The 71,685-nt window shown below is 34.0% G+C and overlaps 4 protein-coding genes across 4 annotated transcripts; 3 read left to right on the plus strand and 1 right to left on the minus strand.

The window, feature by feature from the left end:
- The first annotated feature begins 21,698 nt into the window (after positions 1 to 21,698).
- Positions 21,699 to 36,110, plus strand: LOC110095209 (GDSL esterase/lipase CPRD49). The gene is made up of 6 exons (XM_020820651.2): positions 21,699 to 22,077; positions 22,168 to 22,245; positions 34,302 to 34,442; positions 34,524 to 34,600; positions 34,678 to 34,827; positions 35,665 to 36,110. Exons 1-6 carry the CDS (start codon positions 21,967 to 21,969, stop codon positions 35,876 to 35,878), a joined length of 771 nt encoding a protein of 256 aa, XP_020676310.1. The 5' UTR covers positions 21,699 to 21,966; the 3' UTR covers positions 35,879 to 36,110.
- A 1,815-nt stretch (positions 36,111 to 37,925) lies between these two features.
- LOC110095226 (probable pyridoxal 5'-phosphate synthase subunit PDX1.1) lies at positions 37,926 to 39,425 on the plus strand. The gene has a single exon (XM_020820671.2). The coding sequence runs from the start codon at positions 38,171 to 38,173 to the stop codon at positions 39,107 to 39,109; it is 939 nt and encodes a 312-aa protein (XP_020676330.1). The 5' UTR covers positions 37,926 to 38,170; the 3' UTR covers positions 39,110 to 39,425.
- Positions 39,426 to 49,514: 10,089 nt separating this feature from the next.
- LOC110095223 (chlorophyll a-b binding protein CP29.1, chloroplastic) lies at positions 49,515 to 51,444 on the plus strand. The gene is made up of 2 exons (XM_020820668.2): positions 49,515 to 50,075; positions 50,871 to 51,444. Exons 1-2 carry the CDS (start codon positions 49,587 to 49,589, stop codon positions 51,231 to 51,233), a joined length of 852 nt encoding a protein of 283 aa, XP_020676327.1. The 5' UTR covers positions 49,515 to 49,586; the 3' UTR covers positions 51,234 to 51,444.
- A 781-nt stretch (positions 51,445 to 52,225) lies between these two features.
- Positions 52,226 to 55,859, minus strand: LOC110095213 (protein trichome birefringence-like 19). The gene is made up of 2 exons (XM_020820656.2): positions 54,849 to 55,859; positions 52,226 to 53,106 (listed from the first exon to the last, which is right to left on the minus strand). Exons 1-2 carry the CDS (start codon positions 55,722 to 55,724, stop codon positions 52,339 to 52,341), a joined length of 1,644 nt encoding a protein of 547 aa, XP_020676315.1. The 5' UTR covers positions 55,725 to 55,859; the 3' UTR covers positions 52,226 to 52,338.
- Positions 55,860 to 71,685: the final 15,826 nt, after the last annotated feature.

A 71,685-nucleotide genomic window follows, 5' to 3' on the forward strand; every position in this document is an offset into this window, starting at 1 on the left:
GAGCTGGTAGAGTTTCAGCCAAGGTTTTCTTAGATTTCGTTTGGGACGGCTTTCTCAATGCTTCTTAAAACGACTTTTTAGTACAAAAAAAAGTACTAGAAAGACACTTTAAGAAGCAGTAAGAAAGCCGTCCCAAACAAAATCTTAGTCATTGAGTTTTACATCATATATTTACTTTTGGTGCGTTCTGATTCGCCTCCGAACGACGTCCTTATCCGCACAGAATAACTTTACCTCAAATAGACCTTTACACTCAAGTTTTTGAGAGTATGGTCAACTAAAAGTCTTTTAAGGTGGTTGAGCCCAATCAAGTGGGTGTGATAGATCTGGGCTTGTGATTGTGAGGTCTCTCTAAAATTTAATTATGACTTTGTTTTCATTTTTAATTGTTATCCTCAAATCTATTCAGATAATTCAAATCAATGACCTTAAAACTTATTAAGGATTTGTTTCGGATAATTTTCTAACTGCTTTGATTTTCATACCGTAATTATATTTTTGTTTAATTATTATTATTGTTTGCTGCTTTCTCATTGCTTTTTTGAGTTGTTATCATTAAAATTCAAAAAAGTATAATAACAAGGCAAATAAATAGAATGTTTTAAAATTTAGATTTTGACTTCATTTGAGACGACTTTTCATTTTTATACTAAAAAAGTGCTTTGAGAAGCAGTTAAAAAATTATCTAAAACAAAACCTATATTTATTTTGGTTAGTTTCAGGTTTGAAAATTTTGACCCAATTATTAAATTTTGGGTATGGTGCGTGTTAACCCGAAATTGAATTGACTACTATTCATGCTCGGATTAAATAGGTCATATCAGGTTAAATATAAAGTGCCTTGGTCTTCTCGATCCAAATACTTGCAAGATCCATATGACGAGTAGGTTAAATGGGTTGGGTTCATGTTAGATGAGTATTAGTCAAGTAGGATTCATGTCTAATATTTTGACTTGTATAAAAAACATATTCGGTTCAGATAATGCAGATTCGAGCCGGGTCAACTTCAGCTCTAATTTGAACCTAATATATCAATTCGAATTGACCCTCCTATTGACTATCATCTATTCAAGAGTGAAATGAATTAGACCCTTGATGAAAATATGATAGCGAATGATAGGGGTGTCAATTCGGGTCAGCGGGTCGGGTTCGGGTCGAACTCGGAATTGATCCGGCACTGTTCGGGTCAACCCGAACCGACCCGTTTTTAAAAACGGGTCAGATTTTCGGACCCGACCCGACCCGATTCGGGTCTGGGTCAACCCGACCGGACACGAATGACCCAAAGTTGATCTAAAATTGCTAATTTTCGGGTCAAAATCGAGTCAATATTCAATTTTCGGGTCAATCTCGGTTTTTCGGGTCAAATATGATTTTTCGTGTCACTTTCAGGTCAATTTCGGATCAATTTCGGGTTGCTGGGTCTTCCCTAACCCGACTCGATTTTTAAAATGTGTTGATTTGTTCAACCCGAACCCGACCCGTTTCGGGTTTGGGTTGACCCGAACCCGGATTTTTCCAGGTCGGGTTTCGGGTCGTGGCAAATATTGACACCCCTAGCGAATGAATTAGGCATTTGATGGAAATATGATAGCGAACGAGATTTTTGTCGTGTACAAAATGTAATTAATGAAAAACCGAACTATATTGCAAAGATTTTTTATTAATTATCATTTGTGATTAGAAATTAAATAAATTCTCCACTTGTTAGACAATAAAATATTCATATTTATTAATAATTATAAAACTTTTAACATCTTTGTCTCCTAAGATAGAAATGGCAGAACAGTAAATAAGAGCATATGTGAAGGATATTGAGACTAAACGAAGCATTAACTGCAGACAATTAATTTTAGCATATTTGAGTAGTTTTTATTTTTATTTTTGTATATTTTATGTGGATTCTATAAATTTACCATTTAGATTCTGGTCGCATTTAATGCAAAATCCAAATCAATCACAATCAATTAAATTTATTTTTAATACTTACATATATAACATTCAAATTTTAATTATTTACAATTGACCAGCCTTCTATCTACTATTATTATTTTTTAATGAAATTATAAATAAAATGTTAAATTTTATAATAAAAATTAAATTTATATTGTTGTTTTTATTAAATTCGTAATGATTTAATTATGGCTCGCATAAATGTGCATTCGATAGTTAAAAATTTAATATTGATAGAATTGTAAATAATTAAAATTTAAATGTTGTTATGTAATATTTTTTATTTTAGATTTCCGTAATATAAAGATTAATTAATTATTATAAATTTATTTATTCTTTTGTTTTTTTTTTCTTTTTAAACTAATAATAATAAACTAATATAGGATTATTTACGTAAAAAATAATAGTAGGATACTCTGATCATAATATTTTTTAAAATTATAATAGAAAATCTGAACTTTCTAAAATTTTATTTTCAAGTTGATCATAAATTTAACATACCATAATTGTTCGACAAATTTTATACTTATTGTCAACTATCTAATGCAACGACGGTGTTAAAATTAAGAAAAAAATAAAATTAAAAATTAAAAAATTTAATTATTTTTCTCTAAAAAAAATGAAAAAAGGTCGTGATAATCATAAAAAAATATTAAATGTATATATTAAATACGAAGTAGAATTTTTTTTTTTGGGTTCAATCACTGTCAACGTGGAAGATTAGAAACCCCCAATCTTATTTAGTTGCCTATGTGGCTGTTTAAGGGACACACACAGTAATGTTTCTCACTTCAAAGGATTTCATTCATGATAGGGTTAGTAAAATTAGTAGAGAAACTCAAAACTTTCTAAGAAATCCACTAAATTGTTGCTATAATTGTTAATATCCAAATTATCATTCAATCAATTGTCAATATGTATAATAAAAACATTTGGATTCAAACTCTTAGGCTACTCAATGGTTGATGACTAGTAGTTAATAACAAAAGATATATCATTAGAAGATTTATATGAACAAATATGAATTCCTTTGCAAATTTTTAGATCTTAAAGCAGTAAAATATTTCAAAAAATGATTTCTATAATAATTAAGTTTGAGATAGTTCAATTTTCTGCTAAATAAATGTAGTTGTGATAGAGAGATGAAGAGTTTAATGTCTTGACTTTATATGAATATCCAACACACACAGATAAAAAGGAATACAAGAATCATAAGAGGCACCATATTTTTAACATAAAAATTTTAGGAAAGAGAAAAAATATGAGGTCAGGCCTAGTTAAAATGTTTATTCTATAATTTGTCATTAATTACAAATGATGCCTTTCATTGAGGGGAGACATTGATATAGTGCAAATAACATATTATGTGGTTGAAGTTGGAAGTCCTTTGGCAAATTCTAGCATAAATGAAGATGGGAGTCACAATTGATGTCATGACATGCATCAATGCTGTAAGTGATAGTGTGTGTTGGCAGTATTAGCGATGGTAGGTGATGAAGTTAGTAAACATTGGAGTACCCATGTCATAATAAAAAAAGATTATAGATTGGAGGTATGTGGTCAAGCGATTATAATCAAAATGATCATGGTCGGCATGTGACAGAGGTTGGAAGGATCATAGGCAGCAGGTAAAGGTGGCCGAAGGAGGTCAGAAGGATCGTAATTGGTAGGCAAAGAGTCGTACGAGGACTATAGTAAGGCATAATAGTTTGAGGATTCTAGTCGACAAGGGTCGAAAGGACTATAACTGAGTAACAATGGTCCAAGATCGTAGTTAATTGGGTGTGGTGGTCAAAGGAGTATTCTACTGACAATGGTTCGAGGACTATAGTCGGGCATTAGTGATCTAAGGACCACAACTGATGGGGGTTAGAAGTATAATAGTTGGGTGATGGTAGTCTAAGGATTGAAATTGGTGGGCTATGGAGGTATATATGAGGTCCATAGTTAATGAGTCGTATTGGTCAAAGGACTATATTTTGGCGATGGTAGTCCGAAGATAGTAGTCATCAGGCAATAGAGGTTTGAAGGGCCCTAAATAGGGTGATAGTAGTAGGCCAATGTTTATCCAAGGATTATATTTTGCAGCACTAGTCAGAGGATCGTAGTTGGGCAATGGTGGTTAGAGGATTGTAATCGATGAGCTATGGAGGTTGGAAGAACTATACTCAAGCGAAGGTGATTGGAAGACCATAATGAGGAGAAGATGGTTAGAGGACCTTAATGGGAAGATAATAGTCAAAGGATCGTAGTTGAGCAATAATGATCAGAGGATTATGGTAGAGCGATAGTGGTTCGAGGAACATAGTCAATAGGCGATGAAGGCTGGAAAGATTGTTGGGTAGTGTTCTGATAGTGGTGGTATGAGTTCCTTAAAGTCTCAAATCTCCTTTGAATCTAAAGCCCCAAGTATATGCTCTAAGTCCTTGCTCCTCCTCCCCTTATAAAGAGCGGGGGTCTATTTATAAACTTTTTAGAGTATGATGCCCATAAATATATAAAAACCAACATGCTCATTGAATTTGTCTCATCGATTTGCTTGATTTGACTATAAGTATGTCAAATTCAGAGATCATCAATCATCCAATTAATGTCTAGAATTTTTCAATTATGTTTCAAGCCCTTTATTTAGGATCGAATTGGTCTATTTTTTATGTCATTGGGTAGGTTTGTCTGGCCAACATGTGTAATTCATCTATAAGTTTGTTGAGATCAAAGTTCAAATGGCCATGAATTTAATTTTATAAAATTTAGATTCAAATATGCCACGAGATTCATGCTCCATCAAGACAAATTTTGGTGGCATATCAAGAGTCGAAATGAGTGTTTCAATATTGTAATCATAGTGATATCAAGAGTACAATGATATGAAAATTTCTTGGGAATATTTTAAGGCTAAGCTTTCTTTGTTTGGTGAACAAATATTAAGTTCTTAGAAGCACTATAGAACTGAAGGATCGACGTTGCTTTCCCTATATGTTGGGAGAATTGTGATGTTGAGATCTTTGATTATATGGAATTTTCCATAAAAAAAAAAAACTCTTGGAAGCGCAGTGATGTTGCGGAGGTCATCGTCGTAATGCTAGGCCAATTTTAAGAATTTTATATAAATATCTAAAAGCATTAGTCTATTCACCATTCCCATTTTTCTTTTGCTAGAAACATTGGGAGAGGGGCCAAATAGGAGAAAATGAGAGAGATAAAAAAAGAAGTCTTTGGAGGCTACGAGGCCAACGTCTCAAGGCAGAATTTCATTACCTTACTTTAGTTTTCAATTTGGGTAAATTGGGTGGAAGTTATGAGATTTTATTTGATTTAATTAAATTGCAATCAAATTGTGTATTTTATCGTAAATTAAGTTCAAGTTTAAATGAAGTCTATGTTATTTCCATGTGCAAGTTGAAAGACTGATCATGCTATTATCATTTACAAGTTCATGTTATTATTGTGTATAAATTCAAGAGCAAATTATGTTATTGCTTCTGATGAGTGCTTACTATTGACTTACAACCACTGTAAATAATTAAGTGTATTATTAAGATCATATTATAAGTAGAACATTGCATAGCTATCACATTACATTAACTAGATTGTAAAATTTTATGTTCATTTGCTATGCAATTTATTTTAATTATGAACATTAAAATCTACAGTCGATTATAAACAGCTTATTGAGCAAGGGGTTTGCTCACCCCATGTATGTTTTATGTTATTACGAGAAAGTGAAAAACCTTAGCTCAGTAGAGAAAGTTAATAAGGTTCAAGGTTCATGCAATAGATATGCTTTTATTTTAAGGGCTGTTTGGTTGGCTAAAAAGGGAATGTAGTGTAATATGAATATAGTGTAAAAGGAATACAATATATAAGTAATACTTTAGAGTTGTTTGGATTAGTGTAAAGTAAATCAGTGGTGGCCGATGGCAGCAACTGGGGTGGGTGGCTGGCAGTGGTGGCCGGTGACTAGTGGCAGCAGTCAAGGGAGATTGCTTGCGGTATAAATTATTCTAGTTCAAAGCTAGACGAATTTTATTTACCTTAAAAATGAACTAAAATGATTCTCACTTACTTTACTTTGCCTTCCTTTTTCATTAAACTAAATATTAATATTTTTAAAACCCCTGAATTTGGAATACTTTATACCCATTTTACTTCCAACCAAACCGCCCCTTAGTGTTTTTCTTTTGTAATCTAGTGATTTATATATATGAGTTGAGATATAAAGAAAATTTCATACTAGATTGGTGTGTATGACTTTTGATAAAATATAAATTGTTTATATTTTGCAATTGGATGTTTAGTTGGCACTGGATTATTTATTTATAATGAATCTAATTAGGAATAAGAAGAATTTTTTCTTTAGATCTTGAAGCATGACTGTAAAAGTTCGTTAGGGTTGTTAAGACCTTAATTATGAACTAACACGAGACTAACTAAGAGGGAGGGGGTGAAACAATATTTTAATTAAAAAAATTAACTTAAACAACAAGGAAAATCTTTTTGAAGTTTTTGTAAGATGGGAGAAGAACAATTTCACAGAAACAGAATTATGATATTGCAACCACATAAATAATCAATAGTAAATTATGCGAAAATTAAGTGCAGAAATAAAAATAGAAAGAACACATCAAATTTTTATAGTGATTCGTTCAACCTGACCTACATCCACTCCCCAAAGCCTCCCCCCAGGTATTGCACTAAAACTATAGCATCTCTTCTTTTGCTCCCACAACAATGTAGAGAAGCCCTTGTAAAATTTTTTCATCGATCCCGATGAGGCAGAGAACCTAGACTCATTTTGCTTCCTCCCGAAGTAGGCAGAGAACCCCAACTCCTTTTGCTTCCTCCTGAAATAAGTAGAGAACCTTGATCTAGTGCTGATTGAAGACCTCCCTAGAGCCACCAAGGAGCCAAGGACAATGATTGGAGAAGACGACTTGAATCCTTGCTTGATGTAACCTTTGTGAACAACTCACAAACTCCTGCTCATAAGATTCTCTCTCTCTCCCAAGTTCTTCTTCTCCTTCTTTAAGCTCTCTCAAGTTAGGACAATATCAAAAGATTATATCATTAACAATTGAGAGAGCTTAAATAGAAGGCCTTAAAAAATGCCATAATTTTCAACTTTCTATTAAATATCATCATGTATGATTAGTTTAAATCAGCCCTTCCAGCTAGGACAATTTAGGTTTCCTAGATTATAGAACATAAAATTTGTTATGATCATCCAGGATGATATGAACATCATCTTATATGATTAGTTTAAAATTAGACTTTATTGTCCAACAGATAGTTCGGGACGTCCAGGAGATAAATCAAGACGATGCAGAAATATAAAGGATTGGTCAGGATAATGTTGAGATCATCATGTACTATTAGTTCAAATTTAGACTCTATCGTCCAACAGATAGTTCAAGATGTCTAGGAGATTTAAGAGAAAACTAAGGTTTTTCTTTCAAATTGTCTAGTATGATTCTTCGATCGTCCTGGATGATATGATAGATTAATCTAATCTTAATTACTCTCCTAATCACCTGATCAATTTAGGTATGAATGGTACAAATTGTCCATTACGATCAAGATTGCCCTCTACAATTAGTGCAAATTTAAGGGTTTTAAAATCTTGCCTAAATGAGTTTGGTGGCTAATTTTGTGATTTAAGCATATCATCTAGGTTGATGGAATTATCACCTAGGATGATTTGCTTAATCAGGTTTACATGACCTAGATGCCCTAATAAGGATTTCTATTTTTAATTGATTGTTCAAGACGATTTGAAATCGTCATGTATGATATGATCAAAAACAAAAAAAAAATTAACTCACCAAATTTCTCCCCCTAAGTGTGTCTATGTAAGGTTACTTAGCTTCAGGATTCATCATAGTATATTTGACTCAAGAAAAAGGTAAAAGATGCATTCAAATAGAAGTACAAATTGACTCAATCCTAGTCTAATTGATCTTAAGTTGATTGAAATTCCAAGTGAACTTGTGGACCTAAAAGGTTAGTGAGCTGGATAAATAAAATATATATACAAGAATAGAAGTAGTCAAGAAACAATGATATTTGTTATCATCTAAATCACACTACTTGGGTCCGGATTTGCAACAAATAGTAGGTGGAATCAAAGAAATAGTTTGGAAGAATTGAATTATAACCTGAGTCATAGGAAATGATATGTAGGTAATTGAGGGAAAGTTGGAGTAGTTTAAAGTTATTCTTTATATGCCCATATTTTATGTGTGATAAGTCAAACCCTATATATTTGTGATAGGTAGAAGTGTTGAAAATATATGTACCTCAAAGAGTAAAAAGTAATTGATGGATAGAGTTCCAGTCGAGCTATAGTAGTATGAAGTACTATAAGAGTTATGACATCTGACGTAATGATACAAATTGCTGGGTTGGTAGCCCAATTGATGGGTGTGAAGCACATAGTAGGATGTCTATGTTGAGAGGAGATGAAGTAAATAGGCATCAGTAGTTATTCTTGAGGCTGAAGCCTGCTCATTTTCAGGATGGGGTGGATCCTAAAGCATTTGATGATTGTTTAATGAGGTTAGAGAAGTGACATGCAATGTCCGAATAATCATAAGGTGTCGTTGGTGGTGTTTTTTGTTTGATGGTGAAGTAGAATGCTAGTAGTTGGAAGCTAGTGAGAAACATTACAAAGTAGAACAAATGCTAAAATTTTTTGGGAGTTCTTAAAGACGTTTAAAGATTTGTTTATGCTACCGTCTGCTAGACAGAAGATGCAGGAGTCTTTATTGTAGTTGATGCAAGGGAGTAAGATAGTGATGCAGTATAAGGAAGAGTTCATTGCTCTTGTTAGGTTTGCTTCTCAGTTGGTTAGTAGATATGCGAAAAGTTTTATCATTTATTGAGGGGTTTGAGGGATAGCTTGAGACATCCTTTGGTTTCTTTTTCTATCATGTATTATGTTTAGCTCATTGAGAGAGAAATATTAATAGAGAACATTTTGATATCGACTCAGTAGTGGTGAGATGCAAATAGGAAGAGATTTGAAGAAGAGTAAATTAAAAGTACTTTTAGTGGACAGAAGATCAGGTTTGGAGCATGTGATTATAAGAAAAGGGTTATGTAGTTAGTGGGGGAAGCCCGTCTGTATCTATGAGTAGTGCTCTTGTATGTTGCTCGTGTGGTAGAAGGCAATATGGTCATTATTATCTTTATATAAGGTAGTACGTGTTTCATGTGAGGCTAGTTGGGTCACAAGATAACTCAGTGTTCTTAAAAAATATTAGAGGCCAAGTGTTAACCTTCGTATATATTTCACGACCAATCAAGAGCGTCAAAGAAGGCACATAATAGATATGTCACTTAATTATCACGAGTATCAAGACAACTCGATTCGTATCAAAACAATTCAAAACATTTATTCGATCATGAAATTGATCTCAATGATAAGCTCAAGATACTCAATTTGCCAAGAAAGTGTAATCGATGCACAACTTAATCGAGAATGATGATGAGTATGATTTTTGAAAAGCGTGATGCTTCACTAAAACTATCCAAACAACCTTCAATCGTCAAACAGACTATGCTGGTACGATCAGAGCATCAGATTTATCTAAGGGGAGACCTCTCGTAATTGGATCAAATGAAACTGATCGAAATCAACAGACTATAAACGGAATGTTGGCCGACGTTACCACCCAAATATCATCCGTTTGCAAAATGGACTTTTCCATTACATTCTAAACATAAAAATACCCAAAATTGATTGTACAATTGTTTAGATATTTGCATGAGCAAAAATGTAAAATTAATTGACATGAGTTATTAAATGACGACACGTGAATTGGAACACATGATAAAAAATGATGAATGACAAATATGCATTAAAAGAGTCTATATCTTATTTTATAAACATATATAATCATATATTAAATAAATTGTATAAATTATAATTACTATATTTAACTAATTAGCTTTTATTTTATTAAAAAAAAAATCCATTATATTTATCTGATTATAATATCCATCCAAATCCTCTTTTATGCATGGCAAGATCCTCCACCTGTACGTTGGCAAAGCCCACTTGTCTCCCACTAAGCCTTCATACTTTCACACATATTGAAGAACGCAATGAATTCTTTTCTATTTTCGTACGAAATAACTCTTCCCACCTCCAAACTGACTCCTACTTGCTACAGGCATACTACTCTCGCTCGCTCTCTCTCTCTCTCTCCCTTTCGGCAAATTATTAGGTGGACCTTAAAAATAAGTTCGGACATCTAATTCAAACTTGTCACCTCACTTACGCTTTGACTGTACTTTTTGATTGCGCTTTTACTGAGATTTATATGCGCATTGATTACCTGTTCTTTTGATGTACTTAGTTTAAAATAATATTTTATTAATATTCGGACCTATCTCCGCATCCGATGACCGGATGTAATAATTTGCCCCCTCTCTCTCTCGTTCACGCCCCAGCTCCAAACTTCTGCATCTCTCGAAGCTCCTGTTCGATCTCCACTTCCACTCTCCAACCTTTGCATTCCCTTTCCTACAATGTAGGCTGTAGCAGCCGGCAACCCCTACACACCTCTTTCCCATTTCCTGTAAACAGATAATCCAACTCTCCACTTTCCTCTCACAAATCGCTCTCAAAACGTATTACAGAAACTCTCACTTCTTCCTCTATATACAGCTTTAAAAAAATATATATTTAAAAAAATCAGAAAAAACAATAAAAAAGCGATGAGTGATATGAAAGTGATTTTGAATTGTGTTTCAACCCTTTTTGATCTCCTTGTCACATCACCTCGTTGCTATAATGCTCGCTAAACTTAGAACTTTAAAATCTCGTTGTTTGCGGCGCAAAGAATGAATCACATATGCATTCTTTTCCTAGCGTGGTGGGAGGGAGCTCTGTGCGACGCGTACAACAAATCGGATAAGCCTTGTGCGCGCGTACTTTTCTTAGCTCGGCGGGGTAAAATTAAGTACTTGTGTGTGCTTTCATACTTGCGGGGAAATTAATTTGCAAGAATGTGAGTACCCTAAAGATCCATGCACGTCTTTCTTGACGTGGCACGATTGAAGACCACGGCCGCGGTGTCACCCGACATAAATCATGGAGACGTCAGGATGCTGCCATTTTTTTTTTACTGAACATGCTTGAACAAAGCAACTCTAGAGAAATGTGAAATATAAATTTTAAGAAATTAAAAATATATATATACATTAATTAATTTGTACAACAAAAAAAAATGGTGAGGCATTACGATTATATATGTGAAAATAAAAATAAAGGATATATTATTTGAGTATATTGTTGAAAATTCACAAAAAGTTGAAGTTCTAATAATTTTGGTGAGAATCGAGAAGTATTGTAGTGTTCTTCACTAATAATAATCGATGCAAGAGCTCAGCATATCAGGAAGATCCATAGGTAAATGCATAAATGAGTTCTATAGAAGGTATCATTAATTCATTATTAGACATTAACAGGCAAATACATAGAGAAATATATCAAGTCAGATCTTATGTAGTACAAATTTGATCTAGAACTGAAGTTGAATCACCTTGCAGTAAAAGAATCAGTCTTGTTGGGATTTCTTACACAGATTTGCAAGTTTGAATTAGATGTTGATCACTAATTTTCTTGCAACTGATCTTAAGAAAAAAAAAAGGGAAGAAGGCTTTCTAAACAATTTGAATATAGCAACAAGATCTTAAAAATCAACATTTTTGCAAATTTTTTTTTTTTTTTGAGTTTGAAATGATCAAAGGTTGTATGAGTATTATGGGAATAACTTTGTGCCTGAGTGAGAGAGTTGATGGAACAGCTCCAAATCAATAGAAGGACAAGGAAAGAATATAATTTGATATATAGTCGAATCTAAAAAAAGTAAAAAACACTATTTCCTCAATTAATAATTCGACAAATGCATAATTATTTCAATAAATATGATTCGACTTTGAAAATTTTATTAACATTTTGAAAGCACACTATTATTTTTTAGGAGAAGCATATTGTCGCCAATGCTCTAAAAAAAGAATATACTGATCTTGAGACATGTATTATCATTTATAAATGTCTGTCATGATTTCAATAACTATATTACTTCAAGCTGCACGCCTTCACATCGATAAGTGTGCAATCATATTAAGTTTGATAAATTCAAACGTCATCGAATCCACAATATTTATACAAGCGGACAAAAGGCATTTCTTGAATGTCAAATCAGATATTGTGCCATTTTCTAACGACAATCACCTGTACAAAAGAATATTTTAAAATATTGCCCCCTCATGCATTAAAATAAAAAATTATAAATTTAATTATGAAGCATCCAGTAGGGTGCCGACACCTCTAACATGCATGCAACAGCCTTGGGAAGCAAGCGACTATCCTGAGAAGAGTCTATCACCTTGAGATGGGAGTCACTATTGAGAATGAGGTGCGGGGTACGATAAAAAAATAAATAAATAAATTCCAATTTGACTGCATAAAACCCCGCATGTGCTCCAACAAATTAATATATTAAATAGATGAATATATATTCTAAGAATGCTGCACTGTGAGCTTCTTTTCTAAAAAAATGCCCATAAATTTTAAAAGTAAATTATTTTTGTAATCAAATCTAAAAAAAATGTGAAAACTCAAATTTTACAAAATTCAAATATTCAAGTGAAATTTATTATTTAAAACTTAAAGTAAAAAATCCTTCCGTCATCTGCAAACATTTGTCAAGGATAATAAATTTAAAAATAACTTCAGCTCACACAGAGTAAAATGTATAATTAAATATATCAATACGATTCATTCTCAAATGATTTCTCGCCAGCAGGGATGAGGCACATGCCCTCTGAACGGATGGTTTTGTTACGAAATAGAATCACTATATCAAGGTTACGATCAAATCTCGTATGTTCCCCAATGGTAAATAACCCATTGAGTAATTAATAAATTATAGGGTGCACTCAATAAGGTATAAAGCTTTCTGTTAGCTAAGGTTTACTAAAATTGATCTATTTAAATAAGCATCCACCCCAAGTCTATAAGGTACCTTTGGACAAAGCAACTCATGACTGCTGACAAGAATCCTTGGAACAAGTTAAGTCCACTACCTCCTCTAACTAAGTAGACTAAGGACCATGATGGATTGGTATTGACAGATCATGGGATCTTGATCAGGCTCATCATCATTCCCCCACTCTCAGCTTTAAGTATAAAAATAATAAATTTTATAATTCCAAAAATTCACATGTCACTACTATATGCTAGGTACTTCATGCTTATTTTATGATTAACCTTAATCAAAAGTTCTATCTTATTATTGGGAGGGGTAATTAACTATATCTTCCTTCATCTATGGGAAACATATAACCATATTATAAAGTCGCTAAAGCAAAACCGGCTGTTACTGGCGAACAAAATCCGCCAGTAAACATCAAATTCTATTGGTAAAATGCATTTTTTGACAAAATTCTAATGAATTTTTGATGAATTTTTGGTAGACTTACAGGCAGAATGCCAACGAAAAAATCGTTACCAAAATGTCATTTTCTTGGAAAGAATTCTGACATTTTATTCGTCAGAATTATCGAAAAAAAAAATTCTACCGTAAACACGATAGATAATCCACCTGGTCATTTCGCTGGACAGTTACCAACGAAAGCATCCGACAGATTATCTGCTGGAAATATTGGCAGATAATATTTGATGGAAATACGATACAATTTCTTCATGTTCATGTTTCTGACGGGTTATCCGCTGGAAACCATAATCCATCAGAAACCTGCAACAAAATTAAAAAAAAAAAAAGCATTTTATATTAGAAAAAATGATTTCTGCAACACAACATGCATAAAAACATTCCAAAACTATATTCATTCATACTCAAACATACATAAACGACATAACATCATAATCATCACCAAACAACATTGAACATAAACATACACCAGAATAAACTATTGATCTTATAAATAATGACGAATAGGCCAGCGGATTATCCTCCCGTAAATTACCAACGGCTCTTCCATCGGAAAGGCCATCATTACAGTTCGACAAAAAAATAAGCCGGTTGGTTTGCCGCTTTTACCAGCGTATGTATTTTCGCTGGAAAATCTGAATGTAATAAGGTTTTCATGTAGTGAGTCCTCACAAAATGAGGGAGAAATCTCTAGGTAGTGCTTTATCCCAAAGTCAATTTGACTTCTAAAAATTTGACCTAAAACATCATTAAAACTCTCATGCAAGAGGGAGGTCAGGGTGCAAATTTTTGGAGCCCACAATAAGTTTCATATTAGGGGAGATTAGAGCCAATAAGGGTCAATATCCACACTTGACTATTATTGACACACATTGTTAACCACTATCAATGCTCTTCTTTGATCAACAAAATTGTTTATCATTGACCAATGCTAGCGCCCATCATTGCCTAATACAAATGCTTGTTTTCTTGATCATAGATCTATAATCACATAATGATCAGAATAATAAAGTAGACCAGTACCAATCATCATCTGGCATTTCCAATCGATTATCATCCAATATTTGTAATTGATTGTTATCCAAGGCTTAGAAGTCTGGCATCTTTTCACCACGGATGTTCAACATTAGCCAACATGGTCATGAATCTCCCATTATATAATGAGAACAACTAAGCAGGCCATCAACTATTAACCAACATCTAACATTTTAATTGACAATCTTCCAATGCCTTCGTATAACAGACACTTATTTTTTTATCAACTATTAACTACTAACACTTGCTTTATAATCACAATGTCTTCCCTCAAATGAAGAGAGTTATTGAGAGAATTGGTCACCATCTCCACATGATAACTCATGCCTCTCAATAAATCTATTTGCATTAGGAAAGATATACTTCATAATTCTTGTCTTTTTTGTCTAAATGTCTTCTCTAGTTATGCTAGAGGGCACTATTTGAAATATATGACTCACACTAGATGAATCATTTTATTTAAACACCAATATTTTTTTCTTGCACAGATTTTTCAGGTGAAAATTATCAAGAAGCCATGTTCCTCTTTTTAAAAATTAGTAGCTTATTGGTTGATTTAGTTATAATCAAAGTTATAAAATAAAAATAATTTTCAATCTATGAAGGAAAGAGTGTAGGATGTTTCTAGCATCTATTTGGGACAAGAAAAGAGATTATGGATCCTTGGAGAGCGTTCTAGTGCTACTAGAATTTTCTAATATTTTTTTCTAAGGAGTTAGTGAGTTTGTCACTTGATAGGGAGATCAAGTTTTATATTGATATATTTTATGGTACTACTCTAATATCTAAAGCTCTATATAAAATGACACTTAAGGAAGTTCAAGAATTAAAGTGCAGCTTCAGGAGTTGGTTGACAGATATTTTCCTGTCCTATTGTATCTTCATAGGGATCACCTATTTTTTTGTAATGAAGAAGGATAGTACCACGCATATGTGCATTGACTACAAATAACTGAATAAAGTAATAATTAAGAATAAATATCCTTTGCCATGGATCGATAACTTGTTTGATGAACTTGTGGGAGCTTCTATCTTTTCTAAGAATTATCTAAGATATGGGTATAATCAAGTGAAGGTGAGAGAAGAATATGTTGAAAAGACTAAATTTAGTATTTGACACATACATTATGAGTTTTTAGTCACACCTTTTGGGGGTGACTAATGCACCTGTAATCTTTATAGATTTGATGAACATGATATTTAGGAGATATGTGGTTTTGTTTGTTATTATATTTATAGATGATGTTATAGTTTATTTAGCCTATAAAGAGGCTCATGCGACAAATCTGAAGATTATTTTGGAGACATTTAGGAAATAACAGATGCATGGTAAAATCTCCAAGTATATATTTTGGTTGAAGAGAATCTCATTTCTAAGGCACGTGGTTAGCAGTGCATGTATTTCTATAGGCCCCTAAAAAGTTCAGGTTGTTAGTGATTGGCCGATGCCTACTATAGTATATGAGGTACACAACTTTTTAGATATGATTGATTATTATATGAAGTTTGTGAATATATTTTCTCATATATTTATACTTTGACGAAATTAACTCAAAAGTTAATAGCTTTTATCTTGACATTTGATTGTGAGATGAGCTTCTAAAAGTTGAAAGATTGCTTGACATTTGCTCTAGTTCTAACTATCCCATCAGATATAGAGGAATTTCAGGTGTTTATTATTGCTTCACTAAAGGGATTATGATATATTCTGATGGAGCATATAAATGATATAGCATATGCTTTTAATTAGTTGAAGCCACACAAGAAGAATTATCGAACACATAATTTTAAACTTATTACCTATAATGTTTGTTCTAAAGATCTATAGGTATTATTTGTACGGAGTCAGATGTGAGATTTTTAGTGATCACCAGAGTCAAAATTTTATATTTATACATAAAGACTTGAATTTGAGGGAAAGGAGGTAGCTTGATTATGCCTTAACTATTTAGTGTTAACCTGATAAGGTGAATGTGGTAGCATATATTCTGAGTAGGAATTCTTCTGCTTACTTTTGATGATTAACTAATTGAGGATATGAAAGAATAGAGTTAGAGGTGATTGCTTATATTAATCAAGATTTAAGGTATTTTGTCTTAGATGATTGTTCAACCAACTCTGCAAGAAAAGATTTAGGAAACCTAGAGGTCATATATAGAATATATGAAGTTGATTGATCAAATCAAATCTGGTAAGAAACTTGAACTATGATTATCTGATTATGGGGTCATATTCTATAAGGATAGGTTGTGATTACCTAGTTCTAGAGATTTGAAATGAGATATTATATATTAAGTGCATTATTTAGGTTATACGATAGATTTGGGGAGTACAAAAATATATAGTTATGGGAAAATAAATGCCACACAGATTCAATTTGGGAGCTTCATTTTGATATTGAATACTATGTTGAGAATAACATACTATCTTGGGTGATAAACATGATGTTCTATAATGAATTTAATAATAGAATAAAATTTTAGAAAATATCATTTCTATAATTAAACACAATTTAAAAAAATAATATGTCATCTCGAAAGATGAATGTAAAATTCTATAGAGAGTGTTTGAAATGAGAAATAGGTTTTAAAAATTTAATAATCCTTACAATCAAATGTAGGAAAGGGAATCATATATCATTTAAAGAAATTTTATAATGAAAAAATGTCCTAAATAGAATGGAGAAAAGAAGACATTATTATCTTTGGGAAAATAAAAAAATATGGACAAATATTATCGTCATATTCAAGCCATGGATAATTAGTGATATTTTCTTTTCTCAGAGAGATATATCATTTATCAATATATCTTTGAATATGAAATTAATAATAATACATCTAGATACTCAATTGAACATCATTTTGACCATTCAGGGTCATATATAGTTCCTTCTCGAATTTGACTGCGATAATGAGGATGAAGCTTATAGTTTTGTAATTTGAATCCATTAGACAACGATATTTTCACATTCCGATGTGATATATTGTTTCTATTGTCGTGTCAGACTTTAAAACTAAAATTCTAAAAATTAATTTTTCACAAATAAAATATAATCACAAATTGCTTTGCACTTTTCAAACAAAAGTTTGTAAACATACTATAATTTGCCTATGAATGATAACACCTGAAATGTAATATTTACATCAGTCATACAAGCAAATACAGTAGTCCCTCGTAAGCAAACATCAACAAGCAACATAAGAAAATATACACAATGCAACATATAATAAAGATAAACATCCACTGATGGTTCACCTATGGGCAAAATCAAGAACCTATCATGTACATAATACATCACCTACATGTAGAGGAAGGCGATTTATAGTGCAAGCATTTTAGCTCATCAGAGGGCAAGGGTAATAAACTTCAATGAAAGTATCAATGTTACCATATAATAATAAATAATAATCACCTAGTGGGCCACAAGGGACCCTTGAACATATGTTTGATAGTTTCCTATGAACACAAATTAAAGCCAATGTGTAATGAGCATAACAACTCGATAACCAACATGCATGAAGAACTCAACAATGAATGCAACTCATCTGGTAGTCAACATCAACTTACAAATGAACACATTGATTTGCATGCAAGCAATGATAGGAGATATGTTTAGGGCTGCAAACGAACCGAGCCGAGCCGAGTATGTGAGTGTTCATGTTTGTGTTTGTTTAACATTAGCTTGTTCATGTTTGGTTCGTGTTTGATTCGAGCTTTATTATTTGTGTTCATGTTTGGTTCATTTAATTTAAGGGTGTTCATGTTTGGTTTATGTTCGTTTGTTTAGTGCTTATCGAGCTTTAAACGAGCTATGTTAGTGAACATATCTTGCAAACAATCTATTGAACAAGCAAATATTAAATTTGTTCATGAACATTCTAAACAAACAATCTAACAAACATGGACAAATATGCAATATTTCTTGTTCATGAAATGAAATTTCTAAAATAAAAGCAGTTGTATATTTAAAATGAAAATATGATTAATTTATATGAACATATGTTATAATATTTTATTACTTTAAAATTTATTAATAAAAAATAATTATATTATATTATGGTATAAGTAAAGTTTTTAATTTTTTATATTTAATCGAACTCGAATCGAGCTTTTTATCGAGCTTGTTCATGAACATCAACTGATGTTGTTCGCGAACATAAATGAGCTGAACGCATTAGTGTTCAAGCTTGTTTATTTAAGAATCGAGTATTTAAAATATTGTTCAAGTTTGTTTGTTAGTTAATTAAACGATCACGAACGTGCTTTAATCGAACCGAACAACGAGTAGTTCGTCGAACGTTTGGTTCGCTTGCAGCCCTAGTTCATATGTTGCAAGCATGATGGATCCTCTATGAACATAAACAAGCAACATGCTATCTATAAGCAAATACATAAGAGTTATAGTAAATGTAAACACTTATTGAGCGACACTAGAAGATTTGCATTCAATGCAGCTTGCCTGCAGGCAACAACAGATGCCCCATAATGTATACAACGATCCTACCTATAAGCAATAATAGTGGATGTATTGCAAGTATGATGGATCCTATACAAGCATAAGTGAGGAGATCACAACGAGCACGACACACTGCTTGCATGAAAAAGCAATGAGCCTATGACAAATACAAATGTTTACAAGCCACTGTAAGAGATTCATTATGCACACAACAATCTGCCAATGAGCTAGACTAGTGATTTTTGAATGTCCACTAATGACTTACAAGCAAATTCAATAAAGCTTGGATGACACAACAACTTACCTTCAAGAAGCAATGAACAACTCAGTTAGAAGATCAATGCTGAACACAGTTCACCTACATACAATAAATGGTGACTCCCAAGTACATAGTGCTAGACTACAGACAATGTTAAATGAAACTTGCATTACGCGATGGCGTACCTACTTGAAGTAGGAAAAGACTCATAACACAACGCTATGAATCACCTACAAGTAAAAGTAAGAAATTTGTAGTGAAAATTGCATATCAACGGTAGAGGGCTCTTGATGGATCACACATCATACTTATAGGCAAAAGTACACTTCTACGGGTTGAACATTTAAAAGAATAATAGTTCGCAGAAGATGAAATGGGCTGAACTACACCACCGAATATGCAACATCCATAAAAGAGGGCAGAAGGTGTTTACAAGCGCTTAAGTGAAAAATTGTGCATTTTTTAAATGATCATCATATGCACAATTGAACATATTTAAATATTATAAAAATACTCCCTCATGCATTGAAATGTGCATTGATGCATTCATAATATGCATAAGCATTTTGCAAATATTTTGAATATATGTAAAACATACACAGATTGTAGTATGCAGTGTATACTATGCAAGTATATCATTCAATATACAAAATATGTCACGTTGTGGTAGCACGTTATATTGAACAAGATCATTTTGTGCATATACATGTCACAACATGCAAAGCTTTTTGCATAAACAAGCCGTTTAATATGTAAAAGTGCATAATACACTGCTTTAGTGCCCTAAGCCACCACACAAATGCATTATGCAAATGCATGAGTAACATATGAATATATTATACAAGCCTGACTAACTTGCAAATATATATGTAAATCTACAAATATGCATACAAGTGTGAAAGTACATTATAAAAATATAAACATATACGTACTCATGAAAATGTGTATATACGCATGCATATATATCATACATACCCATTGCATATGTATGATTATCATATAAATACATCAAATAAAAATATATTCAAAGGAATACACATACATGGGCTATGACAAGCGTGACATATAAACACATGTGACGTCTGAGAATATTGTGTGAGTCAAGAAATAAACTTAGATTCAAGCATGTTCCTCTATTGGTAAATAGGCAGAGTTGACACGTCCTAAATCATCAAACAGATACACGATCGTAGCACTCGAGATGACAGAACCATGAGATCTTGATCGGGTCTATCATCATTCAACCCCCTACGTATATGTTTATATTTTTATAATGATTATCATATAAATACATCACATAAAAATGTATTCAAAAGAATACACCTACATGGGCTATGACAAGCATGACATATAAGCACATGTGACGTCTGAGGATATTGTATGGGTCAAGAAATAAACTTAGATTCAAGCATGTTCCTTTGTCGGTAAATAGGCAGAGTTGACACGTCCTGAATCATCAAACAAATACACGATCGTAGCACTCGAGATGATAGAACCATGTGATCTTAATCGGGTCTATCATCATTCACCCCCTCCCCCCAAACACCATCCACTTTATGTGCAAGGTGGTGAATTTTTAATTTTAAATGTTAAATTTTAAGTACTTAAAAACATAATTACTATACATTGGATACAATGTATCTGTTTGATGACTAGCCTTAATCGAAAGTTACTCTTGCTATTGGGAGAGGTAATTAACTATAAGGGCTTGCGCCTATAGGAAACCCGAACTCAGATCATAAAGTCCTCCCAAAATGAGGGCAAAATATCCGGGTAATGTCTTATTCAAAACTCAATCCCGCCTTCCAAAAATTTGCCTCATAATTTAAATGTTAAAACTCTCCTTGATGAACCGAAAAAAGAAAAGGGTTGCGGAGAGGCCTTGGCGTGAATTTTTGGAGCCCACAATCGATTTGTTTGTCTTGCATATATGCTAATTTTGACATTGTTTACTAAAATTGAAATTTAAATATCCCGAGTTTAATTCTAAAAATTTATATTTAATTATTATTTTAAAATTTATGTCAAACATGTGAATATTTTGGTTAGAATAAAAAACATTATATTATATCGTTCATATTGACCTCCTTGATCATAGATCAATTATCACTTGGGCTCATTAGATTCCTCTCATCGAACCATTTGATTTTACTATAAGCACGGTAGAATCAAAGATCATTAGATTCTTCAATTAATATTCTTAAGTTTTTAAGTATACTTCAAGTATTTGATTTGAGCTCATTTAAAGTTGGATCAAATCACTTGAATTGTCCATGTGTTTGTCTTGTATATATATTCTTATTATGACTATAAGTTTATTAAAATTTGAATTTAAAAAGTCCCAATTTTAATTCTAAAAATTTATAATTTAATTATTATTTTAAAATTTATGTCAAGCATTTGAATATTTTAGAGATACATCAATCCCAAAATCACATTTAGGTATTTTAATCTATCAAATATTATCTAAAACAAAGAAGGGGTACTATTTTGGGATTTAAAAAATATATCATTGTAACTTGAAAGTATAATTAGTCTCCTCTACAATGGCCGTCCGTCGCGGACCAGTAGCTTGTACAGTAGTTGGAAGGAGAGGCAAATGAGCTGGTAAGGTTGTTGGCCATCAATGTCCACAATATGCCATAAAAGCCAAGCCAAACGGTAGCTCAGCGCGCGCCCTTGAGCACTCGGGGCTTCTCCTTGGCCTAGAGGGTCTCCTAATTCGTCGACAACATTCCGGAAATCGGGTCGCTCCGGCGAAAACGTGGAGGAGTGCTGACAGAGGAAGAGTAGAAGTCATGGTAGGACCAAGCCGGCCACTATTCGTTCTCTTCGGCTCTTCGATCGTTCAGTACAGCTTCAGCAATGGTGGATGGGGCGCCATCCTCACTGATATCTATGCGCGCAAGGTTTCGCGTCCATATTTCCTCGAATCAGTCCTCTCTTACTTGCTTCTATTCTGATTTTTTATTTTTTGCATTGATTGATCCGGGCCTTAGGCTGATATTATTATGCGTGGATATATCGGTTGGAACACGAGGCGTGCCATTCAGGTTCTTGATAAAATCTTTCCCAAGGTATGTTGCGTTGGTTCTTTTTTTTTTTTTTTTGAGGAATCGCGAGTTCTATTTCGGAATTGGAATATGATTGCTCATTCTGAAGGTTTTCGGAAAAAAAATCTTGGTGTGGGGTCATCAGATTTTATTCTAATACATGGAATAAGATTGAAATGCATTTTATGGTTGAAATTGCTTGACTGGTGACCCAAAGGTAATTCAGTTGGAAAGCTTGGTCAACTGGAGGTTTGATCTTTGTCATGATTAAAAAAAAACGGTTAAAAAGTAGACTTTAACATGAAACTTCATTGAATAAATCTACATACATTACAGAGCCCTTAATGGTGTAGGGTTTGAAATGAGAGTCTTATGTTTGCGTCAACCGAATTGGTTGGACACAGCAGTTTTCTGTTATAAGTGTCTGATTTTTCGCTTATCTGGAGTTCTGTTTTGAAAGGTTGCTGAGCGAAAACAAAAGGAAAACAGTCGGGGGAAAAAGTGGAACTTGCGGTTTATTTTCACGATCAGTTTAAATCCCTTCTATTATAGATTTTTTCTGTTTCGTTAGACTTCTACTGAGAATGGTAAATTTTCGGTAGAATATAAGGGATGGCGTGGAAGGTGTTTTCTCTTATGGGCTGGTTAATAAAATTAAATTCCTACGATGAGATTAGATTCTATTGGTTCTTATAGGGCCAATTTCAATCTAATATCCGATAAGTGCAAATGGTAATATTGGAGGAAAACATTCTAAAGAGTGAATAGGAATGCCTTAGTGTGTGCATGGATTGTGACAAAAGAGTAACAACAACACCAACATCATCAAGCCTTTATCCCACAACGTGGGTTTGGCAACATGAATCTTTTTTCTCCATCGTGGTCCTATTAAAAGTCGAATTATCATTTAAATCTAATTAAAAATGTCATTTCTAATACTTTCTAAGTATTTTTAGGTTTACCTCTACCTTTCTAAACATAGTTTAAATCTAATGCATCTACTCTCCTAACTGGGTCATCAGAAGGCTGATGTTTTATGCGATCAAATCATCTAAGGCCTCAAAAATAATTTCAAAACCAATGAAGATGAATAGTCATCTTTTAAGGCCAGTTTGTTTTTGGCATAAGTATGAGAAACCGGTTAGAATTTTGCTCCAAAATTAAATTCAAGATCTTGCTTGATGGAAAGTGGATAAATTTAGGTTTGTTTTGGGACTAACATTCATAAAGGTGAGAAGTTTCAATTATGAGGGATTGGAAGAGTGATTGAATGTCACTTTGTGGTTTGCTATTTACATATAAAAAGAAGAAAATTGCATGCAGTTTGTGGAAAAATATGTTGAGTTTGCAATACGTGAATTGATGCAAAACAAACAAAGATCATAGAAACTCGCTTCAATAAAACTTATTTCCCTAAACTTTGAGCTTCAATTATTTCCAAACACTTAATGTTGAAACAAAGTGGCTCTTAGTTAACAAACAAGCATCATAAGCACATTATAAGTTATAGAAATGTCTGAAGCATCATAAGCATATTATAAATTATGGAAATGTCTTATGCTATTGGAATCCATATAAGGGAAATAATTTTCCAGCATTTGAAAACCACACTACGGGATAAAAACGGCTCTAGTTTCTTATCCTTTTCACCATTTAGAAAATGAACTGGCCATCTTGACAATAAATATGACAAATCTTGGTAGGATACATCAGAAGTTTGGTTATGAATATATTGAATAATGTCAATTTATGGAAGACTTTTTGGGATTTCTTGGGTACTAGGAAAGGTTACAGATTAAAACCTTCATGAGACATGTCAAACTATGGACTACACGGTTTTATTGGTAATGACTCAACTATTGATAGATGCTTCCACTCAGTTAAAAGAACCTGAACTTCCCTGACAAATTTCTTATGCGCATACATTGATCATGAGGAAACTTTCAAATGCATGCTTTTGATTGTGAACTAGGCATTCTGGTAAGACATAATGTTCCCTCTACCAGAGAACAAAATGTAGAGCCCGCTGCAGATCTTTTAAGTTACACCTCAGAATCGATAGGAGCTGTCTCAATCACTGTCTCTTGTGGCGAAGCAGTAAATTATGAAGTATCAGATGAAACCATTATTTAGAAAGTCATTCTGACTAATGTCCTTTACATGACTGGAGCAAATGTTTTCTTTTTCTGGACACAAAACCTTATTTAGTACCTATGGAACTAATCGGGAGATACATGATTTGGTGCTAACCTCTTGAACGGATGAACAAAGTTGCCAATTAAGAGTTTAGGAGAGAAAAAGAGGGTTTAGTACTTTTTTTTGCATTCCCTGATGATCTAGGATTAACTTAGGATATCTCAAGATTGAGTATGCCCCACTGTAAAGGACTTCCCTTTGCTGTTTTCCCTTCTACTTGCTGTAGACAGCAAATTTGCTTCTTTCTACTTTGCTGGACTACAACTAGTTTTCTGATCTCCCTCTTTAAGTTGAAATCAACATCTCGAAACTACTTTTTTTCTGCTGGAAGGCAACAGCCTGCCAAACTTCCTCTGGAATGCTATACTAGCAACCGGTATTCTGACTGAAAAGCAAAACTGGATGCCATTTGGATTATGGATTACAGCAAAAAGGACAATAAACTGTTGATTCCTCTTCTGCTGGACTCAACCAACGATTGTAAAGAAGCGCCAGCAATTAAAGTAGGCTATAGAGCAAGCAGCACCAGCAAAAAACAGAGGGAAGCAGCAGCAAACAGCGTGCAGCAGTGGAAACAGTAGAGTCTTGTGATTTATGTTGCTGGCGGGAGGAAAAAATAGGAACGAGAGGAAGAATCTGTTAGTATTTTCAGATTGAATTTAATGTTAAATTCAGGTCTTTATGTAAGCAATTACAACAAGGATAAGATACAATCTGCTCCTGTACAAACTTTACAAAAAGAAGGAACCCTATCTACAAATAAAAATTTAGATAACTTCAAACCATAAGAAAATTCCAACAATATTTATCCTATGTTCCTAACCTTGAATTAAAAAAAAAAAGCTTATTAAAATAAGTTTAAGAATGCGACTTATCTTTATCCTATTGTAATTTGAATTTTAATTGAACGGTTCAAATTATGAGACCTTGATCTCTTATGTATGGCTCCCATTGATGATTCAATTGCACCTATGGACTCATGGAAACTTTTTTGATCCCAGTGCAAATGTCTAAATTTATACTTTCGATTTACTATTTGGTTTGATTTTTTTCATGGTAATGCCTACTCTTTCAAGTTTGCCAAAATTGATTAGACATTGATTTCTTTTTATCATTTTAAATTCGTTATTTGGTACTTTAGTCTTCTCTGTTTATTATAGCTCTTGCCCCATTACTCTTTTAGAAGGCATGCTTTTGTTCATTTTCTATGTCTTGGGCTATTGTATATACACTTTGTGTAACTTTAATTAGCCTTAAATACTCATTGATCACCTCAACTTTGCTGGTATCAATCTTGATGACTAAGCTTTAGTATATCAACAGATTTGCATTGGTCTGTTGGATATGAGTTGAATTTTTTTCCGCTTTAGTTAGCTCATGCATCTATATGTCATCTTGGTCTAAGGTAAAGAGATGACTTCCCGTTTCTTTTTCAACAGGCTGGACTGGTATCAATAGGAATTCTTTGCTTGCATTGATAAGCCTACCTACTTGCGCTAATGTTACTATATCTGCCATAAACATGCCATAGTATAATTTCAATAGAGATGTTTTTTCTTCCTTGGTAAACTACTATTAATAAGGTTGTCAATCCAACACCCCATATTTATGATGAAGTTGTGAGCTATCGAAAATTACTTAGCGAACATCAAGTGGAACCATCTCCATTTCATCTCATTGATGTTGTCCTTAGTGATCACAAACTTCAATCAATATTGTGATATGGGAGAGGGCAGCATGCCAGGGGCGGAAAGGGCAAGGGATTCGGCCTCCTTTGTAGGTCCCATTAAATCTATCATTACATATGTGAGAAGAGGATTAAGGAAGGGATTAATTATGAAGGATTTCCTAATTGGAAAGAGAAATATATTAGGAAATATTTTCTAATTAAAGAAGATAGATTTGGGGGATGATTAAAGGCTGATTTGAAGGGTATTAATTAGGAAATGCTTCCTAATTAAAAGGGGCAGATTTGAGAGCTGATTTGAAGGGGATTGATTAGGAGATGTTTCCTAATTAAAAAGGGTTGGGGGCTGAATTGGAGGGGATTAATTAGAAGATATTTTCTAATTGGACAAGGCTGATTTGAGGGTTAATTTAAGAGGGAATGGGGGGATAGAGGTTTTGAAATTTGTTGTTTTATTATCATAAGTAGTAGGGTTTATGTTATATTTATATGAATAATTTTGTGAGTATTTGCTGTGTACTATTTTTGTGAGGGATCTTAACGGCTTCTATGATTTGGGAGAGACGGTCCTCCTCTCAAAAGAGAACTATTATATCTTATTTGTTTGTATTTCTTTCCTTATCAATAAAAATAAGTTGTTTATTTAATTTGTCCTTATTTGTTTGCTATTTTTTTATACCAAGGTATATCACATTGGTGATTAATTTTCATTTTTGACCTTCAAACGGTAAAGATTGAGATGAGTTATAATGTTCAATCCTAATTTGGTATCAAATTGGTAGTAATGAGATTTTTCTAACTACTAGTGTTGTGAGTTATAATGTTTAATCCTAATTTGGTATCAAATTGATAGTAATGAGATTTTTCTAACTACTAGTGTTGATGTTGGCATTGATCGCCATTTTCTTGATACATATTCTCAGAGTGAATAACCCCACCATCATTTGCCTAGTTTTTTAGGAAGGCCTTAGGAAGAGACCCACAATAAAGAGAGAAGAGGAGACCACATTTTTATATTTGTAAACCCATGGAACTACCGATTAATGGTTGCTATTAAGACTCGACCTACGTTGGTTGTTTCTCACTTATCATAAATGAGACATTAAAAGCCTAAAAAAGAAAAGATCATATAGACAGGCTTAACTAAGACAATTATTTAATAATTAAATTAGTTAAGAATGTTACCCACATAAAATTGCTATAATTCCAACTTTTCTGCAATTGAACAACATTATTTGCTAATCTTTTAATAAATAAATTTTAAAAATTACGTGTCCACAATATTAAAGTATCTCCATACATAATTTGTCGTAATAAAATGTTATCATGGAATCATGACAACCATCATGCCCGTTAATTACAAGAAAGCTTCTTCATATATGATAATTCAAAAAACATTTTTTAACGTTCATTTGATATTACTATAAATTAAAATGAGCTACAACATCACAATGACTATAAAGGAATGCTTAGAATAATCAGGGAAAATAGTTTCATTGAACTCTACACCTCTCTTTGAGTAAGGTTTTTCAATGGATTTGGGTTTAAAACATTCAATATTTTTCTTGAAATATTTGGTACTCTCAAATACTCGTTACGGTTCTCCCTGAACCGACCAAACTGACCCAAGTAGGGCCGGTTCAGTTCTATAGGAGGCGGCCCAAGCCATCTCCTTGAACAATTCCGCCCAAGCATGTGGGCCCCCCTAGGGCGGGTAAAGTGGGGGGGCCTAAAGCATTGAAGGTTATTTTGAATTAGGTTTAATTTAGGAAGCTTTTTATTAGGAAGATATGTATTTAAAGAGGAGAAGAGGTTAGGGTTAGGGCATGCATGATTATTGTTTTCTCTTGATAGTTTTGGGCTCTAGATTCATCGTATAGAGATTGGGAGAGAACGATCCTCCTCGCGAATTGAGGATCATTTGTATCTTTGCGTGTTCTTGCTTTTTATTTGATTCCTATAATATAATTTACTGTTTTTGGATTGTTTTCATTGGAGATCTTGAAGTTTTCTCATTGTTTTCACCAATTCTTGTTAGGGTTACTTGCGAACTCAAGTATTTCTTATCAAATTGGTGTCAAAGCAATTCTTGGACCATTTTGGGCTGATTTTTCTAAAAATTCAGCGGCAAATTTCTGATCGGAAGGAGGGATCTTGCTGAATTTTGGATCTAATATCCAGAATTTCTTATGGAGGCCAAGAAAGTTGATGCATTGAAAGAACAATTTGAAGGGGAAATGATTCAGATAAAAGACATGATGGAAGATTGACTCTCGTTCGCAGAATACATGGTTTCCTCCGTGGGAGAAAAGATGTCATTAATGGAAGACAAGTTCTCCGATCTTCATCTGATGGTGAAGAAGATCTTGGACAATAAAATTTAAACGACGGCATCGAAAGCAAAGGGACCGATGGGAAGAATTACGAATTCTGATTTTCATAGAAGGGAAAGTGATGGAGAAATAATGGAGGAAAAAGGGGAAGGAATGTAGAGAGATGTGGGAGTAGGGAAATGGGAGAAGGTAAGGAAGTTGAAGATGTCAATTTTTGAAGGGGATGATGCTTATGGATGGATCTACAAAGTAGAAAAGTATTTCGCCGTCGGGTGAGGAAAAATTGGCAGCAGCATGCCTATGTTTGGAAGGAAAGGCATTGTCGTGGTACCAATGGAGAGACCAAAGGAGGCCTATACGGAGCTGGAGAGTGTTCGAAGACTATTTATTAAAACGTTTCCAAACCGATGGGAAATGAGACTTCTATGAGCAGTTTTTTGCACTAGTGCAGAACTGATCAGTGGTAGACTACCGGGAGCAGTTTGAGCATATGGCTAGTCAAGTGGAGCGATTATCAGAATCTGTTTTGGAGGAGAATTTCATGAAGGGGCTCATGGCAGACATCAATACAGCAGTGAAAGTCATGATGCCTTAGGAGAAGCCATGAAGTTAGCCCAGCTAGTAGAAAATCAAAAGAATCTAGAGAGGGGAGCCAGGACCAGCAGTTTAGGAGGTACGAACGGATGAAGACTACTCACTTAACACCCAAGGGTTCTACAACATGAGGGTTTTGTGAGACCCCCAAGGGGAAGACAGTAGGAGGTGGAAATGGGGCAATATCAAGAGGCTGACGGAGAAGGAGATGCAGGAGAAGAGGGCTGAGAGGTTGTGCTTCAAGTGTGATGAGAAGTACACTCCAGGGCATATATGTAGGGACCGAACTCTTCAGGTTTTCATCTTCTGTGAAACTGAGGTAGGTGAAGGGGAGTTAGAGGAGGAAGAGGAGGAGAAACTGCATCTAGATCTGACAGAGGTTTCCTTGAACTCTATGTTAGGATTCACTATGAATCATACTATGAAGGTCATGAGGAAGATACAGGACAAGGAGTGGTGGTTCTAATTGATAGTAGGGTTGCCCACAATTTCCTTTCCACTCAAGTCGTTGACTAACTTGAGTGAAATTGGAGGAGCCCAGTTGTTATGGGGTGATGATGGGCACTGGGAAGGTGGAGAAAGGCCAGAGGATCTGTAGAGGAGTGGTGTTGACCATCCAAGACATTCAATTGAGGGAGGACTTTCTCTCACTGGAGTTAGGGAGTACATATATCATCCTAGGGATAAAGTGGCTACAAACCTTGAGGGACACCAAGGTCAATTGGGGAGCCCTCACGATGGAACTGATAGTGGATGGAAAGAATGTGATGATCAGGAGAGATGTAGGGTTATCCAGATCTATGGTGTCTCTCAAAACTATGGTAAGGAATATCAAAGAGGTGGGGGAAGGCTATTTGGTGGAGTTGCACAGGTTGGAGGGAGTTAAATTGGAGGAGGGAGGGGAGACACCTCTCCATACAGCCATTGATACAACAATTTCAGGAGCTGTTTCAACCGCCTCAAGAATTGCCTCCACCGAGGGAGTAGGAGCACGCTATCACTCTGAGGGAGGGTTTGTCACCCATCAACGTTAGGCCCTACCGATTTCCTCAATTTCAAAAGAATGAAATTGAGAAACTGATCAGAGAGATGATGGAGGCAGGTAATATCAAACCCAGTATCGGTCCTTTTTCCAGTCATGTATTATAAGTTTCTTTACCAGTGATTAATGAACTGCTGGATGAATTGAGTGGGGAGATGATATTCACCAAGATAGATATGGAATCAGGATATCATCATATCATAATGAAGAAGAAACAACAACAACAACATCAAGCCTTTATCCCACTAGAAAGATGTGCCAAAAGTGACTTTCAAAACTCGCAAGGGGCTTTATGAGTTCCTAGTAATGCCCTTTGGCCTCACTAACGTTCCAGCCACATTCCAGTCACTTATGAATAAGGTCTTCAAACCTTATCTTCGGCGGTTCCTAATTTACAGCAGGATAGAGGAGGAGCACTAGGAGCATTTGAGGAGGGTGCTAGAGTTGTTACAGGAGCATCAGCTGAGGGCCAACCTAAAGAAGTGCTGCTTTGCCCAGACGAGTGTGGAGTATTTGAGTCATATTATGTCCAAAGAGGGGGTGGCAGTTGATTAGTCAAAAATTGAGGCTATGTTGAGATGAGCATTACCAAAGAACCTAAAGGAGCTGAGAGGTTTTCTTAGGGCTGACGGAGTACTACAAGAGATTCGTAAAAGGGAACAACACTATATCATGGCCACTAACAGAACAGCTGAAGAATGATGGCTTCCTACGGGGATAAGAGGCCACAACAACCTTTGAGAGTTGAAGAGAGCGATGACTAAGGTGCTAGTCTTAGCCTTACCAGACTTCACTCAGGACTTTGTAGTGGAGACAGATGCTTCAGGGTATGGATTGGGAGCAATACTCATGCAGAGTCGCCGGTCGATTGCCTAATTCAGCTAGGTTTTGACAGCTAGAGCCAGGCTGAAATTAATATATAAGCAGGAGTTGATGACCATCGTCTTAGTCATACAAAAGTGGCAGTCTTACCTGCTAGGTAAACACTTCATTGTTAGGACAGACCAGTGGAGCTTGAAATACTTATTGGGCAGCGGATGGTGATAGAGGAACATCAGAGATGGTTGTCTAAATTATTGGGGTATTATTTTGAAATCCAATACAGGCCAGGAGTGGAGAACAAAGCAGCAGATGCCTTGTCCAGGTGCATGGGAGAGTTGTAGGCGATAACAGTATCGATTCCATTGATGTTAGATTGGGAGGCCATCAAGGAGGAGAGTGTCAGGGATGATGAGTTTGGGAAGATCAGGGCCGATTTACTGAGGGAAGGAAGTAGCCACCCGGATATTCATTGGAGGGGGATCAACTGCTGTATCAAGGGAGGTTTGTGATACTCCAAACCTCAGTTCACATTTCATTCTTACTCCAGGAGTTCCATGGGAGCGCTGTGGGGGGTCATTCAGGGGTGCAGAAGACATATAGGAGGCTAGCCTCAAAGCTGCATTGGAAGGGGATGCATAAAAATGTGGAGGAGATGGTGGCCAGATATGAGATATGTCAGATAAACAAGTACTTGGCTATGTCGCCAGGAGGACTACTACAATTATTGGTTTTATCAGGGCAGGTATGGGAAGAGGTATCCATGGACTTCATAGATGGGTTGCCCCGTTCAGAAGGATTCACAGTGATTCTGGTGGTAGTGGACAGATTGATCAACTGTGCTCACTTCATTCCTTTAGGACATCCATGCACCATAGTGACAGTGGCATTAGCTTCATCAAAGAGTTGGTCAGATTACATAGGGTACCAGAGGCGATAATATCCAACAGAGATAAGGTGTACCTCAGCCATTTCTGGAAAGAGTTGTTCAGATTATAGGGGACAGTTCTGAAGAGAAACACTGCCTACCACCCACAGGCGGATGGCCAAAAAGAGGTGGCTAACATAAGCTTGGAGACTTACCTCCGATGTTTTGTGTCGGAGACGCCCAAGTTATGGGCCAAATGGTTGTCTTGGGTGGAGTATTGGTACAACACCTCCTATCATTCGGCTCAGATGACACCCTTCAAGGTTTAGTATGGAAGGGACCCACCTCACTTAGTGCACTTTGGACAGATCAGAACTCCAGTTTCATCAGTGGAGTACTTAGAGGAGAGGGACAGAGTGTTTGAAGAATTAAAAAGACATATGCTGAGAACTTAACAAATCATGAAGAAAAAAGCTGACGGGCATAGAAGGGACATCCAATTTGAGTTTGGGGAAAGGGTATTTTTGAAGCTCAGACCGTATAGACAAAAATCAGTCGCCAACAGGAGAAATGAGAAGCTCACCCCAAGATACTTTATGCCATATGAGGTCTTGGAGAAGATTGGAGCAGTTGCATATCGACTGAAGTTGCCATCAACGACGACTATACATCCTATTTTTCATGTATCCCAGCTAAGAAGGGAAATTGGAGATTATGCAGCCAACTCAGAGTTACCTGCGACACTCACGGAGGATTTAGAGGTGATTTTGGAACTCTTAGAGCTTATGGGGGTTCGCCAAAGGGAAGATAGAGCTAAAAAAGTGCTTATCAAGTGGAAAAGCCTTTCGGATTACGATGCCACATGGGAACCTTATGAGAGGGTGAAACATCAGTTTCTTAGTTTTCACTTTGAGGACAAGGTGGTTCTTTGGGAGGGGAGTATTGTTAAGGTTCTCCCTGAACCGACCAAACCGACCCTGGTGGGACCGGTTCAATTCTATAGGAGTCGTCCCAAACCATGTCCTTGAACAATTCCGCCCAAGCATGTGGAGATTATTTTGAATTAGGTTTATTTTAGGAAGCTTTTTATTAGGAAGATATGTATTTAAAGAGGATGAGAGGTTAGGGTTAGGGCATGCATCATTATTGTTTTCTCTTGGAGTTCTCTTGGTGGCTTTGGGCCTGTAGATTCATCGTCTAGAGATTGGGAGAGAATGATCCTCCTCTCGAATTGAGGATCAATTATATCTTTGCTTGTTCTTGCTTTTGGTTTGATTCCTATAATACAATCTATTGTTTTTGGATTGTTTTCATTAGAGATCTTGAAGTTTTCTCGTTGTTTTCATCAATTTTTGTTAGGGTTGCTTGCGAACTCAAGTATTACCCATTAGCTTACTTGCGAACTCAAGTATTTCCTATCAAATTGGTGTCAGAGCAATTCCCTGACTGTTATGGGCTGATTTTTCTAAAAATTCAGTGGCAAATTTCTGATCGGATGGAGGGATCTTGCTGAATTTTGGATCTAATATCCCGAATTTTGGATCTAATATCCCGAATTTCTAATATTTTCTAACCAAGTTTCTTTAGGTCTACCTCTACCTTTCTTAATATAAGTCAAATCTAATACCTCTACTTTCCTAATCGGGTCATCGGAAGACCGTTGTTTTATGTGACCAAACCATTTAAGGCGACTCTCTCTAATCTTATCTTCCACTGGAGCTACTCCAACCTTTTCATGTTTATGCTCATTTTGTATCCTGTTTGTAAGGATAAAATCCACTCATCCCCCTAAGCATCCTCATCTCCGCAATGCTTAACTTAGTATTATGCTTCTCTTTTAATGGCCAACATTCTGCACCATAAAGCATTGCATGTCTCACCACCATCTTAAAAGAAGTAAATTGCAATTTTATATATCAATTTAATTTTAAGTTGGAATTTATATTTTTAGAAATCAAATCATATGAGGATTAGGTTATTTTCATTTTGACATCTGATGTTTTTTAATTATTCAATATTTAATTTTTAGTATCAATAAAAAGCATTAATATTATGAAAATAAGACCATATGAATATACTAACTACAACAACAATAACCACAACAAGCCTTTATCCCACTATATGGGGTCGGCTACATGAATCCTTTTTCTCCATTGTCCTGGTAAGAGTCAAATTCTCATCTAAACCTAATAAAGTAAGGTCATTTCTAATATTTTCTAATCAAGTCTTTTTAGGTCTACTTAAGAAGTAAATTATAAAAATTCTCAAAATATGTAAATCAAACTTAAGTAGTAAATATTAAATTCACGACCCGTAGGAAGTAAATGTGGTTCAAAATGTGATATTCATCGTATTATTCCACATGTTTTTTTTTTTTTTTTTTTTTTCGCATTTCAAATTTTTTTTTTTTCTGCGCATTTCAAATCTATTACTTGCTATAAAAAAAAAAAAAATCTATTACTTGCTATCATTGTCGAAATGGTTATGCCCATAGAAGAACATGCTCTACTTATTTTACTTCAAATCACTCCACTTTTGTAGGATGCATCAGTGCAACCTTCTCTAATTATTGTTTATTTCGGCGGCAACGATTCAATTGGACCTTACCCATCTGGCCTAGGCCCTCATGTACCGCTGCCTGAATATAAGGAGAACTTGAGAAAGATTGCAGATCATCTTAAGGTATAAAATATTTATTACAACTTGTCTGAACATGTTTAACTTTGCTAAATTTTGACATTTAATTTGTTCACTTCACCTTAGAATCTGTCAGAAAACACTCGTGTTATTTTCCTTAGTTGTCCACCTCTCAACGAGGAAAAACTTCTTCAGTCAACAAGGTGCTTTTTCGCTGAAGCTTGTTTATTAATAATAGTCTTTATCCCTTCCTTTTAGCTCTGATATATTTTCATGCCAGCCCTGCATTAAGCGAGATAGTTCGGACAAATGCAACCTGCCGGTTATATTCTGAAGCTTGTATACAAGTTTGCGAGGAGATGAACTTGAAGGTTATTGACCTTTGGACTGCATTTCAACAAAGGGATGATTGGATTGATACTTGTTTTACGTGAGCCTTATCAAAACTCTACTATTCTCTGCATTTTCTTGTTAATATTTGCTTGTGAATCTAAGGTATTAATACACAACTCACCTTGGCCTGTTGTTTGAGATCTCAGGCTTTCAACTAAGAGGTCTTGATTTCGAGTCTTTGTGTATACGTTATGTGTGTGAGTTTGTCTTAAATGGCCTAAATGTCCCCCAAAAAAAATCTAAGATATTAATAGGATGTCTAGACTAATTAGCTTGAGATGACCTTGTATTCTATAAATACCTCATTTAGAGAGGATGATGAGATAAAATGTATGAACGATTTATTATTTCTCTTTTTTTACTTCGGGAGTGAGTGAGCAGTTTGAAATGATCTAATTAGGATCTAGTTTTTAACAAAAGTGTCAATGTCAAGAACTTGATCCTAATTAAAGTATTTCAGGCTGCTCAATTACACTGAAAGAAAGAATAAAAGAGAGAAATATTAAAGGAGAAATTCATTCAGTCATTCATTTTTTTCTTATTATCCTTCTCTTGAGTGAGATTTATATAGAATTGAAGATCATCTCAAACTAATTAATCTAACTAATAAACCAACTATTAACTACTAAATATCTTCTTAGGCTTCGTTTGGGACGGCTTTCTTACTGTTTAAAGCGGCTTTCTAGTTCAAATATTAAAATTTTCGTACAAGAAAGCTGTTTTAAGAAGCAATAAGAAAGCCGTCCCAAAATGAAGCCTTAATATCCTACTTAGATTCACAAAATATTTCTACCATAAAGTCCTTTCCTTTTTTTTTTAGTTTTTGCGGCGTCTTATTATCAAAATAATGATATTGAAACATGGTTGGTTTCAGTGATGGCCTTCATTTTTCATCTGAAGGGAGTAAGATCGTTGTGGAGCAAATACTAAAGGTTCTCAAAGAAGCAGATTGGAATCCATCCCTTCATTGGAAGTTTATGCCAACTGAGTTTGCAGAGAATTCATCTTATGATCTTGTTGCTGCTGATGGAATCTCCACTCTTAATCCATCAGAGTGGACTTTTCACAGAGAGATTCAGTGGGATTAGACTTTGTTCTGCTCTACTTTTGTCTTTGAATGTGGCATTGCTTGCTTGTAGCTGTTTCCTCCCTGTTCTGAAAAGTGCTTCATATGGTCTTATGGAAATTTAGCTGTAGTTTATCAACGTAAAATTTAAACTCATCTATATGAAAGGTTGTTCAATATGATCAGATTGGTGGGCACAAACATCTTATATGCTTCATATTGTGTATTTTGAAATATCATTTGCTGCTTGTTCTGATATTTTGTTGGAAATATATATATATATATATAATGTGATTTTTATTCTTCTTGTATAAATTAAAAGAGTAGAAATTATATTGCACAGATAGAGATAAGTGCTTATCAAATTGAACTAAGGTTTCGTTTGGGACGGCTTTCTTACTGCTTCTTAAAGAAGCTTTTTAGTATAAAAATTATTTTTTTTATACTAGAAAGCTGCTTTAAGAAATAGTAAGAAAGACATCTCGAACGAAGCCTAATTATTCATATGCTTTTGTAGCTATTATGATTGTTTGGTTTTAAATAGAGTAGATGAATGAAATTTGAACAATAGGCTTATAGCCTTTGCTTTGAATTTTTTTTTTTTTTTTTCATTTTGTTCCATTCAATTTATTTATCATGCATCTTTCTAATGATTTTGTCATCTAGCATGGCCTTTTTTCTTCCTTTCAAAGTGGTATATGCCAATATAAAGAAGAAATATTCCTAAAAAGCCAACAGGGGGTATGTGAGTCAAGCTGACTTGTGAGCTAATTTCGCTTGATAAATAACTTCTGAGCTGAGCTCGATGAGCTAATTAGTCAAGCTTGAGTTAGTTTAGAGTCAGACTTATTAGCTCATGAGCCATCTCTTTTAAAAAAATATTAGTATTCAAGAGTTTAAATATAAAATTGTTAAATATTTTAAAGCTATATAATACTTCTTTATATTAAGTAATTTTTTATCTTTTTTTTTATAATTTATTATAGTAATTATTTGAAACAAAATTATTTTCTCTTTTATAATAAATGAGGTGGCTCCTAAGTAGATTGAAGCTCACATAATTAAATTCAAATTCGAACTTAAACTTGATTAATTAATCAAGTTCTAGCACAAGTCGTATGTGGATCGAATTTGACTAGACTCATTTACGCTCTTAAAAGCCATTGAACCTTGTAATAAATTTAATTTTGTATTAGAAAAAAACTATTCAAGATGTTGACTCCATTAGGCTTTGGTGTTTTCCCCAGTAATTTACTAAGTATTATCTTAATAATAAATATAAAGAAAATTAGATTGCAAAAAAAACTTATTAGGAAAGTTTGGTTTGTTTGATTTTAGGGACTTAAGTATTCAAGCAAGAAGATTCAATCAATATCATCTATGTTTATGTCTTATTACATAATTATGATGTCATTAGTTCTTTTTTTATATGATTGAGTTAGGTATTTATCAAAATCTTAATATCGAATTGGGGTGTCAAAATAGGTCGACGTGTTGTCTTGAGTCCAACCCAAAATTGAACTGACCTGAATCTGGTCCATTTAATAAATGGGTTAAAAAAACAACCCAAATCACTAACAGCCTGAATGATCCGAACATGATCTGTTACCCCGTTTTGATTATTTTTTTAATAATTTGTTAACTATAAATTTAACGTATTTAATAAGAAATAAGAACATTATACCTACAAGTAAAAAAAAATATTAAATATGCCATTTTAGGTCAAACACGAGTTTATGGGTTAACCCAACTCATTTAATAAACTGGTCAGAATAATTCAACCTTAATCTGACTTGTTTATTATAATTGGATCAATATGAATTTGAATTTTTAGGCCTGGTTAGAATTGGGTTGGAATTTTTTTACAAATTAGATTTTGAAAATATATTCTATATTATAAAAATCATTTCATAGGTTGTTAGTTTAGTAAATAAAAAAACGTTTGTAGTAGATAACTAAATATAAATTATAATGATATATAAATAGAATATTTTTAAATATTATCTAAAATTTATTTTTTAGTTTTTCCGTTTCTCTGTCCAGTTTCTGTCCCTAGCTTTTCTATGGCGTATTCCTTTCTCGGGCATCCACTGGTTACCAGTTCTCCCCAACCCGCCACCCTTCGCACTCAATCTCCACCTCTTCTCTCCGCCTCTCTACAACCATTCATTCATTTATAAAACAAGCTATCTTGGTGTTCGTGACCCTCGCACCTTCTCTCCCTTATCTCCCACTCATCACTTCCAATCCCCTCTTTCTCCTATTCTAACCCTAGATTTGCTACGGATCCCATAGAGTTAGCAATCTGAACGCGATGGAGGACAATGGGGTCGTCACGGTTTACGGGAATGGCGCTGCCCTAACAGAGCCTCCGAAGAAGGCGACGGCGTTCTCAGTGAAAGTAGGACTCGCGCAGATGCTGCGCGGCGGGGTCATCATGGACGTGGTGAACGCCGAGCAGGCACGGATTGCGGAGGAGGCCGGTGCCTGCGCGGTGATGGCTCTGGAACGCGTCCCCGCTGATATTCGTGCGCAGGGTGGCGTCGCCCGGATGAGCGATCCCGGTCTTATCAAGGAGATCAAGCAGGCGGTGACTATACCGGTCATGGCCAAAGCCCGAATAGGCCACTTCGTCGAAGCCCAGATCCTCGAGGCCATCGGTGTCGACTATGTGGACGAAAGCGAGGTCCTCACCCCTGCCGATGATCACCACCATATCAACAAGCATAACTTTCGCGTTCCCTTCGTGTGCGGCTGCCGGGACCTGGGCGAGGCCCTCCGTCGTATCCGGGAGGGCGCTGCCATGATCCGCACCAAGGGAGAGGCTGGCACCGGCAATGTTGTTGAAGCCGTTCGCCATGTCCGTTCTGTTATGGGAGATATCCGAGCCCTCCGGAACATGGACGACGACGAGGTTTTCTCCCTCGCTAAGCGAATTTCTGCCCCATACGACCTCGTTATGCAGACAAAACAGCTCGGTCGCCTCCCTGTCGTTCAATTTGCTGCCGGTGGCGTAGCCACCCCAGCTGACGCCGCTCTCATGATGCAGCTTGGATGCGATGGTGTCTTCGTTGGTTCCGGCATCTTCAAGAGTGGCGACCCTGCGCGCAGGGCCAAGGCTATTGTGCAGGCTGTCACCAACTACACTGACCCGGAGATCTTGGCAGATGTTAGTAGCGGTCTTGGAGAGGCCATGGTCGGGATTAACCTCAACGACGCCAAAGTCGAAAGGTTTGCTGCCCGCTCCGAATAGATAGCAATTACATCATTATCCTTGATTGAAGCACCGTGGATGAGCCCCTGTTTGTTTGCTAAAAAATGGTTACTTTCTTAGATTTTTCTTCTTATCTCTGATATTGCTGAAATTGTGTTGTATGGTTTCCTTCTGTTGTGGTCCTATATGTCAGAAGTTCTATACATTTTCGATAATCTCATATACTCTTATACTCTTTTTTAGGCTTTTCGGTTTCACCTTATGATTTGGTGCATGTATATGTTGCCATATGCAGCTCTCTGGTACCCATTTTCACCAGTTCTTTACTGAATGAAACTCATAAATTTTCCATCTATTTGAGGATATCATGATGACTTGTTTGTTTGTCTCATACCTTTAACCATTTTTGTCCATTTCCTTTGTTGGTGAAATGTTTTTTATAGTAGTAATAGTGAGAGCCAAAGCACAGTTGATTTAGTGAGAGGGGATGACATAAAAAGATGCAGAGCTACAATTTAAATACAATTGATCTGATAACTTTAAATAGGTTCAAAAGATGAGACCTCAAATATCAAAAAGGTATTTAAGGTCTTTAATCCGAAAACCAAAGAACCAGTGAGATGGATTCGCATAAATGCTATATTTGTTCAGCTTTTCAACCATCTGCAACCGCTCAACCTTTCCCTTAGGGAGTTGAGTTGTGGTGTGAAGGGGGTGTCTTTAGGCCCTTAATTAAAGGCCTAGGGTTATGTGAGGAGGTGAAGAAGTGTTAGGGAGTTTGGTGGAAGAATATTAAGGGTGTTAAGGATTTGAATGAGGATGTTTATCCATAATAGGATTTTGAAAGCTACCGAGCAATTCATTACAGTCCTAAGCAACCAAGCATGAAGTCACAAAGAAGATGGGTTTTTTTTCTTTATTCAATAAAACTAACATATTGTATTGGCTTTCATCTATTTTAAGCATTAATATACAAAAAGAAATAAAATCCTCATGGAGGGGAAGGTAGCTTGGTTGCTTCTCCATGGAGTGGGAGTGATTCTTGAAATATGGAGGTTGCATCATTTTTTTCATGGGAGTTTTGGAGGGTTGATAGTAGGAGGCTAAAATCTCTTGATACTTCATTTGAATGTTCCTAATTGAGTTCTGTTCTCCTTTGGTTGGATTCCCATAAATAGGATCATGGTTACAATATTTAAAGGAGCTGGTGGACTTGGCCTTCATTCTTGGTTTCCTTTTGTATCCATGATTTAATTTGCCTTACTTTTGCTCATGTGGCCGTCCAAATGACACATTAGAAGCTCTTCATATCAAACTTAATATTTATTGGGAAATGCATACAAAGAAAATTATAGGATATTGGGAAAAAATATAAATAAATGGATGCAAAGACTATATACATAACATTGCAATGTTAACACAAACATTGAGTTAACTTTATTGTCATAGGCTTACAATTAGGATTACAGTATATTACATCAGCTCTTATATTCGGAAAGAATTTTTGATGCAGGACTGATATGCTTATAGATGAATGCGACAAGAATTTGCACGATTTTTATAAGAACAAATAACAATTAAAACTATTAGCTGCTAAACGATAATAGAAAACATAAGAGGGGTAGCTACGCTTAGGCCAAATCACATGCTAAGCATTTGAACTAACAAAACAATTCAAAATTTCAACAACATACGAATTTATTAGTTATTCAACAAAAATCTCTAATCTAACATTGAGATAAGCAACATAGAAAGTAAACTCAAATCCTACGTTTATTAAGCGGAGGCAAAGGGCGAAGCACGATTCCTTGTGAATTGATCACCACCTATAAGATTAGCGGATTAGGAAAATAAGTGAAAATGGGAAGAAGTTCATCCTTGTGGTTGTCCAGAAATAATTTGACACTAGACGTTGGCAAGTTGTTCGTCGATGGCTTCTGAAAGCGTGAAGATGATGCGGTCCACGTACTCTTCAATAGGCAGCGGGCAAGAGAGAGGGGAAGGGATTTATTTTAATTCCAATGGGAGAGACTCTCTCTTGGAAATAAATTAAATAGGTGGGGGCATGGGGATTGCGGTCAAGAGAGGTGGAGGGGAAATATGAATTATTTCCAAGAGAGCTTAGTTGGATTTTGGAAATAAATCCCAAAGGGTTTCAATGGGGGGCCGACGGCAATAAGGAGAGGGGTGGGGCTTAAGGCAAGTGTTCATTGCTTGCTTAATTGAGAATCTTAAATTAGTGAAGAGAAATTAAATCCCATTTAATTAAAGATTGATTTGGATGAGATTTGAAGGCTTTCCTAAAATAGATTTTGTATTTTAGGAAAGATTTTGAATTTCAAATCACTTGGATTTGAATTCAAAATTAATCCCAATTATATTCAATCTATATTAGGAATAAGGAAAAAGGGAGGGAAAGGCCTAGGGTGGGCCGACCGGCGGTTGAGTGTGGAGGGAGGAGGCCGACGGGTGAGGAGGTGGTGGGATGGTTCGGTTGGGGGGATGGGGGTCTTATTTGGCCGGTGGTGGGTTGGGAAGTTGACGGCTTGGAGGTGGTCGGTGGGGCTTGGTGGTTGTCTTTGGCCGACGGGTACAAGAGGGAGAAGAAGGGGAAAATATGTTAGAGAACCAAGAACTCACCCGAGGGTGATTGTTGGGTGATGCGTCTAACCTCTCCTAGCTCTTCTCCAAGACTCATAAACTCACCAAGAGACACAAAAGTTGAAATTTCAGTAATAACCATTCATTAACCATGAAAAGAGAATATAAGGGCTATATATAGCCTCATACAAAGGACTTCAAAAGTAAAAGACGATAATGCCCTTTGGGCTTACACATGACCTCCCTTAAGTAAGGGTTAAAAGCTGAAAAGAATAAAAGCAAATACAAATATAAAATAATAAAAGATAAATACATGGTGCGACTTAAAAATACATCGACTCGATCGTGGCTGTAGATCGACGGCCACGTCTTTGATAGACTTTCCTAGCTCCGATGTCCCCATCAACTTTACTTTATAGAATTGATGTAGTATGTACACTAGTAACAAACTTGAAACCTAATCTCCATGGGTGTGCAATAGGTGGAGTGTTTGTTAAACATTTGCATAAATGGATCTATGATTTCTACCATTGGGTTACTCTTGCAATGTTTATTTCTCAAAATTCAATTAATTAATATCAAATTAAACATAGTAAAGAGTGTTTTAGAAAATATCTTAAAATCAAAACTTTGATGATAATCATAAGGTTAAAATGTTTCTATGCAACATGTTCAATGTAATATAGTAGGGATCTTTGATGTAGATTGAAATCATGGAGAGCTTTGATACATAATTGCCATATTTTTATCACTATTCGTATCAACTAAATGTTTTACAATTGAATGAAGGCCATGATGGGGATGTGTTAACAATAATGTTGCTACATGAATAAAATGATGATGGGGAGATCAACCACTTGATGTTGTTTCATAAGCATTATATTTAAGATATCATACAAATCAAAGTGGTTTGTATGATTCATGAGTTAGATATTAGCAATCTAAGAAAATAGTCACTAAAAACACATGATGTGATCTTTGGTATACAACATATATGTGTACCTCCAAAGTAATGTATGCATTATCCTTTTTAGGAAGGATATAAACACTAAAAGGAATATTAGTTAGTGTGGCTAAAAGTGTGTATGTGTCTTTCTCCTTAGGGAGGACTAGCTCAATAGTTCAAACATTAGATGGTGGGTTAGGCAAGGTGCGCATATCCTTCTCTTAGAGGATATGATGAAGAATCATGATATTCGTTGGTAAATCTCGAAGAAATGATTCAGGTGGTGTCTTATTAAAGTCTATTGGTGTGATTAAGCCATCAATTCTATCAAAGAGTGGGTCAATGATTACCATGTGCAGTGATGTTAGCTTCTTCTAATGTGATGTTAGCTTCTTCTCAATCTCAGCTAAAATAGAACTTGTGCCTTATAATTGTTTTTTATGTGTACCTTCTGGTGATTGTTAAAGCATACAATATATTTGATGTTCTTAGGGGTTACAACTATGGGGCTCCTAGGAGTGACACTAGTGGATACTGTAGATATTATAGACACTAGTCTATTTGTAGACATATGAATATATGCAGTAGGTGTAGGACATTTAGGAGATATATATGTTTCTCCACAAGTAATGCATAATGAAATGCATGTTTAAATGTTTGGGATGAAAAAAGAAACCTCATTTCTAATCTCTTTCCTATGTCATTTAGCGAAGTTATTGGCTAGCAACCCCAATCATTTTAGGTGCAGTGGTTCTAACTACAAGGTTTCATAGTTGTTCAATTAATATGTCATGTATAAGCTCACTTTTCTTAAGGCCATAAGTTGGATATGGAGTTCCTTGTCATGATACTTTGTACAATATTTTGTCATAAAATCTAGTTTATATCTAGCCATGTAAGGGTAATCTCACTAATCTTTCTTCATTTACTAACACTTTGCTCTAATAGAACTTAGTATGACATATGAGCATCATTTTAACAAAGGCTACTTTATGATGGTCATTAAAATCATGGCATTCAAAGAATTCATCTAATTGGGCATGCTAATCAAGGAATCAATAAGAATCATAAATCTCCTTAAATGTAGGTAACTCTAACTTAACCTTTTTGTTATGATCAATGTGGTCATCACTCCTTCATTTCTATGAACTAGTACCCTCTAAAAGATTAACCATCTCTATAATTAGGATATGGGCCATATTCAAAATTAGGGTTCATGATAGAAATAGGTTGTGCAAGATTATGATGATGGACTTGTTCCTTAAGTGATATTTGTTGCAGTTGAGTCACTATAAGTTGCGTTTGATTTGATTGGAGATTTGTTTTATTTGAGTCTTTAGGTCTTCTAGGAATTTTGTTTCCTAAGTTCAAGCTTATGTAATGTTGTGGATAAATCTTTTATGGATTTATTTAGCTCTTTTAGTTGATTCGGGAGTAAATCTTTCAAACATTATATTAATTCTTCAAATCATAAATTTATTATCATCAAAATAAGTTCATTCCCTCAATGAGCTCATTTGCTCAACATTTTCTCTTTTTGATATTTGAATTAAAAAAAAAATTAAGGTACAAAGTGGCATCTACTTTTCAATTAACAGTTTGAATTCTTAAAATATGGTGACTTTTTTTTAAATCATTGCATAATTTATGAAATAAACTCAATTATCCAACCTTACCTCCCCTTTTTGGCAACATAAAAATATATGAAAATTAGACCCAAAAAATTGCCAAAGGTGTGTTATTGGGGAATAACATACATCAAGATCACCTATATAAATATTTGATGAAAATATATGTAAATTGGCTTTTTATGCAAATAAATGCAATTTCAACATCATCATGAGTCATGATCTCAAATGAAATGATGTCGAATGTTGGTTTGTTTGAGTCATGAGTGTTTAATTTGCATAATCTTTTAGTTGTTGCTTTAATTAAAGTATATGTGCAATGTTGCTTTTTATTGTGACATATTATACCTCTATTAATGATAATGTCATAATTTCATTTCATACTAAATTAAAGCATAAGTGATAATCCCAAAAATATTAGCAAATAAAAATTATTAAGTGATTAGATAATGATTTTTTTTATACCAAAAGTCTAATATGGGGGTTCTAATTATTAATGAAATATAATTTCATTGTTATAGGTTTTTTTTTTTTATGTTGGCTCAAGTCTAATAAGGTATAAAAATTGATCTATCATACTTCTATGTAGCTTACTATTTTTATATTTATCGGCCACATCTATATTTAGCCTATTCGAGCGGCTTATGGGGTTTCTATGAAATTTGTATATCTTTGTATCCGAGTTATAAAAAATCTCATTTGTATATTTTATTTGACAAAAAAAGTGTCATTCTATTATCATTTCACTTGAAATCCAACAAGAAATTGAGTTATTTCATCATATTCATTTGAAGTTGTTTGCTCGGTATATCGGAGAACTCGTGTCAAAGTTTCGTTAGTATTTTCTAAATAAAATATCATCAACATAAATTTATATAACAAAAATATCTTGCTAATCAATCCTCTTAGTTATAAGGTGGTATCTATTTTAGCTAAAAAATTTCTTAATGAAACTAAGTTTATTATATCAATCCCAAGGAGCTTAGTTTAACCTATATAAAGATTTTGAGATTTGTATACATTATCTAATGTATTAATTTCTTTAAGCTTATTAAGTTCCTCCAAGCTTATTTTTTCTACCCAACTATAACTCTATGATAATACGACTTAACTTATCTAGCTTATTTTTATAAGCTCTTTTTTTTTTTTTTAATTATTCTTTTAGAGTAATATCTCTCATTAAATATTCTATTAGCTTCACTTGAATTTAAGTATCAAAGACAATTTTCATCATTCAATTGTTACAAAAGTTTTCTAATTAATACATTTATATTAAAAAAAATATGAAAATGTAAATCTTGATGGTTTTACAAATATGATATTATTCTTATTAATAACTCTATTTTATTGAGATTTTTAGGTGCTAAAAATATCTTTTGATTGAATGTGAGTGATGTATGAGTTTTTTTCATGTATGTTTTTTCTTATGTGTCATAAATATTTTAGGATGTGATTTGGAAAGTAAATTTAATTTTAATTTTAGATTTGGAAAGTAACAAAGATTTATCATGCAAATATTTATTTTACCTTTCAAAGTATCATATTCATTTTCAAGTCACGAAAAATCTATGTAAATAATCATGCTCTTTTAAAAAACTAGCATACTCTTCAATATCTTATATTCTTTATGTAAATCATTAGGTATTACTATCTCATTGTTTGTATGGAAATTTCTAATTTATGTAAGTATGCTTATTCATTTTGGATGTTATCCTCATTGTTACAAATTTTACTTTTTTTGGATGTTTTCCTTAAAATTGCAATTTCTCATAAGAAAAAAAAAATACTTATGCTCCTTTAATTCACTGAAACGATGACTCTCTATTTGAGTTCGTCCAAAACATTTTCATCTTTGTTTTATTTTTTATAATTGTCTTTCTTCTTCTTACTATCTCCAACAACTTGATATTCTCATTAGATGTGCCCAATTTTTTGCTATTGGTAGCAATAATAAATCTTATCCATAAGATCTTAATTTATATATAGTCTACTAAGAGAATGTTTGAAAGTTATAGCCATGTACTAATCAAATTTTCCTGAGTTTTATTATGAACATTAGTTAGTCATGTATTAATCAATTTATAATATCATCACACATTTCATTAATGCTTTCAAATGTTATAATTAATTTGACCCAATGTTCTCTAATTGATTATAGTGTGGAGACTCATGTTTCCTAACGTTATTATTATTTTTTTGATGTAATGCGTATTTAACTTGACATATTGGTTTATTTGCATGATCAACTAAGTCTATATTAAATGCACATAAGTTAGGATATCATTTAAATGACTTTGTCACCGCACGTAGCCATTATGACAACTTTAGCTAGTCATTAATGCATTGGATTCCTCAACACAAAATTTAGATTATTTTGAAGTTTAAAGTGCCTTAGCACACTCCTCTCCACTTTATATAGGTGTTTACATGAGTTACTTATAGACATGTACAAATTTTATAATATCTACCAATTATTCAAACATATCATGTGAGGGTTTGATGCTCTACATGCTACTAGATGTGTTGCGATGCTTCTCATTATACTTGCATGATTATTGGTTCGTCAACATGTATCATAGCATTTTTGCACAATTTAAATGACTCGAATTTAAATTATGTTTTGACTAGAATTTGGTTTGTTACTCCCTATTAATTTATGATTAGGGTTCACATAATTCATCTTCAACTTTGAATTTTCTTTTTGAGCACTCATTACAATAGAGTTAAGCTGATCAAGCTTTGGATTTGATGAATTTGATTCATCGAGTATCATCTCAATTTAAACTCCTATCTAGAATTTTATGTAGTATTATATATTCCTTTGTATATGTCATATCTGAGGATCTTGATCTCTAAGAACATATATGCATTTTTGCTAATAATCAAATGGCATATTATCACATAGTGAAGGTTTGTGTAGATTAACCTTATGATGATTCTCTAAGAGAAAAAATCTGCAATGTGGATCTTGGTTCTTGAGTAAAAAATGAGCTCTTGCTTTGATATTATTTGTTGGTTATGCATTCTATGAGGGGAAGTAATTTTAAATTAATGTGAAAACAAAATGCTTATAAAGAATACAACAACAATAAAAACAACATCAAGCCTTTATCCCACTACGTGGGGTCGGCTACATGAATCCTTTTTCTCTATTGTGTCCTATTAAAAGTCAAATTTTCGTTTAAATCTAATAAAGAAAGGTCATTCCTAATATTTTCTAACCAAGTCTTTTTAGATCTACCCCTACCTTTCTTAACACAAGTCAAATCTAATACATCTACTCTCCTAACTGGGTCATTGGAAGGCCGCCTTTTTATGTGACCAAACCATCTAAGGCGACTCTCTCTAATCTTATCTTCTACTGGAGCTACTCCAACCTTTTCACATATAATTAAAAAATTAGAGCAAGAAACTAAACACAATTCTAATCATAAGAATAAGAAATAAAAATAAGAATACATAAATATATTTATGTGGTTTTACATTCAATCCACTTATAGTGACACATAAACTATGCCCAACATATTATTTACCTACCATGACATCCCCTTTATTCAACAAGATGAAAAGAAATCAATATAACACGCTTTCCTTTCTAATGCGATGGCTACACAAACTATTACAACATCATGACCATAAATAAGTTTAAAGCCCTTCTTATTGCAAAATTGGAATAATCAAAGAAATGTGATCGAGTGAAAGAAAAAAAACAAAAATTTTTTGCATGCTCTTATCATAAAAGAAAGAACACAAGCACAAAATCTTTGTAATTGATCTATCACCATAGTTCTTCAAATGCCTACTCTTAATTTTAAGAAGAAAGAATTTCAACTTGAGAAATTTTGAGATGAAAGCTTTAAAGAGGTTTGCAAATGATTCTATCCATTCCAAGGACCTCAACATGGCCTACTTATATGACCATAAGTAAGTTTAAAGTCCTTCTAACTGCAAAATTGAAATAATCAAAGAAAGGCTTAAGAATAAATAATTTTCATAAACATTTAAATCCAAAAATTATTTAGGCTTATAATTCATCAAAGAGTGGTGCAAATGATAAACCAAAAATTGAAGTTAAAAATAATCGTTGAATATGTTTAGCGACCTGTTGAGTTATGTAAACTTATAAAATGAGCATATAAAGGCTAACAAGTGAATTTCTTATAATTTTTGGATTTAAATATAATTCATCCATCAAATTTATATTATTTATTTATTTAAATAAGAGTAAAACTAAAATAAAATGACAAATATATTCAAAAATAAACTTTAATTAATTGGAATAAAGCAAGAGGGGAGGCGCTTTAAACAAAAAAGAGTAAAATACTATAGATGATCAAGTCTATGGTATAGAGGAAAACTCATTGTTTGATGCAATAATAATAATAATAATTTATGAACATTTGAAATATTGGTAAACATATGTTCTTTAAAATGCCTAAATTTTATAAAAAAATATATTATTTTAACATTTTTTCTATCCAAATTAATTATGTGTCAAGAAAGCTATTTATTATATATCTAAATTCTAATAAAATATAATGTTGAAGGGTTGCACTAATCTCAATGTAAATTTATCCATTTTGATGCAAATCATATCAGGATATCCTGATACAAATGATGTAGAACATGTTGAAGCAATTTTTTTTTCTTGATAAAAAAAATAATAATCCACATCTACTTTTGAGGTCCTCTTCTAGATTTGTTTTATAAGAAATTACTCATATAATTTCTATCTACTTATAAATTTGATAAAATAAAAAATGATATCGAGTCATTATTGTAAAAGATTAATTTCTATTTTTTCATGACCTAATATGAGATAATTTTTTAAAATAAAAATAAAAAAATGATAAATTACACTTAATTTTCAGATTTATTTTTCTCATGACCTAATGTGAGGTGATTTTTGAAAAAAAAAAATAATTTTCAGATATATAAATCATTCAAGTTATTTCATACTATTTTATTTTATTTTTTTTAAATTCCTTTAAATTTCCAATTACTTCATGAGAAAAAAAAAAAAAAAAAAGGTTTTAGATCTTCATCTTCTTTGAATTGCAGCCACACAAGTCCCCTTCTGCCAGCCAATGAAACCACGCGCCTTGCCATCTTCCTCCAAATGAAAATCTCTCATCACCAAAGCTCAGAGATAAGAAGATAAGGCAGCGAAAATCACTGCCGTCAGATTGATTCGATCGTCCTAACCAACCGCACGATCTATGGTCCCAGATCTCCGAATCATCAGTCCAGATAAAACTCCCCCCTTCTCATAAAGCAGAAGCACAAGCCTAGTCTACCATCTCCTTTCCAATCTTACTTCATCAACAACCCTTCAAAGCCAATGGCCACCTCCGCCGCCGCCGTCTCCACCTTCCTCGGCACGCGCATGACCGTCACCACGCCGACCGGTGGGCGATTCCAGGCCAGATTTGTTTTTGGCAAAAAAAAGAAGCCGGCGAAGAAGTCCGCCGGAAGCTCAGACCGGCCGCTCTGGTACCCGGGAGCCAAGGCTCCGGAGTACCTAGACGGAACTCTAGTTGGTGACTATGGCTTCGATCCTTTTGGTCTGGGAAAGCCGGCGGAGTACTTGCAGTTTGATCTCGACTCTCTCGACCAGAACCTCGCGAAGAACCTTGCCGGTGATGTGATTGGTACCAGAACAGAGACGGCCGATGTCAAGTCGACGCCTTTCCAGCCGTATGCGGAGGTTTTCGGACTCCAGCGTTTTCGGGAGTGTGAGCTCATTCATGGCCGTTGGGCGATGCTTGCGACACTGGGCGCACTTGCTGTTGAGGCACTCACCGGCATCACTTGGCAGGATGCCGGCAAGGTTAGTGCATTTTCTTTTTCTCTGTACAGTTATACTATAGAAAAATGTTATGCAAATTTTCATGCTGTGATTAGACTAAGAAAGATTTCTTCTTGTTAATCAACATTTAATAATGTTGTTTTAATTGAATAACATTCAGCTGATGTATGATAAGATCATTGATTGATGATAGAGCAATCTCGTTTGTTACAACTTTCTTTTAAGACTATCTTCAACCAAACTCCATACAACCTCGTGCCGTCCCACCATTTGCTCCATTCGAACTCCAAATCTCATGTCATCGCCAATAACCTATTGGTTTACTACCTTGAACATATCCAGTAAAAACTGCATCAACAATTTTGGGACCCATCTTCTTCTTAGGGCTGTTTGGTAGCACTCAGGATTTGATTAAGTAGGATTTCATAAAATCACTTAATCCGGAATTCGGAAATCCTGAGGGGCCTAAAATCCTGAAAACTGTTTGGTAACATTCATGATAAATCCTATTAAATCCCCTGTGACTATTTGACTATAGAATGAATTTAACTTTCTCTCTAGCCAACAGATTTCATAAATCCAACCAAAAATAAGATTTCGAAAATTCGGAATTTAGCAAGAAAAGTCGGAATTAATAAAATCTGCAAAGTAATGATTGCCACATCTAGTTAGAATTCTATTATACTCACATGCATTTCTTTGAATGGGTTGTTAAATAGAGAAGTTTCTTCATTTTGATCATCATACTTTCAGAGTCATTTCAAGTTCATATATATAGTTAACTGTTTGTATGACTGAATCTTATCGGTTTTACAGGTAGAGCTGGTGGAGGGATCTTCATACTTAGGACAACCGCTGCCTTTCTCTATCACAACCTTGATATGGATCGAGGCGTTGGTGATCGGATACATCGAGTTCCAAAGGAATGCAGAGCTCGACCCGGAGAAGAGACTTTACCCCGGTGGCCAGTTCTTTGACCCGCTGGGCTTGGCAGCTGACCCAGAGAAGAAGCCCACGCTACAGCTCGCCGAGATCAAGCATGCTCGCCTCGCCATGGTCGGATTCCTCGGCTTCGCCGTGCAGGCCGCCGTCACCGGCAAAGGTCCGCTCAACAACTGGGCCACCCACCTCAGTGATCCACTCCACACCACCATCATAGACAGTTTCTCCTCCTCTTAGTTAAGTTGTCAGATATTCAGTTCTATAAGTTACATGTTTAGCTAGCTTCATGGCTGCTAAAAGCTAATTTACTTGAGAATTTTGCCATGAAGTTCTGCCTTTTGGTCAGCGTCTGAGGATTTGCGTATGAATGTATAAGTACTTGTGCTGGAGCTGTATATTAAATCTTCGATTTGGATGGGTAGTTGATGGCGTTTGTTCACTGTCTGAATTGCTTGTTGCATTTAGTTAATTAAAGCTTCATTTGAGATAATTTTGTTACTATTTTATAAAATGATTTTTTATATAAAATTTTCTAATTCAAAAAATTTTATACTAATAAATTGTTTAAGAAAGCATCAAAAAAGTTGTTCCAAATAAAGCCTAAGTTAGAACTGCGTAATTTGATAATATTAGACCCGGGTGATACCTATGTTGCTGAAGTCAGCTCCTTTTGAGCATGAACGAGGTCTTGATAGGCCATAAGAGAACTTATTAAAGATTTTTTTTTTTTTAAGGTGATTTTTTTTTGTTTGATTTAAAGTAAAATAAATATAATATAAAGTCTAAAAATGACCAGTGGCTGCGAGTGATGGTGGCAGCTGCGAAGGGTAGCGGTGTTGGTGGCCGCCAATGGTGGGGGTGGTTGCCATTGGGTGCGGTGCCTAACAGTGGTGGCCGGCCATGGTGGCAGACAATGATCGGCAGCGATTAAACAGGCTTACTTCGATGTAAAACATTCTCGCAAAACTGAACGAATTTGCTTAAAATTTCTTTTTCATTTGACAAAACACCAAAATTATTAAAACCTTACATTTACAATACTTTAAATCTTGAAGTATTCCAATCAAAAAGCCCTAATTATTTTCCTTATGAGAAAAGCAGTTGAAAAGCTCTTCCTAACAAAGCCCAAGTATATCCCTCTTCTCAACCAAAGCTGATGATCACCATCAGTCCCTTGATTCATATTTAAAATTCTCTAATGAACCAAAATTGCACAAATTGAATTGAGAATATTTATTAAAGAATCAATAGCTTTAACAATCATTCACATTTTCATAACCCCTAAATCCAAATAAATAAAACACAGAGAAATAAATAAACCATCCAAAGAATCTCATACACATCAGATGGTAAGAACTCGAAACAAAAAATCATTCCACATATCCACAGGACCAGGAAGACACCAATGCACGCAGTCATTAGACATGACCAATACCTCAGCCGCCGAGTGGCCGTACCTGCTCGGATGCCCATCTGGTCTCATCAGCATCGCCTTAGTGGCATCCAGCAGCCGGAACTCCAGCCCCATCTCGCTCCCCTCCCACTTTGCCTTCCAAAACTCCTTCAGCTGCTCCTTATACATCTCCTTCTCCAATCCCTCGAGGTTCGGCGCCTCCTTGCCCCGAAACGGCTTCGTTCGCACGCAGTCGCCTCCTTTGTTCCACTCTCCGCCCTCGAAGTGCGACGGCGAAACCGTTCGCACGATGGTCAGGCCTTTGAAGCCGCCGTGCTTGCCGGCGTTGGAGATGGAATTGAGGGCGGTGCGAAAGGCGCGACGATGGGCGCGGCGCATGCTCATGTATGGAGCGTTGGGGATGGAGCAATAGTGACAGCCGACGAGGGTTCGGTTGAGGTGGAAGAGTGTGGGGCGGGTGTACCAGTTGCCGGTGTTGAGGACGACGTAGTCGAAGTTCGGGAGGTGGGATGGCCAGAGCGGGTCAGGCTCGTCGAGGTAGATGTTCCAGTAAGGGAAGTTGTAGATGGTCTCATTGGATTGCTCTGCTCGGATCAGGAATGGCGACCAGAAGAACCAAATGGTAAAGTTGTGGCTTTGATAAAACATGCGTGTTAGGTTCTCTTCTGAGGACGATATCTCTTTCGGATACTCCACCTGAAATTCACATATGAATAGTCGGAATTACATCTAATTTGCACATATTCCTCTGGTTTGTCTCATTGAAGTAAGAGCTCAGGATAGATAGTTGTTCATCTTCAAAAAAAAAAAATTTATTGGCATAAATTTTATAATAATTTAAGCCACCCTTTCAATGAAAACATTTGCAAAAAAAAAATTATATTTCACCTTTTTTTATTAGATTTAAATGAGAATTTAATCAAATTGGTACAAACTTTACACTTTCTGAAAGTTTGAATTGATTTGATGTTTTGTAACACATTGGCATATGTAAACTAGTCCATGTCGTTAGGAGCATGATCTTGAGTTTGTTGGTCTAGCCGCTATTAAAGTGGCCTTCTTAGATGAGGTTTTATATACCTCTTTGTCCCAGGCTTTTCTTCCTTTTTTCCTTTGTTACTGACTTAACAGATGTCGTACCTCTTCAGTCTATTGCTCCTAGGCCAAGGGGTTCTAGAATATAGAGAATTCATATTAACTCTCGGGGAAACTTCCCGGATGAAAGAAAGTAACTCTTTTGTCACATAAAATGTTCGCCTTCTGATGATCAAGGTTTTTTTTTTTTTTTTCATGATCTTGAGTTTGTTGGTCTAGCCGCTATTAAAGTGGCCTTCTTAGATGAGGTTTTATATACCTCTTTGCTCCAGGCTTTTCTTCCTTTATTCCTTTGTTACTGACTGGACAGATGTCGTACCTCTTCAGTCTATTGCTCGTAGGCTTAGGGGTTCTAGAATATAGAGAATTCCTATTAACTCTCGGGGGTACTTCCGGAATGAAAGAAAGTAACTCTTTGGTCACATAAATTATCCGTCTTCTAATGATCCAATTAGAAGAGTAGATATATTAGTTTTCAGCTATGTTAAGAAATGTAGATGTAGATCTAAAAAAACTTAATTAGAAAGTATTAGAAATTACTTTTTTAATTATATTTAAATGAGAATTTGTCTCTTAATAAAATATAATGGAGAAAAATGATTCATATAGTCGACCCCGCATAGTAGGATAAAGACTTCATGATTTGCTATTGCATTTCTACTCTAAAATTGCACACGTCCCAATTTTATTTTATCCACTCTCAATATAAAGATTGCGACCGACTTAAACAATTTGTAAAAAATATTTTGGACTCATGAGAGAGTGAAACATAAATTGCCAAGCAAATATAGATATTTAATTTTAGAGAAAATTTGACTCTAAATTTTTATAGTGAATAAAATTATTGATTAATTATATATTATATCATCCCAAATTAAATTTAATAGCTAGAAATCATGCTAATTAGCTCAATTATTTTCCTTTAATTTATATGAGCAAGTTCAAATTAGATATACTAATCTATTAATATTTAAATTAAAGTTTTGTTGAACTTACTCTGCTAAAACACCTAAAATAAATGCCCATAGTCTTACTTGCAACTGCCCTATCTAGTATTAAGATCAAAACTCCACTACACAAAAGCAATCTGTACTACATATTTTCTTAAATATAGGTCTACTATGCTCTAGCTCTTTTATTTTTATTGAACCATTAACTAAATATTTAATGAATATTAACACAAACATGTACTCAAGAGATAAATTCAGAGATGTGAGAGAGATAGAGAGACTTATGGACTGAATTAATGGTCATCTATTAGGTGTTTGATCATAGATTAGGTATGAATTATTGATCAACATATTTAGAAATCAAGAGCTAAACCAAAATGATTAGAGGCTTACCCTGGATAGAAGGCACATTAAAGACTGCATTTGGTTTCTAGCCAAAGAGTCTCCAATGAAGGCTAAGGTCTTCCCTCTCATTAGCTCCAAGAACTGGGCTGGGTCTAGAAGAGGAAGATCACAGCCATCAGGCTTCCACCTCCACTTGAGAAAATCTAAGTTAGGCCTTCCAAATTTGATACAGTTTTGGTGCTCCTGTATCATCCCACATGTCGAGTTTGTGTAGTATGGCGCGTTTGGATCTTCGATCCATTCGCCTTTAGATAGATCACATCCCTTTGGTAATGATCTCTTGCTCACAACTGGTCTTTCTGGATTTTGATTAATGGTGATGGAAGAATTCAAGTAATCAGTAGGAAATGATGATGAAGAGTTTGAAATAGAAGTAGTAGTAGAAGAAGAATCCTGGATTAATGTTCGAGAAGAATATTTATATGGGATGGAAGAATTATCCAAGTTATTGGAAGCAGAAACAGAGAGGGAGTCTGTAGAATTCAATGAAGAAAAAGTTGAAGGAAGAGGAGAAGAAATGGGAGATTTGTCTATTTTAGACGGAGCAGCTGGTAATTGAGAAGGATTTTTGGGAGTAGGTGCTGAAGAAGAACCTTGTAGTATATTAGAATTAGATTGGTATATAGAAAACGGCATAGAGTTTGAAGAAGAAGAAGAAGAAGAAGAAAAAGAAGAAGAAGAAGAAAACTTAAAAATTGGCTGCTTTATACTGGAGTAATAAGGCTTTGAAACAGTAGTATAAAGAGAGAGAAAGACATTAAGAAACAGGACTATAAGAGAAGAAAGGATAATAAACTTGACAAGAGAGAATAAAGTAAGGGTAGTCCTCCCAGTGAAGGAAGGATCAAAGCCTCGGGACTTCATGAAATCCCTCTCAGTTCTTAGAAAGGAGAGAGACAGAGGAAGAGAGAGATAGAGACAAGAGAGAGGATTGGAAGAAATTTGAAGGAACCATTCTTATTTCAACCTGTAAGCAATCCGGTGGTTGGAATTATTGCTCTATTTTTATGAAAAGAGCAAGCTGATGTTTGATTGCTTTCCAAATGGAATCTCAACTTACTCAGTTTACTTGTACAAACAGAAAAGGTTTTAAAATTATAATTTTTTTGCAAGTTAGCACATCAGATGGCTCTACCAGCCTTGCCACATTATTTTTGCTTGGATTATTTGTTTACTAATTACTGGAGATTAGAAGAAGGCATTCAGGAACTATCCCAACTACTCAGCTATGTTTAATTATTGATGATATAACTTGTTTGACAAAGCTGTTTGTTTGTTCGTCTTAACTTTTCTACGAGCTCTTGCACTGTCTGCAAGCTTGAATTCTATGGAAAATCGATTTTAATAGTAAAATAATTATATTTAATGCAATGTCTATACAGAAAGGAATTGGTTGACTTTTTCGTTGAGTGCATTGGTGGATTGGATGAGAATTTCAGTTCATAAAGATGTCCTTGATATTGAGTTAAGAACGACTTAATTAGATATTGGATATAAAATTGTTTCATTAAAAATAGGTAGAATTTTATTCGAGAGTGATACTTCATCGAAAATCATCTTGATTGAGGTTTTGTTTGGGACGATTTTTTTAATGCTTCTAAAAGCAGCTTTATAATACAAAAATTTTAAATTATGTACTAGAAAGCTACTTTAAGAAGCAATAAGAAAGTCATCCCGAACGAAGTCTAAGTGTGTATTTTAATGCATATTTGAGATAAAAAATTTTAAAATAACTTTAGGATTGTTCGAACTCTGATTTTAACAAACTTATCATCGAACTAAACATCTCAATAAGACGAATTCATTGACATGGAAAGTGATTTAATCGGAGTCCATATGAGCTTGAATCAAGCACTTAAAGAATAATTAAAAACATCAGGATACTAATTAACTATCTACAAATTTTGCTTGCTTATAATCGAATCAAACATCTCTAAAATTCCAAAGAGGCCAAGATTGTTTAATTATGAAGTCATAATGGCACTTAAATGCTAAATGAACAATCTACAATCAAGGAAATTAATATAGGCTATTTAATGGGGTATTTCAGATTTTGACTATATTTATAGAATATCTCACACTCAAAAATTTAAAAATAAGCCCACCCTCTACATGAAGGTGGGCTTGAGGCTTGAACTCTTGGCTTGAGATTAAAAAAGTCCAGAGCCACTAAAATTCCTGGAGGTTCACTTGAGCACCATCATTAGACTAACTCCCGACCGTTGCCATTTGATGCCGTCTCATTGAAATGACTTGATTAATCATTTATATCTTATTTTCAAGCTATGAAGGCCCCAAGCACCTAGTGAAATGGGTCATCATCTTCATTGTTTAGCCAATATTTATCTATATTATAGACACTTAACAAATCATCAGATAATAGTGGATAATTATGTAATAATCATATCATTAATGAGTGGCATGAACTCATAGGTTAACAATCTCCATCATCTAATTTTTATCATTATAATGCATATTTAGATTTGAATCAAAATTCATTAAATTTATAATTAAAACCCAAATCATTTCATTTATGGGAGAATTAATTTCTATAAACAGCTACATTTTTTTAGGACATTTAAATCAATTAAGGCTTCGTTTGGGACAGCTTTCTTACTGCTTCTTAAAGTAGTTTTTTAGTATAAAAAATATTTTTTTTTTGTACTAAAATACTGCTTTAAGAAATAGTAAGAAAGCCATCCCAAACGAAGTCTAAGTCAAACTTATACACGCATCACATACGCTAGACTTGAATCTAAGACCTCTTAGTTGACAGTCAAATCTCTCAACTAACAGACCAAAGTGAGTTGCATATCATTAATGAATGCCACTTCCTCATATGCTCGCTAAGCCCAAAAACAAAGATTAAATTACCATTCATTATTATTTGCCTAACTAATGCTCACTAAGCTCTCATTCTTGTACACCTACTAGTGGTCATCAACACTATCACTATTCTAACATTGTAATTGTCTCAAAAGTTGATTATTTGGGCAAGACTATAAATTTTTTCTATGTATAATTTTAGGTAAATAAATATTATTTCTCTTCAATATTTTATTTGTTTGATTGCACATATAAAATTGAAAAATGCATATATGAAAGAAAACAATCATAGTTGTGTAAGTTTCCTATTGAAAGTAATAAAGCTCGTTATCACCTTTTCATTAAAGAGAGAGGTGAGTAGAAAGGGCTTGTCGATGGTAGCTTTAATAAATGACACCATCAACAAACTCCTACAGACTCTTGCTCAAATGCTCGCTAAGCCCAAAAACAAATATTAAATTACAATTCATTATTATTTGCCTAACTAATGCTCACTAAGCTCTCATGCTTGTACACCTACTAGTGGTCATCAACACTATCACTATTCTAACATTGTAATTGTCTCAAAAGTTGATTATTTGGGCAAGACTATAAATTTTTTCTATGTATAATTTTAGGTAAATAAATATTATTTCTCTTCAATATTTTATTTGTTTGATTGCACATATAAAATTGAAAAATGCATATATGAAAGAAAACAATCATAGTTGTGTAAGTTTCCTATTGAAAGTAATAAAGCTCGTTATCACCTTTTCATTAAAGAGAGAGGTGAGTAGAAAGGGCTTGTCGATGGTAGCTTTCAGTCAAGGAAGAAGAATTCGAGGAGGTTTCTTTATTATCATTCTTCATTGAAGAACGAATTAGCAACTAGGTTTTTTAAAGAAGGAAGAGTGCTTGATTGAGAAGCTCAACGTTTGTGGAGGAGATTGTATATGAGGCCTTGGCCCATTATAATATTATTATATGAAGAAAAAACTTGAATGAGGGAGCCTGCGATCCATGCGAAAATCACAAGGGGAGAAAGCATGTCAAGGGAGGCTAACACAAAAGAGGGTTCATTTTGGGACAATTTTTTTTATTATTTTCTAAAGTAGTTTTGTTGTATGCTAGAAAATTTGAGTCGATAGTGTGTGTGATTTACGTTATGATTTACTTCTCAGTGTTGTCCAAAGATTTAGCAGGAACATTTAAGATTAGTAAGATCAAATAATTTTTTACGTGGAAATTTTGGAAAGTGAAAAAATCATAGGGTCTAGCCCAGTTATAAACTTCACTAGATAGTAAGTGATACAAAGATTTTTCTTTCTTCATAGTTGCAGGAGGAGAGTAGAGAAAATCAAAGATGACAATTAATACCCAACAATTGGGTCTAATTTCTCTAATAGGGATTATGGAGGTTCACATATGGACTTTTAAATCCAACAACAGAATTTGATCTTCTGAATAGGGATTACAGATGTCCACAGATGGATTTTTATGCCCAACATCAGGGTTTGATTTTCCTAATAAGGATTACAGATGTCCACATATGGACTTGTTGAACCAATTGTATCAGAAATATCTTGATAAGCTTGTAGGGATGGTGGGGCTCCTCGATTGATGTTGTCTCCAAACTATTATTGATATTATGGAGGGAGAACTCCATCATATTATGATGGTACTCTCTATTGTCCAACCTCCTCTAATTGTTGAAGGATTTAACTTTGAAGTTCTTCAATCCTAAGCATATGATCCTCTAAAGTGAGACATGGGGGGACTTTATCACCCTCATTTTATTGTTCTTGATCGAGATATTGATTGTTGACCATTGCAACAGTATGTTGGGAATGTTTCCCACAAATGACGTCAAACTATTCTGCACTATAAAATTTGAGCCGGTGGAGTGTGTGATTTACGTTGTGATTTACATCTTCGTGTTTTACATAAACTTAACACAAACAGATAATAATAGTAAGACTAGAGAATTTTTTACGTGAAATTTTCTGAAAGGGAAAAAATCTCGGGATCTGGCTTAAATGCAAAATCCACTATATAGCAAGTTTGGAGTGTTCTATCAGATGGCTCATAATGGTCCCCATGATTATAGTGTTAATCAAACATTTAAATGTCCTAATGATGTCAGAATTGAATGATCTTGAACTCATTTGATTCATCTCGTCTAGCTGCTAGATTCGACTATAAGCATGTCATATTTAAATATCATTTGGTCATCATCCAATTAATGCTTTGAAGTTTTCAAGTAGGCCCTGGTCTTTTGATTTGGGCTTGGATTGGACCGAATTTGGTGTTCTTGGGTTCGTCTTCTTCATATATTCAATTTGACTATAAGTTTGTTGAAATAGGAGTTTGGACCCAAATTTAATTTTGGAATTTTTTTATTCATGTTTGCATCGAGATTTGTGCCCGATCAATATGGTTTTTGGATAAGTATCAAGCATTTTAATACGGAAATTTCAAGAAATTTAAGAATTTTTCTTATTAAAAATTTGCTTTAAAAACAATAAAAAAAATTATTCCAAATGAAGCCTAAGACTTTCCCAAGCTGACGCACTAGTCAACTGATCTTAGCGATTCGATTCAGGAGAAATTAATTTGCGTAATAATAGATGTTTCTCATGAAGACCTCATAATTGTCTCATCATTTCCTCTACTATTGATACAATAGATCATGTATGGTCCCCTGCTCATATTATCGTTAATTAGGTAAGCTGACAAACTGGAGCTAAGTACCTGTGACTTAATTGGTTAAATTTATTTCTTATATGCTTAAATGAATTCATGAAAGTTATTAGGTCAGGCTCAGCGACTCTTCTACAACCTACTTACTCTTCATTTTTTATACGCTGGTTTCAAATTGATGGGAAACACCTGTCACGTCACGATCTAACCCAACATAACTCATATATCATCATAGGTTATATTAAATCGAGTAGGAGATAGAAAATTTGTGCAAAATCCCTCGCATCTATACACAAATAATCATGGCCCTCCGATAAGTTCGACTAAATAAATCTAGCCCGTGATTACAAAAGATTTCATCTATAACAAAAAGAACATGTAGCAGAAAATCCACGACTTCGCTCCACGACTTGATCCGATATATATAACGCATGTGTCCTAACATGTTATATTAGCTTAGGCACAGGGAAGAGAAATCATCAAAGATCTATTTAGAAGAAATTTTTTTATCATCCAAAATATAACATAGAACCATTAACAACAATGCCACGTACTAGCAGTAACTTCATTTCTAATGGCAATTGTTGTTATTCTATCTCCATGAATCATGATTATAATGCTTAATTGTGTTTACCAAATACTTCAAGTCGGGTATATCCTACATCTATTTGATGTGGCTAGTAGGAGTAAATGGTTTTCATATAATATAGTTGCAAGCGATGCAGGTTAGCGGGATCGTAGTCAGCGGACGACAGTGGTCGGAAGGATTGAAGTCGATTGACAATGGTGGTCGGAGGGACCGTAGTTTGTGGGCAAAAGAGGTCTAAGGAACCGTGGTCGACGGGCAATGGTGGTCGGAGGGACCGTTGTCGGTAGGCAATGGTGGTCAGAGGGATTGTAGTCGGCAGGTGATAGGTCGAAGGGTCCATAATTTGTTGGGACTCGACCGGGCTGGGGACCATTGAGAATGTTTAAACCAAATCCAAATAAGAAGAAAGCACTGGCCTTGGCCTAATGACCGTAGTCGACAAACAACAGTGGTCGAAGGGATCGTAATTGACGGGCGACGGTGGTCAGAGGGACCGTAATCAGTAGGCAATTAAGGTCAGAGGGACTGTAGTCGGCAGGCAGAGGATGTCAGAGGGACCGTAATCGGCGTGCGGCGGAAGTCGAAGGGGCCATAGTCGAGGGGCAACGGTGGTCGGAGGGACCATAGTTGACGAGCGATGGTGGTTGGAGGGACCATAGTTGACCGATGATGGTGATCTAAGGGATCGTAGTCAGCGGGTGATGATAGTTTGAGGGATTATAGTCGGTGGGCGACAGATTGTAGGTGATAGAGATCGGAGGGACCATACTCGGCGAACAACAGAGGTTGAACAAAGGCTCGATGATGGCTGTCGGATGGAGGTCCAATTGTGATGGTCGAGTAGAAGTGTAGCAGTGACATGTTGGTGGCGAAGGTTCGTCGGCTGTAGTTTTGGGGTGGAGCTCTGAGGTGCTTCAAGCCTGAGAACTTTCTTAAGTCTCTAGAATAAGTCTAGGCCTCCAAAAATCTCAGCACCCTTTCATGTGGGAAGATGTGATCTATTTATAGATTTTGAGGATGACATACTCCATAAATATGGAGAAGATCATGGGCAAATTCGGAGTGCTCCATCAAACAACTCATATTAATTTCCTTGATACTGGAGAATTTACCAAGAATTTGAATGCCTTAATGATATCAGAATTAAGCAATCTTGGACTTATTGCATTCGCCTCATCGAGTCGCTCGATTTGACTATAAAATTGTTATATTTGGATATCATTTGGTCATCCAATTAATACTTTGGAGCTTCCAAATATACTTTAAATCCTTGATTTCAACCCATTTGGGCTCAAATTGGAATGATTTTGATGTTGTTGGATTCGTCTCGTCGAGACATCCAATTTGACTAGAGATCAGAGTTCGAATGGTCATGAATTTAATTTTAAAAGTTCTCAACTCATATATGCTTTGAGATTGTGTCTGATCAAGCTATTTTTTGTGAGGCATCATTCATAAATTTATTATTGATGTGATGTGTGATGCAACATTGGAGAAATTTTTATATATAATATTCTACTATTTAATTACTAATATATCACGTTGAACTAGAAAATTTTACTTTAATATATATATATATATATATATACTTTTTTTCATATTTTTTTATATGTGTCATTGAAAGTAACAATAATCTTAATTAAAAGTAGATTAGTGCAATATTAATTATAAATGAAATAAAAATTGCATAACTTGCTGAGAAAAAAATATCTTAGGATGTACAGATAAAAATAATAATTATGGTTTATTTTAAACTCATTCTTTATAAATAGTTTATATTACACTTATCTCAAAGTAAATCTAAGGGTTTAAAGCTCATCCTAATTAAAATTTTATGATACCGTTTTGTTTCAATTATTTGGATTTGAGAGTTGATTTGGCCATAGCTATATGTGTTTGAGATATTTATTCAAAACAGAAGAATTTAATGACTTATTAATTTGATCTTGTCATACAATAAAAAAGATTTTTTTTATTGGAATATGCTGATTTAGCCATGATGGCTTAAATTTATCACATATTGACAAAAAAAAATATACAATTTAGTTTGGTCAAATAAGTTTTATTATATGCAAATCAATCATGAATTTTGCCTTTTTTGAACAATTAGTGGTAATTCAAGAAATTAATTGATGAACGAAAGGTCGGTGTAGTTTTGGTGAGCGCAGATCAAGTAATTAAAGCATAGGTGAAAACTTAGTAATATTAATTGAATGTCAAATAAGTACCGAATCTTGTGTGTCTACAATCAAAACGAGCATTCATACGAGTAAACTATAACGAGCTCAAGATCTCTCAATTTTGAGATCATTAAAGCACTTAAATGCCAAAAAAAATGATTTATGTCGAGGAATCTAATAGAGTGTTCGGATATTTTGTCTAAAATTATCAAAATGCACTCCAAAAAATACTATTTTTCACATGAAAGACGGTGATCACTATCAATAATTGTCAGCATCGAATGTAGTTGCCTAATCAGTATTGCTTGACCTCATTTGAATATCATCCCTCAACCATTTTTGTCTGACCTCCATTTCTTGACTGTTATCACTCCACCATCATTTTCGATCGTCATCACTTACCCACCTCACTTGAAAGGTGTTGTTCAACCATCATCACTCGACTGTCATAGTTGGATCGTCATTATCCGATGATCATCTCTTGACTGTTATTATTTCTATTATATTCTCTATGACGGTGCATGAGGTCAAGCTAGTGTTTTATATTTTGTAATCTCATATTCTTCAATTGAGGGAAAAATCAAACTCATATTATCTCACTTATATAGTGAATTATTTCAACCAGGTCAAACTTTTTATTATCCAAAATTTTCACATAAAAACTTCGATGTCTCTTGTTACTAACTTTTATCTATGTGTGGGTTGGATCTTAATGCAAAATTAAACACTAAAAATTTATCTAATATTGATATTAGTTATTTTACTTAGGAATTTAGTGGAATTTGGAAAGAACACTTGAACATAAGTGAAATTTCCTCAATTTTTACAGCTCTATATAAGAATTTTAGTTACTGCACTCATCTAAACAACAAAGTTCATGAAAAATCTAATCAAATAGACCAATTGGCAAGCTTGTTAGGTTAATAAGAACAATATATCTAATCAATGAAATGAGGATACCACAATATTTTCAAAGATGATTTAAACATATTTATCAAGGATGGATCTAAGTATTAATAGATTGGGTGGCTAGAACAATTGCATTACTACTTTTCATCCATTTAAATATAATATGTACAAACAACTGACTATGAGCATATATTTTTATATGTGGAAGATTTTATCACAATCCTAACATAGATTAATATTCTAGTGGTTTGATTCTATTGATTGGTTGGTAGGTAAAAAAGATCTAATTTAGTTGAGCAAAATAGAGAACAAGGAGTGAGTTACAAACATACAAGTATATATCTCTTCAATGTAATGTCTACCTACCCAAATCCAGCTTAGTTGCATTTGACTCTTTACCTCCACATGGATTATCATGATCAAGGGCGACAACTTAGGTGTCATATTTTTCGTAGTCACTTCAAAAACTCTATTTATAGAGTTACGATAAGTGACATGGCTAGTAAATAGGGAGAAGATCAATGGCATGTTGGGGGTATTTTTTATCGATGGTCAATATCGACTCCCTTGATCATGGACTATTTATTGAGTATTTGAGTGTCTTAATGATGTCATAACTCAATAATCTTGAGCTTGTTGGATTTGTCTTGTCGAGCCACTTGATTCGACTCTAAGCATGTCACATTTGTAAAATATTTGGTCATCCAATTTATGCTTTGAATCTTCTAAATGAGTTGTGGACTCTCGATTTGGACCCATTTGGACTCGAATTGGGTTTGTCTTTTCGAGATGTTTTGTTCGACTATAAGTTTACTAAAATCAGAATTCGATTGGTCTCGAGTTTAATTTTGAAGTTTTCCCATTAAAATTTTCTTGAGATTTGTGCCATATTAAGATAATTTTTTTGATGATATATCAAAGTGAATATTAATTTGATCGGACTTAATCTAGTTAAAGCAAGGTTTTAAAAAGGTTTATCCCTTTCAAAAAAATGTTGAGGATAATTGAATTGACATGTAAGCCTTTCTTGGTTGATGCATTAAAGTAGGTGAGTCACACTTGTGCGAGACATAGTCTGATTGAACAAACCTGCACATCATTATGTAAGAGAATTTGGTAAATGTTATCATGTTATATATATTGTTGTAGATCTGGATCATCATTATTATGATGGTCTAACATCTAGAAAATAGGGCCCTCAGACATAAAATTACCACAAAAAAAGAAGGGCATTAAGTTATAGCCAAGACACTATCATCTTGACTCCCAACATATTTGTCAAGCCTCGTAATCAAAATCGGAAGAATTACACATCTCTCTCTCATTTCAATCAGCAATCAAAGCTGACTAATTGTATTCAGAAGATATAAACACAATAAAAATATAATTATATTTCTAAAATCAATATTTACATTATGGTTCAAAATTCAAAATGATATAGATAATAATCATGATATGCGACTAGCAATATTATATTAATGTAATTACATTATGACTACAAAAGAAAATATAACTATAGACATATACAATAAGAAATAATTCATATGTATAAACTGCATAATGAGTACATAGTCTAGCAAAATAATCAATATCTACAACTAAAATTAATTCATCAAACAAAAATAGAAATAACATATTTGTAAGAAGTTGTAGCAAATAATATGAACAATCTCATATATATCATGTAATTCATATATATTCTTATCATATACATATCGTTCATCTCCTTGTCATATCAATTAATCACCCTGTCATCTGTTAATCTATCTTATCTATCATAGTCATATATGTCATCTATCATAAATGCCATTACTATATCATATGTCATAATTATATTTATGTTATCATGTATTTAATAACTATCATATCCTAAAATGTTATCATGTATGCATATTCATATGAGTTCAAGAAGACAAGACATCTTATTTTAATGTGATGTTTTCATCCTTCCATCTATTATATATATACATTTGTCATATTCTATTAATCTATCATTGGTAAATCATATCTTTCATTTATTTCTATTAAATATTTATTTTAACAAGTGACTTTTAATAATCAATGAAGAGTTGTCACTCTCTACACGTCGGTGTAATCAGTCAATTGATTACATGCTAGCTTTCAGTATTGCATCATAAACTTTTTATTTAAAGGAAAGTTCATCAGCACATCCTCTTGCATAGGGTATTGCATTTTAAGAGTTAAACCGTATTAATTATAGTGTTGATAGTCAACCTTCCTGTCTTACATGCAAATATCATATTTTATATCATTTTCTCCATGCAAGTCAATATGATGCATAAAATACAATAATCTATGAAATGCATGACGATCTATATACTGTTCACTTTTAACTATCAATCTATCAAGTGAATTTTTTTATATAAATCAGTTAGAACATTCAGAATGATGATATCTATCACATATAAAAGTTATGTGGTGAAAATTCACTAAAATAAAAGATATCACATCTTTATCACTTTAATAAGGGAAAAATATATCAAACTCAAAATCATTGAAAATAGATGCAGCGTAGATGTGACTTACAATTATCTGAATAATTATTCTAACAAGAACGAAGGAAGATCAAACCATAGATGACCTTCTCTTTCTTCTCTTTCTCCTCTCCTTCTCCCTTCTTTCTTTCACGGTAAGCAAACGAGTAAGGGAGGGGATGGCTAGGTGATAAGAAATATTTATATTAAATAAATTTTATATATTTCAAATAAATTCTTTTAAAATTTTTTGGATTATTACATCTTCAGCTTATAAAAAATAATATACATGCTTTAGAAGACTCCTACTTGTGCATCCTCTCCTCTTCCTTCTCCATATTCTCTAATTCAAACTCCATGACCTTTTTTATCTGGCAATCAAATATATAGCTCATAGTTAGATAATTAAAGATGGTATTGCCATATTTGGAGCATATAATGCCTTCCACTCATGAATTCCTCATGAATCCTCTCTGATGTTGCGAAGGAGGTCTGGACAACCACATGCTTTTTGGAGAAGTGCCCATTATCAACAAAGGTGATGACAATGCTTCTTCCTCAATGAAATGAGCTACTCACCTTCTTAGTTGAGTGAATATGTTGTTCTATTCAAGTCAATTTTCTTGTAGACTGACAATATCACATACCAATATCTAATTGGAAGAATTATACTTAAACTTAACTAAATATATAAATATACCATATTACAAAGCCAACTAAAACTTTTAAGTATGATAAATATAAGCCTTCTTCATCAAAATTTTAATCAAAATGTTCATATACAACAATCCATAAACTATTTTCCTCTTTTGAACATCCACTAAGATCGATAATTATGTTGCCAAAAGAATACATTCATAACGTAAACATACAACATTCTTGAACTTCTCTTCTATCAACCTTATCTATCTACTCATATAGGGCATTTCCTTCTCTTTAAAATATATAAGCAACCTAATGGGAGCACATATTGTTCAATAGGTTACACGGCACCTACTAGAGAATTCAATATTTAAATTCGATCTAAAAATAATTACTCAAATAAATTTATTGCTGAAAGCAGCAAAATTCTCAGTAAAGGATAGATCGATGCAATATTAATTATAAATGAATTAAAAATTACATAGCTTGCTTAAATATTTTAATTATTTGGGAAAAAAATTTATGTGAGGATATAAATATAAAAAAAGAATCATGATGGATTTTAATTATTTACATTTGAGAGTTGATTTGGCCATAGCTATTTGTGTTGAAGAGATTTATTCAAATCAGAAAAAAGTATTGACTTACTCATCATGCCTTAGTTATATCACATAGTGAAAAAGATTTTTTTTTTTTATTAGAATATTCTTACTTAGTCATCGTGGCTTGAATTTTATCAAAACAAAAAATATGCAATTTAGCTTAGTCAAATAATTTTATTATATTCTAATCAATCATGAATTTGTCTTACTTTGAGCAATTAGTGACAATCCAAAAAATTAATTAATGAACAAAAGGTTGAGGTAAATGATAACCCATCTGAAGTGGAATGAAAGTTTGTAATGCAAAATTATTCAAATTTTTATTTCAGGACTTATATTTGAAATAGATATTTCAATGAGAAGAGCATAATGACAATAAAATGTTTTGATCCGAATCCGGATGAGCCCATATCAAATAATTAAAACAAAACTGAAAATTTTGTAATATTAATTGAGTTCAAACAATTACTAAATCTTGTGTGTCTACAAAATCAAAATGAGTGTCTGTATGAGTGAACTGTAACAAGCTCAAAATCAACCAATTTTGATGTCATTAAAGCACTTAAATGTCAAAAGAATGATTTATGATTGAAGGAATCATCAAAAGCCATCTAATAGAGTGTTTGAAACTTTTGTCTAAAATTATGAAAATGCACCCCAAAAAAATATTATTTTTGATATGAAAGTAACTAGAATTTGTTGAGAGCCTAGTGATCAAAAAAAAGAACTCGAAATCCTATGCAAAAATCAATAACTCTTTGATATTCAATGCATACGTCATTTCTTTGTATGCATATTTCCTTACTACATGTCTTTACTTATTCTTTCATTTCCGGTTGTAATAATAATTTCAATTATTTAGGAAGTTAATCTTTCAATATTACACATAAATAGCCTTTTTAACATTAAAACTTTTGGAAACAAGAAATAATACTTAATTTTAAATTTCATAATTATAATTACCCACTTGAACTTTCCAGGCCTTCGATGCTTGATTTACTCTTGAATCAATTTCTCTTCTTGTTGAATCCTCGCGGAATCAATACTTACGACTTGATCTTTCCCTTTTTTAAAATCCTGAATTCATACAATGATTTTCATATAAAAATAAAATTGTGATTCCATAACAAGATATTAATAAGAATCAACCTAAGAAATTCACTTAAAATTGAGAACTTCTCAAACTTCCAAAATCCTTTCTCTCACAAATTCCTTTTTCTTCGCTTCAATCTCTTCCTAATTCTCTGTGAAGATATTATTCGCGTTTAAGTGAAGAAATCTGCCAAATTCATAAGAAAAGGAAGAATAAAATTCAACAAACCTTCTTCCCTGAATCCTTCTCGTTCGTTTCTCTTCTTCTTCAAATCTCTCCCAAAATAACACTCTGATAACGATAAGAATGAAAAGGAATTGTTATTTCTTATCCTATAAGACAATCATTTGCTAAAATTGGAGAAAGAAGAAATCTACCTTGTTCTCACGAGAAACATGTCCGTCTGCCCTTCTCTGTTCGCGAAACTACTTCTGTTTCGCGAATTACTCCGGCCACCTATTAGTATAGGTTTGGTCGATTCAATTGAACCGGCCGGACCGAACCAGTTATTACAAAAACTTTGATGCCTCTTCTTACTTTCTTTTACCTATGTATGGGTAGTATCTTAATATAAAACAAATACACAAAAAATTTATCTGATGTCCTAAATATTCTAATACACAACAAAAATAGTTATTTGACTAAGGAGTTTAGTGGAATTTTGAAAGAACACTTGAACAAAAATGAAATTTTCTCAATTTTTATAACTCTATCGAAGAATTTCAATTACTGCACTAATCTAATCAACAAAGTTCATGAAAAAATTAATCAAATATATCCTTTGGAAAGCTTGTTAGGATAGTAATAATCACCACATATAATTTATTTAATCAATAAAATGAGGATAACACAATATTTTTTGGGGATGACTTCAACATATTTGTCAAGGATGGATCTAAGTATTAATAGATTGATTGGCTATAACAATTGCATGACTACTTTTCATCTCTCTAAATATAATAGGTAGAAACAATTGACAATGATTATATATTTTTATATGAATTGTATCATGGTTTATGTGCTTCGACATGATGTAAATGGGATCCTGAGGTGGCAAATGAGATCATTAGATGTCGTGATAGCATGGGTAAGGTGTTAGCGGTTATCACGGTCTTAATATAAAGTAACATTCAAGTGGTTTGATTCTATTGATTAGTTGGTAGTTAAATATAGTCTAATTCAATGAGTATAATAGAGAACAACAAGGAGTGAGTTATAAACATACAAGTGTCTCTTCAAATGAAATGTATGTCAACCCAAATCCAACCTAGTTGCATTTGACTCTTTACTTCCACATGGATTGTCTTGAACAAGTGCAACAAATTAGGTGTCATTCTCAATCACTCAAAAAAACTCTTTTTAGAGCCCAAGGAAGTGAAATATGCTAACAATTGGAGCACTTAACCAATTCTAATTTTTCATGTTATTAACTTGTCTTCTGACATAGAAACAATAGCGAAGAAAGATTGGAAGAAGGTTTAGTTGCACCTGAAGATGAAGTGGGAAGTCTTAGAGAAGGCAAAGGGCTGATTAATACAGTGTAATATTTTTATTCTTTTTAATCAATAAAAGGGACTTGTTTAATTTTTTTCTCAGATCTTCACCTTATGTGAATTTACTTAGTGAATGTTTGCATATTTTTCTTGTATATATTACACTCAAATATTAATGATTAAGTGAATATTATTTTGATTGGACTTAATCTTGGCAAAGCAAGGTTTTTGAAGGTTGGTCCCTTCTGAGAAAAAATTTAGGATAATTGAATTGGACATGTAAGTCATTATCAGTTGATGCATTAAAGTAGGTGAGTCACACTTGTGTGGGACATAATATGATTGAATAAACATGCACTGCATTATTTAAGATAATTTGGCATATGAGATCAAGTCATATATATTGACATAGATTTGGATCATCATCATTATGATGGTCTAACATCAGTAAATAGGGCCCCTCAGACATAAAATTACCCCAAAAAATTTTAAGGGCATTATGTTAGAGTTTTCGAGACACTTGTCTAGACTCCCAACACATCTTTTGCTTATAAAAAAGGATATATATGCTTTAGAAGACTCCTACTTGCACATCCTCTCCTCTTCATTCTCAATATTCTCTAATTCAAGCTCCATGACCTTCTCTATCTAGAAATCAAATTTATAGTCATAGTTAGATGATTAAAGATGGCATTGCCATATTTGGAAAATGTATTACCTTCCACTCACGATTTCCTAATGAATCCTTTCCTGGTGTTGACAAGGAGGTCTCGACAATTGGATGCTTTCTGGAGAAGTGCCCATTATTAATGGGGGCCGGGTGGTGATGCATCTTCCACAAGAAAATGAGCTAATCATCTTCTTAGTTGAGTGAAGATGATGTTCTATTTGACTCAATTATCACATAGGTTAACAATATTTTTCTTTTTAGAAGTGATACCATTCTTGAGAGAATGTGAATTAATCCCCACATGGATAAGCCTTTTTTTTTCATTTTCACAAGAAATTTCATATCTTTGTTTAGAGTTAATCTTTCCTTTTCATGCATATTTGTGATGTAGTGGATCGTCGGAAGACTCGACCTGCAAGAAGGATTTCGGTTTCCCAATCCAGGGAGGAAGAAGAAGAAAGCTTCAAAAGCTTCAAAGAGTATATTATATCATTCAATGAGCTCAAAACCTTACATTGGCCAACTATTTAAAGAGGAAAATAGAACTATCTAGAGTAAGGAAGGTAAACTAGTCCCTAAGCACAATAAAAGCTAAAATGTTCCTACATCATTCTCCCCTTGTGTCAAAAAGCTCGACTCCGTCGAGG

This window comes from Dendrobium catenatum, unplaced genomic scaffold (assembly GCF_001605985.2).
Source record: "Dendrobium catenatum unplaced genomic scaffold, ASM160598v2 fragScaff_scaffold_325, whole genome shotgun sequence".
In the NCBI taxonomy this organism is placed as follows: Eukaryota; Viridiplantae; Streptophyta; class Magnoliopsida; order Asparagales; family Orchidaceae; genus Dendrobium; species Dendrobium catenatum.

Excerpts from the sequence above, each read along its gene's own strand:
- LOC110095213 (XM_020820656.2), bottom strand. The coding sequence starts at position 55,724 with ATGAAGTCCCGAGGCTTTGATCCTTCCTTCACTGGGAGGACTACCCTT. Across the intron at positions 53,107-54,848 it reads TAATGTGCCTTCTATCCAGG|GTGGAGTATCCGAAAGAGAT; the intron begins GTAAGCCTCTAA and ends TGTGAATTTCAG.
- LOC110095209 (XM_020820651.2), top strand. The coding sequence starts at position 21,967 with ATGGTAGGACCAAGCCGGCCACTATTCGTTCTCTTCGGCTCTTCGATC. Across the intron at positions 22,078-22,167 it reads CTGATATCTATGCGCGCAAG|GCTGATATTATTATGCGTGG; the intron begins GTTTCGCGTCCA and ends TCCGGGCCTTAG. Across the intron at positions 22,246-34,301 it reads TTGATAAAATCTTTCCCAAG|GATGCATCAGTGCAACCTTC; the intron begins GTATGTTGCGTT and ends CCACTTTTGTAG.
- LOC110095223 (XM_020820668.2), top strand. The coding sequence starts at position 49,587 with ATGGCCACCTCCGCCGCCGCCGTCTCCACCTTCCTCGGCACGCGCATG. Across the intron at positions 50,076-50,870 it reads CTTGGCAGGATGCCGGCAAG|GTAGAGCTGGTGGAGGGATC; the intron begins GTTAGTGCATTT and ends TCGGTTTTACAG.
- LOC110095226 (XM_020820671.2), top strand. The coding sequence starts at position 38,171 with ATGGAGGACAATGGGGTCGTCACGGTTTACGGGAATGGCGCTGCCCTA.